The 72,089-nt window shown below is 36.6% G+C and overlaps 2 protein-coding genes, 2 long non-coding RNA genes and 1 pseudogene across 4 annotated transcripts; 3 read left to right on the forward strand and 2 right to left on the reverse strand.

Moving 5' to 3' along the window:
* Positions 1-25,707: 25,707 nt before the first annotated feature.
* LOC136417174 (uncharacterized) lies at positions 25,708-29,556 on the reverse strand. Its single transcript, XM_066402723.1, has one exon. The coding sequence runs from the start codon at positions 29,554-29,556 to the stop codon at positions 25,708-25,710; it is 3,849 nt and encodes a 1,282-aa protein (XP_066258820.1).
* Positions 29,557-31,586: 2,030 nt separating this feature from the next.
* Positions 31,587-33,356, forward strand: LOC136417176 (piggyBac transposable element-derived protein 4-like). The gene has a single exon (XM_066402724.1). It carries the CDS (start codon positions 31,587-31,589, stop codon positions 33,354-33,356), a length of 1,770 nt encoding a protein of 589 aa, XP_066258821.1.
* Positions 33,357-34,619: 1,263 nt separating this feature from the next.
* LOC136417177 (2-oxoglutarate and iron-dependent oxygenase domain-containing protein 3-like) lies at positions 34,620-41,587 on the reverse strand (annotated as a pseudogene).
* A 1,161-nt stretch (positions 41,588-42,748) lies between these two features.
* On the forward strand, positions 42,749-46,481 carry LOC136417217 (uncharacterized). Its single transcript, XR_010752781.1, has 5 exons — positions 42,749-43,381; positions 43,623-43,796; positions 43,965-44,122; positions 44,177-44,321; positions 44,381-46,481. It is a non-coding gene; the product is annotated as an uncharacterized lncRNA (long non-coding RNA).
* Positions 46,482-63,666: 17,185 nt separating this feature from the next.
* Positions 63,667-64,307, forward strand: LOC136417322 (uncharacterized). The gene is made up of 3 exons (XR_010752800.1): positions 63,667-63,756; positions 63,815-64,142; positions 64,199-64,307. It is a non-coding gene; the product is annotated as an uncharacterized lncRNA (long non-coding RNA).
* The last annotated feature ends 7,782 nt before the right edge of the window (positions 64,308-72,089 follow it).

The following is a 72,089-nucleotide window of genomic DNA, read 5'->3' on the forward strand; positions in this document are numbered from 1 at the left end:
CATTCAACAAAGGTTAAAATTTATCAAACTTGTGTTTTTTCCGCCTAATATAACATCAAAATTGCAACCCCTTGATCAAGGTATCATACAAAATATGAAGTGTCATTATCGACGCAGAATTTTGAGAAAAACAATCAAATGTTTGGAAGAGAACAAAACAATTAACATAACGTTAATGGACTGCGTTGATGAGATGAACAGTGCTTGGAATACCGATGTCAGGCCCTAGACCATTTTAAATTGTTTCAAAAAAGCGGGATTTGGCCAATACTCCGAGTGGGAAAATGAAGATGAAATTCCTTTGATTTTCATTAGTGAACGATTGAAAGAAAGAAGAGAAGAAGAAATTCAGTTGCAAATGGAATATGAAGCTTGGAAAAATCTTAAAGCTAAAGAAGGTGTTACCTTTAATGATTATGTCAACGTCGACGATAATATTGTTACTTCGGAGTTTCCCACAGATGAAGACATTATCGAGTTCTGCAGATCCGAATCTGAACCGCCTGACAAAAAAGATGACAGCGACAATAATGTAGAGAACACTTTAGAAAATAATCTGCTGCAACCACCCTCAAACACGTTGGATGCAAATTCGATAAGTGTTTTGCGTTTGTTTTTAAAAACTAACGAACATACAACAGACTCGTTGTATAACGGTTTGAATAACATTGAAGCTTTTTTTGAAAATCAAATTAAGAAATCTTCTCGTCAGTCACAAATAACTGAATTTTTTAAATTAACATAAAAACTACCACACTACCACTGGAATAAAACATACGAACATAAATTGTATTTTACTTGATAAATCGAAGTCTCGATAACTCGAATTTTGTTTGTGGCAAGACGTAATTTGAGCTATCGAAGTTCGACTGTTTTTCGGGAACGGTGACTCCTACGGACTTTTAAAAGGTATATCTTTATTTGGGTAAAAAATATGGGAAAATCCATTTTAGCAATCACCGAATTGGTAAAGTAAGTGGCTAAAAAGTTATATGAAGTTAAACATGCGAAATGTGAGTTAAGTGATGTCCTCTAACAAATACCACCAAATAAACATGAAATCCGAATTCTATTTGTCAAATTAAGTACCAAATTTTAACGAGTTCTTTAAGAAATTGTAAGAGTTATTCGAAAAAATAGAGAAATAAAATAAAAGTTTAGCATCCTGTAATTCAATTAATAGTGATTTCCGAACCATGGTTCATAACTCAAGTCTTCTTCTTTTTATGTAAGGTATCTTTCATTAGTTTGTGTACCATTACATAAGACCACCCTGTATATACATTTCCCTTACGCTCCTGTCAACGTCACCAAAGTAAGAAATTGTGTTTTATTTTAATATTTGAGTATTCTGAAACTAAAATTAAAAATGAATCAATGTTTGAGTTTTTCAAAATATTACCGTTATGTTTGTGGAAAATATAATACACAACAGAGTCTAGTTACAATACATAACACACAATGCGATACATATTTACACTTTTATCATTTGTTTTTATGATAAGACTTAAATTATATTGTATATTTGTAACATTTAAGGTGAACACGATCGATCAAAGTGTTATGTATGTGGGATTCATAAGTCAGATAGCTTTAACCCTTTTATATACTATATGCAGAAACTTATCTACAGCTTTGGCCAAAATTATTTACCACCCCTCTCAATTCTTAGAAATTTAATTTTTTTTGACTCTAAGCAATTATTTTGTATTTTATTATTAATCGATACGATCACCTGAATAACGTAAATAAAGCATCCCATCATAAACATGCGAGAACAAGTCGCGACACGATTACAGCAACAAACTTGAATTTTACTTATAGGTATTCATTTTATTCAGTCACTCGTAGTGTGCACATCAATTAACAATTATTAGCTTATAGTCGTTTATTCTAAAGAAAACTCTTATTTTTTGACAAAAATGCCAAAAACAAGAGAATTAGATTTAGCAAAACGTATAAAAATTCAATTACTTTTTGAGGAAGGTAAAAATAAAACACAAATCGCAAAAATAGTCAAGTGTCTTCATAGTACTGTCAGATATACATTAAAACGTTATAAAAAATCAAAAAGTCATAAAAATTTAAAAAGAAGTGGAAGAAAACCTACTACAAGTGTAAGAGAAGATCGGCAATTGGTACGCACTTTTTTACAAAATCGGAAAGACACATCTTCTGAGCTGGCTGTAAAATTATTCGGGAGCATTGAGAAAAAAGTTTCTGCCAGAACAGTCAGGAGACGGCTTTAATATGCCGGGCTCAAAGGTTGTAAAGCAAGGAAGAAACTGTGGCTGTTAGAAAATAATTTTAAAAAAAACGCTTGCAGTGGTGTATTCAACATAAAAATTTCATTGAAAAAGATTGGTCAAATATCGTGTAATCGGACGAATGTAACTTCGAGGTATATTTATTTTATGAATTCTAAATTTATTTCAATTACATTATAGTAATAGAGGAATAAGTAAAATTCCTATTAGTCGTCCTTTAAATATTTAATGATTTTTGTAATAATTTAAAGTTTTTGGTACTGCGGATGCAACCTTTGTTAGACGCAGAATAGGCGAAAAATACAAGCCAGAATGTATCGTACCAATCATAAAACACGGAGGAGGAAGTATAATGGTATGGGGTAGTATGTCGGCATACGGGGTGGGCGAAATCGTTGTGTGTGAGGGCCAAATGGATTCAAAAAAATATATTCAAGTACTGGAAACGGCTCTAGAACCGTCTTTCAATAATATGTTTGGTGACACCAACATGAATGACGTTCGTTTTCAGCAAGACAACGCGCCAGTTACAAATCGCGAACGACAATGAAGTGGTTTTCGGATAATGAGATTGAGGTCATAGATTGGCCTCCTCAATCACCAGACCTCAACTCCATTGATCATCTTTGGGCGATACTGAAGTGCAAAATTAGAGAACACTCTATTACATCAAAGGAATCATTAAAAAATGTTTGGATTCAGGAGTGGCATAATATTACTCCACAAGAATGCCGACGTTTAGTGTCAAATTTACCCAAAAGAATCGCCGCTGTTATTAAAGTTAAAGGTTTTTCTACTAAATATTAATGTTTAATGTTTTATTTTAATAAATATTCCTATTTTGATCAACTGGTATTTTCCTTTTATCTCGAATATATAAAATAATTTAAAATTATTGAGTTTTAACATAAGTGGCAAATACTTTTGGCCAAGGCTGTATGTCACTTTTAGCAATCCTCGAAAAGAAAAAAAATAGACTACTTAAGCTATGCTCAAACAACATTATTCCACCAGAATATCATGCTTGGTGTAAATTCATCTCAGTGGAAAAGAAAAAAATTGTAACCATACCGGAATCAATAAGTGATTTAGAAGATTCTGAATAGAGTTAAGTGATAATAAAAATGGTATTTTTTATCATAAAAATAAAATATAATATTATTATTTTTGGTTTTTTATTCATGACCAACTTAATTTTGAATTATTTTATCTTATATCATAAAATGCCCAAGTCGTATTTTTTCAAAAACTTTTATGAAAACTTATATGTGTTTTAGTAGGTTCATTAAAAAATACAGTATCTCATACATCTATATTCCAAAATTCATATACTTACCAAAATTTCTTGATTTTACAAAGAGCTTTAAAATTAAAACGCAATTTCCTGAGAACTTATTATTTTGACTTGGTCGCTTTTGGCAATAAGCCAATGATATTTGCCCAATCATATATATTTGATCATCAATATAACATATTGGTGGATAAACACAAAAAAAAAACCAACAAAAAGTAATCCAGATCAAGTGTGACAAAGAAAGTTACCCCACCCATAATACCACAACCAATTTTGATTTCAAACTGGTCGGCTATTTTTGTGGGCGATAGTATATTGGAAATACAATGGACCCAATTCAATGAGCAATCAGTTATAGCGATCAAATTTACCAGTCCCTTGAGTCCTCACATTAAGTGAGTTGTATTGCATATTAAAAATTTAAAAATGGTTTAGAATGATACATACCTTACGAGACTTCTGATCATTTTCACGATCCTGTCTCTCTCTTTAGAGCTCTTGAAAAAGAATGTTACTGGGGGTTGGTCGAAGTGTTGGTTTAATCTGATGCCCTTCTTCTCCACCTCTATCAGGCCATCTATATGGCGAGACTCAAAACCGAACACAAAAATTTTATCATCATCTGGCGATATAACGAGGACGTCTTTTAGAAATTTCAATTTGGCGTAAAACTGTCGTTCCTCTATTTGCACTCGGACTTTCCTCCGTGACATAATCAATAGATTAATTTCTTTCAACTCAATTCGATCCGTGAATGTATTTACTTTATCTGAAATAAAAAAAATAATAATAATTTCCACTTTTTACAATTTAAGTATCAAGTACCTTGCCCCATGTTGACTATAACTCAATAAAAAATTCACGTTGTTAATAGCAGAAAGCGGTATCGAGGTTATGTTTATGCATGCGTTTACTGATCGAGATGTCGGTAACAGTGTAGTATCCACCTGGAGTGAACGGGTTCAATTTGCATTATAGTTCCTGGTGGACACGCAGGAAGGATCAGTATTCAACCCGGCAAAGAAACTGATCCTAGATATTGAATACGCGCTTGTCCTACTCAACCACTTTATTTACACAGGATTGATACTACACTAATTATCACAGCTTTGTATATGCAATACTGAGGGTGATGACAGTGGTACTTTACCTCGAGAAAGGGCTTAGAACGGTAAGAGAGTTCCGAATGGAAAAAAAGGATATTCGACTGGCACAATGTTTAGTTTCGTACAGTCGTCGGTCAGTCTTCGCAGTATGGCAGTATGGCACAGCTTTCCTAGCCCCACACAAAAGTGTGATTGGCCGATAGTTCTGTGGAAATTTCTTCTCCTTGCCCTTTTTATGGAACATTTTCACCACTCCTTATTTCCACCTCGTAAGAAAGTATTGTAGCCTGAGTGTAGCACTGGCAATAGCGTAAAGAGTTGCGACGCCTTTTCTCGTCATACTTTTTAAAACTCTGTTAGAAATTATATCGCGGCCAGGGACTTTGCGGACCTTGAGATGCCACAGGATTTCCTCCCCCGCTCCCCCCTCAGTAGCGCCAGGATCCCTCAGCACTACTGAGTAAATCAAATCCTGCGGCCCCCTCAGGATCTCGTTCCTTAATTGGCGCGCGTTTCTTTCCACCATGAGTATATGCCAATCGTCTGCGTCTGGATGTTTGTTCAGTCTACATTCTCTTTCGAGTACGAGACTGAACGCCTCCGTTTTGTCTTCATCGCTATAAACCATACGGTTTGCCCTGTAGAGCGGTGGCACTACGGTCTTTTTCTTTCTTAAGCTTTTTTGAATTCGCCAGAAGTTATTTGAGCCCGGCTCCAACTCACTAAGCATCTCATCCAAGTAACAACTGCGATGTTCTAGTAGGGCCATTTTCAAACGCTGACTGCTATCATTTAACAATCTGCGATTGTCTTGTAATGGAGCCCTGCGGTATTGTTTTCACTGTCTTCTATTTTGCCGAGTCAGTTCCTTAATGTGAGCTGGCGTCAAGCCACGTTGTCCGCAAAGAGCTTGTACCTCCTGCGAGGTCGTGGCGTAACTTAATGTCTGCAGCACATTTACTTCGAACGTCTCCAATGCACTTTCCAATTAGGCCACATCAGCTTTAAATAGGCTGTTAGAAGGTCATCAGGAGGACGTTTTAGAGGGTTGTCCATCTTACATAAAGCTAATCACTTCTTTTGGTCCTCTAGTCCTTGTCACCAGTCAAGTGAGACCAACGTGTCAGCGTCATTTGTCGATGCAAGTTCACGGAATGAAAGACCTCTCGAGTAGAGCACCACATACGCCATCTATGTCAAAACTTGAATTGTATCTTAATGTTGCCTGTCAAGTTGGTAATGAAATACAGCAGAACCCCGATTATCCGTTTTACTCGCTAAACCGTGCCTGTCTAGTACATTTCGCTTATTCGTGATTTTCATAAGAAAACCATCGATTATTCGGTAAGTAGAGACTTCCTCTGTTAACGCAACAGGGGAACGCCATTTAACGGGTGGATATTTAATGTTATTGGCTGCCGTCATTCATTTGATGAATCCCCAACAATGTTTGGGTAAATTCTGGTGGCGTAGAATATAAGGCCCGAGGAAATTATTTTCAGTACTTAGTAGTCAGTCATTAAGATATAATCTTTTTCTTTTTAGTTAGATAGTTAAATTTGTGTTTTAAATAAAGTGCTCTCCGAATCTTTTGTGTCACTTAATATAAAAACTTCACCAATTTTTCAAAATTTCTGCTAACATTAATATTTAGTGTATTGTTATCGGTAAATTTTTACATAATGTGTATCTTTAGTTTATAAAATGCACGTCGTTTTTAATTACTTGAAATGGATTAAAAAAAAAGAAGGTTGTTTTGACAATAGAGCAAAAATTACATTTTTTTATAATCATTAATTACATTAATTTATGATCGTGAGAAAGGAGCACATATCAAACACTTATATTAGGTCGTGTAGTATGAAATGAGTAGATTCTTGAAATGCCACATTCAACTGCGAATAACTTCACTCTAAATCTATATTTGGACTTGACTTTTTTATGTGGAAAAGGCATATTCTTCCTCTTTCGATCAGAGTTTAAAGTGTTAAAAATTATTGAAAACTTTATTTTTATAAAAATTTTTGTGCAGCCATGCAAAATAGTGAAATTCGCGTATTAATAAAATATGAGTTCCACCGTGGAACCACAACAGCTCAGACGGCTCGCAATATTTATGATGTGTTTGGTACTGAAGTCACTTCACAGCAAACAGTATCTCGTTGGTTCATGAAATTTCGTTCTGGCAATTTTGACCTAACAAATGAACCACGTGGACGACTTGAAACTCAAGTGGATAACGATTATCTGAAAGCCGTGGTGGAAGCGAATCCACGTCAAAGTGCAAGCGAATTATCGTTAATATTTAGTGTAACCAAAAAAACAATATTGACTCATTTGGCTGAAATTGGTAAGGTGAAAAAGCTGCACAAGTGGGTACCGCATGAGTTGAGCGACATACAGAAAGAACGACGTCTCGAAGCTTGTGTTTCTTTGTTGTGCCGGTATAATAACGATCCATTTTTGAATCGGATTGTTACTTGTGATGAGAAATGGATCCTATATGACAATACCAGACGTTCATCGCAGTGGTTGGATCAAGATGAACCACCAAAACATTGTGCGAAAAAAAATCTTCATCAAAAGAAGCTTATGGTGTCCGTTTGATGGTCCAACGCAGGTGTCATTCATCACAGCTTCATGAAACCTGGTGAATCGATTACGGCTGATGTCTACTGCCGACAACTGACCGAAATGATGAGGCAACTGACGGTTAAGCAGCCAAGATTAGTCAATCGAAGCGCACCGCTATTGTTGCACTACAACGCTCGGCCACACACCGCACAAGTCACCTTAGCCAAGTTACAGGAGTTGGAATTGGAAACTCTTCGTCATCCACCGTATTCACCCGACTTAGCACCCACTGATTACCACTTCTTTCAAAATTTGGATAACTTCTTGGTAGGGAAAACATTCAACTCCGACGAGGCTGTCAAAGCTGCCTTCCAAGAGTTTATCGACTCCCGGCCTGCAGACTTTTACAGCAGGGGAATCAATGAACTTCCCGTTAAATGGCAGAAGTGTATTAATAATGGTGGTGCATATTTTGATTAACAATAAAAACATTTCATATGAAAAAAAAATGACTAAAATTTCAATTCAATTCTACTCATTTCATACTACACGACCTAATAATATTGGGAAGCAAACAGTTCGTGGCATCCTGTGACAAAAGGACAAACTTATAAAATATGCTTCTCGATGTTATTCTCGAGAAAGAACACCCTCGCGAAAGACAACAAAAACTTCTTCATTTGAGGAATTAGACACCGCCGTTTACCAATGATTTACACAAAAGCGTGTAGAGGGTCAACCAGTATCACTGCCATTAATTTTAGAAAAGGCTAAATGGTTTTACAAAGAAATGAATATTGCGAAACCATTTCAAGCATCACAGGGATGGTTAAGTAGATTCAAATTACGCCATGGGATCAGACAGTTGGACATCTAAGGAGAAAAGTTAAGTGCTGATAACTACGCCTTGTAGAATTTAAAAGATTGATAGAACGATGTGATCTTAGTCCTGATCAAGTGAATAACGCAGATAAAACCGGCCTGTTTTGGAAATCCTTACCATCTTCAACCCTGGTGATGCATAATGAAAAGTTTGCACCCGAACACAAATCGACTAAATAAAGAGTAACGCTAATGCCATGTTTTAATATTAGTGGGACCGATAAATTAAAACTTGTATGCATTGGGAAATCAAAAAAACCTCGATCATTTAAAGGTACAGAAAATCGACATTTTTCCGTTTGTTATTATTCACTGCAGAAAGCGTGAATGAACTAACAAATTTTTAAACGAAGGTTTTTTGAAGAGTTTGTCTCTTCAGTGCAATAACATTTAAAAAATAAACAATTACCCTTAAGGGCAATGCTATTACTAGAAAATACACCTTCACATCCCACGAGGAAACTTTATTACAAACTGACAGTGGTCAGATTTTTGTTAAATACCTTCTACCAAACGTAACCTCTTTAGTTCTGCAAATGGGTTGAGGGGTAACTGTTAGGACTTGCGACGTATTGTTTTATCACGGATTATTGTTTAGTTATTTATTAGTTTAAATGTTCGAAGTGAGTAAGAAACTGATGTTACGCCTATGGACAACCCCAGCCATTGGGTAATACTGTTGGAATTCCCAGCGCTTAACGCCCATCTTCGGTAGAGGGAAGTTATTTTATGATTGGGATTTCCAGCACTATTCTTTGTCGGACTAACATCGCGAATCTAAATTAAAGGTACCGCCAAACGAATACAATGGCTGGGCTCCAATAAAACCTAGCGATCGTGCCTCTAAGTGCTACGCTTTAACGCGACAAGGTAGCCTAGAAGCCGCTAATGGGGCCTTATCGGGGGTACGTCTATGGGTGTTACACCTCCGTATCAATACTTAAGGAGGGTGCGAAACGGAAGAAGCTCTCTTTTTCTCGCCACTTCATCACGGACTCGTACGCGTTAAACTCTCGTCAACATTCTTTAAACAACGCATTTCTCGATATTGTATAGTTGTTAATGTTATCAATAAACCTTTGTTAGGTTAAGAAGGTTTAGTTTCTTTTATACGCGAAAACAGTGTCTCTGAGACTGCGAACTCAGGGTGGTCCTTCATAATCGATCAATCCAGTCCACGATCTACGTAGTTCCCGGTTATCGTATCGAAAGGGGTGAATCGACCCAACCACGTACACGCGCCAAAATTGGACCAAACAATAACTCTTCATTTGATTTACTCCAAACATTTATTCTTCCGTCACTGCCAAACAAGTCATATTTACTTTCGTCTGTAAAAATAACAGTTTTCCAAAATTCTAAATCCTGCTTTAAATACTCTCTATCAAACAGTAACCTCGAGTTCTTATTTTTCGGGCTGATGTACGGCTTCTTCCTAGCAATTCTGCCGTGAAGACCTTTGACACGTAAACATTTTCGTACCGTTTCAACACACACTTTCTTATTTAAGTATTTCTCCACCAAATCAGTCAATTTTGGTGCATTTAATTTGGGGTTTTCTCTTATGTTTCTATAAATCCATCGCTCGTCGTGTTGATTAAAACTTTTTCGGCTGCTTTTACGAGGTTTGCTGATAATAGGATCCTCCTTTTTAAATCGTTCTATTATATGTTGAACTGCCGAAGAGCTCAAATTAAGAATTTCCGCAATTTTTCTTTGACTTGTGCCTTTTTGAAAATTCAAAATTACTACATCTCTTATCTCTATGGATGTATGGCGACCCATTGCACTTTTAATATGTAAACTGCTGCAGAATATAAATTGAACTAAATACAACTTGCTACAAACGAGAAACATTGGAATGTCATTAGTAAACATATTTTTTACCTATATTCGCTTAATACATCATTTTTATTGTGACGTGCTATTATGAAAAAATGTAATTTAAAAATTTGGTTTAGTATAATATATTATTATTTCACATCCCAGGGATTAGTTTTTTATATAGCTTTTATTTGCTATTAGACTTATATTATAAAAAGTAAATTATCATAGCAAAATTGGAAAATTTAGGCATGCATCATTTTGACTGTGTATTAGGATAGGATATAAGATAGATCAATGCAAGTTGTAGAATCTCGGAAAATCCCCAATGAATATGTTTACTTATTATTTTCGCTAATTGGCGCCCATCTCGTTAGTTAACTTTTGAAATACATTGTAGGAGTCCATTTGACCCCACATCAGGTTAATTAATCATTTTTATACCTAGCTCTCATAATTAAGTAAATACAGGGTATCCTAGGGAAAAGTGTCCACCCTGAATATCTTCATTGTTGTTCGTTAAAAAAAAAACGCTAAAACACGTCAACTTTGATAGGGAGGGGGACATCATTTGGTGAAAAAGTCGTTTTCGAAATGTCATCCCTTATTAGATTTATGTATCCCGCCAGTCTAGATCCAAAAAGGAATAAATAATATTAGATATCAATTAACCCAGCAAGGACGGAGTTTTTGATTAATCAAAATAATGAAATTTTTGGGGCATCAAATGGTGGCATTATGAATAAGTTACAACTAAATAAGTGAATAAATATTTTAAATTCAATATTTTCTTAATAATTGCCTGTTGCCATATGGCAACGCCAGTATTTAGTGGCAGCGTCGAAAATTGAAACCAAGATATGAGAAAACTAAACAGATTTTTTTATGCATCAATATATAATAGTGTAATAAACATATCCTGTATAAAATCATTATATATTTGTGTGAAAAACTAAATTACAGTTTTTACAAAGTCCAACATCATATTTTACGCATTTCGTACGCATTATGGAGCTACAGTTTTCACCGGCACACCGAATTTTTTTGTTCTAACCGACAGGTACTAATAAGTGACCTTGGCCATCAAATCTGACATTATCAGACTCTCTACAAAATGATCTGCTGGAAGCAGAATTTCCTGGCCTACCCCCTTGTTTAGGTGTAGTTTTATACTTTGTTAAATACACTTTCAAAATTTCTCTTCTAAATTGAAGTTGGGTGAGGTAGTTTCCAGACTTTTTACTCAGAATCCAGGCATTTTGAATGGTAGCGTCTAACAGCCATGTAAATAAGACCCAATTCCATTTTTTTGAACGAAGTCCTATGCGAAAACGATTGATATTTTCATTCATCAAATCAGTTCTGTCCATGAAATTGTTATAATTCGTGATTAGGTGAGGTTGGGGCACTTTAATTACTTTTTTGATAGCTCTTGAATATCGTTTAACCATGGACTGTGGATTCACACCGCTATTAGTTGATACTATTGTCACAACATTATTATCTAACCAGCGAACAAGAATTATTCCATTTGTTCTATCGAGGATTGATGTCGCTTCGGCTCGTTATTTTCTCTTCATCATAGCTTTCGAGACGATCGGACAATTTTTAGGAATCCGATTGTCTCGTATGGTTCCTGTCACATCGTAACTTCTCTCTTTGAAATGGCTAAGTAAATGAAAGCTGGTGAACAAATTGTCACAAAACAGGGAATAAGACAAATGTTTCTTATCGTTTGGTAATTCGTCTATCATTGTTACAAAAGGAGCAGCACATGCGCCAAATACTGAGGAGTAATTTTCGTTAAATTTTGGATCTTTCTCTTGGTACATATTGAAATTTATTAAATATCCTCTTTTTCCGTTTAAACACCAGACTTTATAACCAAATTGAATTGGTTTTCCCTTGATAAACTGCTTGCATGAGTGCCTGCCGAAATATTTCACCATCGATTCATCGAAATTTAGATTTTTCTCAGGTATATAGAATTGAGCAAACTTGCTTTGTAGCTTTTCAATTAGTGGTCACAATTTATAATATTTATCTGTTGCATCTATCTTTGTATCGTCAGCTAAGTGAAAGAATTTCCAAATTTTCAAAAATTGATCGCGTCGCATTGCATCTGAGACCATTTTGCAACACAGTCCCAATAAAACTTTTTTCCAGGTAGGAAATGGTACCCTGTTAGTATAAGGATGCCCAAAAAACAACGAATCTCATCGGTTGTTATTTGCGGGTCTGATGAATTTTTAAAGAGGGTATACTTTGTGGTTTCTGACTGAATGTAGGAAATAATATCATTGTCAAAGAACAACTCAAACATTTCAATAGGCGTTAGTGCTCGATACATATCATAATCAGTTTAAAGATAGTCAAAAACTCTTGCTTGGAAGTCTTCATTTATCCAATCAATATTCGAGTAATCGATCTTTTTTGCTAAAGTGAATTGTTGACTTTCTTGTTAGTGTTGCTGAGTTTCAAAATATTCTTTACTGGATCCATCTACTTCGTTGTCAACGCAAGGTTCTTGCAAAACTGCAAGTGAAGCAGGAGCCAGAAGTTGGTTTCTCGATAAATTATCCACTTGACCCCCACCATCTTCATCACCCGAGTTTTCATTTGTATTCTCACCTGTATCCGGAGATTCTAAATAAGTGACAGCAATATTTAAATCACCTTCAAAGGCTACTTCAAGCGCTTCTTTAAGGGTAAAACCACCACTATAACAAAAAGAAAATACTGGCGCCTTGGAGGACTGACGTTGCCATATGGTAACACTCAATTTAGAATCACAAAAACTAAGTACAAGTTTTTTTTATTATGATAATTTCCGTCTAAAGTAATACAATACTTTATCTAACTCAATAAAATAATATAGGCGAAGGAAAAAATTGTATTTTTATTATTGCATTTGTGAATACTTACACAAAACACACATCCATTTTGATGACATAAAAAGCGTAATAAATGTTTTAAAAAATATTGGGAAAATATCACTGAAAAAACTGAGAACTAGAAGAACGACCTTTACTGCGTATTCCAGAACAACTGTTTCAAACGTAAACATTACCTATTAGTGATACAGGGGAATTACCCGGTACAATTTCTGCTTTGCCAAATGGCAACGCAAGTCCTTGATGAGTTAAGAGCTAACGTTTAGACTCATTAAGAATATTGATGACTAGATAAAATAAATAAAATGTGAAATAAGACATACATGCCCCACACTGAAGAGGTTTGTGTGTTAGTCTTAAAAGAGACACTGCTCTCGCTTTTTCTATATGAAAATAAAAACGCTCTAGCTTGCATTGATATCTAGTGCTGTGTTTCATTGATACCCATTTTCTTATGAAAATCAAATATCCCTCTATCCCTGGAAACTACCCCTTTGAAATTTTCAAATTGGAAGAGGGGTTGTGTTATAACTCATTTGAAAGGTAATTTTATTCTCTACATGGTCAAGCTTCTATTTTTTATTTTTGTACGTTAGTCTTGTAGAAATTAAACAAAAACCAAATAACTTGATTTTAACCATGAATATTATAGTAATAAATGCTGAAAGTGTACAGTTAAACTCAAAACGTCTCGAAGCCCCAAAAGTATCAATAACAATAAAATTTCTAACATTCCATTTAAAATTGATAAACCCTAATTCTTTTGGAGGAACAATTTATTGATATTTTTCTCTGCACTTAGTGGTTTTAGTACTTCGTAGCAAGACAACTTTGCGGTTTGTTCAATTTATAATCTGATTAAAATGGTGTATACGTTACAAGAAAGAATCGAGATTATGTGTCTGTATTACAAAAATAATAATTGTGCAAAAGCAGCAGCTCGTGTCTTCAATTTAAATAATCTTGATAAAAGAATATGCCACCCTTATGTATCTAAGTTGCTAATGAAGTTCAATGAGAGTGGTTCCATCCAAAATAAAAAACAAAGTTGATCGCAAATAAAAAATAAAGTTGATCGCCTAATGAGAAGTGAGGAAGTCCAAATTGCGGTTCTGGGACATGTTCAAATGAACAACAGAACATCTGTACGAAAGGTTGCTAAGGAATCCGGCGTTTCAAAAAGTACTGTTCATAGAATTTTAAAATAAGTAAAATTTCCATCCTTATATCATAAAACTAGTACAGGAAGTAAATGAGGATGATTTCGACCGTCGGTTAGAATTTTGTGAATTCTTTAGTAACATGTTACATATAAACAGAAATTTGTTGTATAATACATTTTCTGATGAACGTTCATTCTATTTAAATGGTGAAGTTAACAGACATAATTGTCGTTACTGGAGCGATGTCAATCCTCATTTGTTCCGAGAGACCCATACACAATAACCTCAAAAATTGAACGTTTGGGCAGGAATTTTGGGTGATCACATAGTTGGACCATTTTTCATTCCTAGAAACTTAAATGGAGGAAACTATCTACAACTTCTACAAGATACCATATCTCCCAGGATAACTGAAATACTTGAACAAGACCCCCACCTCTTAGAACAAGAATTAGTTTTTCAACAGGATGGAGCACCTCCACACTACACCGCTGCTGTCCGACAATTTCTTGATAAAGAATTCCCCGGAAGATGGATTGGCAAAAGAGGTCCAGTGGAATGGCCCGCGAGATCCCCTGACCTTAGTCCCCTAGATTTTTTCTTATGGGGACATTTGAAGACCAAAATATATGCCATCCAATCTGATTTCGTCGAGGAGTTACGTGCCCGAATCGTTAAAGAGTGCAGATTAATAACACCAGAAATGTTACGTAATATGCGACGACGTTTTGAGGATCAGCTGTACACGTGCATGAAAGTCAATGGAGGTCACTTTCAACATTTATTACGATAAAATAAATAAAATACAAGTAAAATGGTTAAAATGAAGTTATTTGGTTTTTGTTTAATTTCTACAAGACTGATGTACAAAAATAAAAAATAGAAGCTTGACCATGTAGAGAATAAAATTATCTTTCAAATGAGTTATAACACAACCCTTTTTCCAATTTGAAAATTTCAAAGAGGTAGTTTCCAGGGGTAGAGGGATGACATTTCGAAAACGATTTTTTCACCAAATGATGTCCCTCTCCCTATCAAAGTTGACGTGTTTTAGCGTTTTTTTTAACGAATAACAAGGAAGATATTCAGGGTGGACACTTTTCCTTGGGACACCCTGTATATATCCCTTATTGTTTAGTCCTATATTAAATTAGAATACACCATTAGTCGTAAAGATAGAGAGTCTGTTTATCATCTTGGCTGAAACATAAAATGCAAAAAACGATTCACGTATCCGTTTGTCCTAACATAAGTGTGAATAGAATGATTGAGGGTTGCGAGCTTGGAAAGAAGGTGGAATGGTTTCTGTTAATTCTTTTTAAAGATAAACAGATGCACTCGGGGGTCACCCTGATGCATCTTTGGTATGGTGGGTCATTCGATTCCCGAAAAGGATGAAATAAAGTTGTTGAGAACACATGCGTGCTTTTAATTAAATAAAAACCTCCCTAACATCATAAAACCTTCATTTTTTTAATTTAAAAAAACAAGTTGCCATGTATTCTTGTATTTATGTCGGGGCTACAATTAGCGTAAATTTCAACTTGTTTACAACTAAACAAAAAACGTATTTTGCCTTGACAATCATTTTTGATCCCACAATGCAGTTCTTTCTCTAATCAGAATTGTTATGATATACAATAGAAGTCGGATTCGGTTATTGGTAGTCGGTTATGGATAGAAGTTTATATACAGTCAGGGACAAAATTGTGGGTACGGCGCAAAAACAGAATTAAATTGTTTAAAAAGTAAAAAATGCATGTTGTTTGGGATGAAGTAATTATGGTGGAGGAATTATTATAGACCGACAAAGAGGTTGTTTACTTTATGTCGCTATCCCAATTTGCCAATTTCGCACAACTGATGAAACATCCAAATAATGCACGTGTGAGTGCGGTCATAATTGTGGGTACGGTATCAGTTTATAGGCAAGCGTCGACGAACGCTGGTATGAGACGGTAGTTGTAAGGTGTAATATTTATTTATTTACTTATCCCTTCATTTATCCAGTTATTTAGCAAAGACATGGCTCCGAGAAAAGAATTTAGTTTAGATATCAGACAAAGAGTTGTTGAAGATAGAGAAACTGGTCTAAGTTATGGCGAAGTGGCGAAAAAATATAAAATATCGAAGAACGCAGTGGTCAGAATATGTAAAAAGTTTAAAGATACAAAAACACTTGAAAACAGACCAGGGCGTGGTAGAAAAAGGAAGACATTAGTAAGGGACGATATACGGATAGTACGAGAAATTAAAAAAAAACCTGATCTGTCCGCGCGCGAAGTGCGAGAAGCCATTAATTTGAATGTATCACTTAAAACAATTCGTAGGAGAATTGTCGAAACGGGAAGAGGTAGCTTTTTAGCACGTAAGAAACCATTTATAAGCCAAAGAAACAAACAAAGAAGATTGCAATTTGCACAAAAATATTTAGCAAAGCCAATGGCCTTCTGGAAGTCGGTTATTTGGACAGATGAAAGCAAATTTGAACTGTTTGGGCACAAAAAAAGGAAAAGAGTATGGAGAAAAGCAGGCGAGGCATACAAAGAAGGCATGGTTCAAAGTACGGTGAAACATGGAGGAGGCAATATTTTAGTATGGGGATGTTTCAGTTATGGTGGCGTTGGCAATCTTGTAAAAATTGACGGCACAATGACAGGAGCCTCATACGTAAACATCGTACGAGATAATTTGCAAGTTTCAGCGGAAAAAATGGGGCTTGGGGATTTCATTTTACAACAAGATAATGACCCCAAGCACACATCTAAAATTGCAAAAGCATATTTTGCAGAAGCAGAAATCCAATGTCTTGAGTGGCCTGCTCAAAGTCCGGATTTAAATCCAATAGAGAATTTGTGGTCATTGCTCGATGAAAACATAACACGAACAAACGTTACAAACAAGACATCACTGTACAACCAATTATTAGTAGCCTGGAACAACGTCGACCAAATATTTATTGAAAAACTAATAGACAGTATTCCCCGTCGGCTTCAAACTGTTGTGGATGCAAAAGGAGGATGGACCAAATATTAATTCTATTTAATTAATAAAGTTTTGTAATTTGCATATTAGAAATTAAACAATTAATTTACTGCACCCATAATTTTGTCCCTCCTATTCAGTCAATCTATAAAAAATTCTGTCCTGTAAAAGCAACTTGTGGCACTATATATAGATATTTTATGCATTATAGTATATTAGATACCACAACTATTTTTTGCGCAAATTAATATTTCCTAAGTCTTTGTAATTTTTGAGAAAAATAACATTAACCAAAAATGTTTACATGGTACCCACAATTTTGTCCCCGACTGTATAGAATGAAGACATTATTTTGCTTAGAAATACATTGGTTGCATCAAAAAGGAGCTTTTACGAACCATATAAGTGCAAGTAGTATAGACAATTAATGTCTATAATAGTTTTTCGTATTTTTGTAATTATCTGGCACGGGAAATAAATTATTGTCAATTGTTTATCCTGGATATGAAGTCTATTTAATATTGGGTTACGGAATTATTTGGTGTAATAGAATAATTTATTCGTTAGTTATAATTGTACTGAAAGCAGAGAAACTGATAGGTTGTTAGCGATGCGATCCCTGCAACCTAACATTGGAAAACCATTCTGTTATAATTTTTCAGTGAATAAAGACGTTCGGATTTGTAATGTGTATTAGAACATTTATTTCAGTTCTGCTTTAGTCGTTGGTGCATATTTTGCTGTACAAGTTCGTTTGTTTTATCAATTTTTTTCCTTCCACAATTTTATATATGTGAACTTTCATAAAGAAAGTACTATAGGGTTGCTTATCAACTCATTTAATGTAAGTGCAAAAAAAAACATGTTGTCTCATAATGTTGCAACTTATCCTTGGGCATATGCGGAATGTCACAGGCACCTGCTGGTACCCCATTTTAAATTAGAAATGGACTAAACATGTATTAATCAAAATATATCATTTGTGGTAAAAGATAAAGGTCTGTGTATCATCTCGCCTAAAAACATATGGAGGTGCGAAGAGGATGATTAAGGAATGCAAGCGTGGGAAGAATGTGGAAGGTATAGTGGCAGGCTTTTGGAAGAAAAACCGATGCACCCGGGGTGACTCCCACGCACTAGTGAAATAAAGAAGTGTTACCTAAACTTGTGTTTTAGTTTCTCTACGAGATAGGAACCTTCTGACATATATTGTATTGAATTACCTTCAGAAAACATTTACCACCATGCAAAAAACACTTCCCGATGCAGAGTTACAAGTTATTTTAGAAGATGACAAATTTTTTGACGACGACCCGGATGAAAATAATTGTCAAGTGAAGATGGAAACACAAGAGGAACATGTAATCCATGACGATCATTCTCCCGATTCAGAGATAGAGGAAACTGACGCGGAAAATAAGAAAATTGAAAGTGGAGATGCTAATGTAGGCTCTGAAACTTCTCTTTATTTCGTTGGTAAAGACAAAAAAACCAAGTGGACTAAAGTTGCTTCTAAAGCTACAAGGACTAAGAATAAAAATTAGACAGTCATTTACCAGGTCCGAAGAACGTTTCCAAAAATGTAAAGATTCCGTCTGACACTGTTAAGTCTATTGATTAAGTCAAATGTAGTATGTATCGACGTATTATCCGCCCTGATGTTACGCCTATGTATATCGTGATCGAGGGTATTGTGTTTGGCAACAACTGGGGTTGTCTAACCGTTACTCACAGATCAGGAAAGTTTATAATCGGAATTCCCAACCATTTGTGCCCGCTATCCCCAGATGTAGCTTGTTTCGAGATCAAGAATCTTGACGATAACCTTTGTCGGACCCAGAACTTAGGTCTAATTAATACACCGCTCAATTGGCATCACCAATAAAGTTCCCATCGGCTATTCACCGAGACGTTACCCAGTAATGTGATAGATAGCCAAAAAGCCGACAACTGTCCTTCTCACTAGGGGTACGCCTATAAGGGTGGACTCTCAGGGGTAGTACTTAAGAGCTTCGGATTGAAGGATTCGCTCTCTTTACATTACTCTCGCATCGGTACCTCATTGCCGTCAACGCTGTCGCGTCCTGCTTCCGATTTGTAACTATTGTAACACTCCGGGCGTAAACGTATATTTATTATCTTAATGCTTTATCTCGTATTGTATTAACGTAATTAATGCAGTAAACGTTTAGTCAAAGTACTCACGAGTTTTACTGTCCGCGAGTCCCGCAATCACGTGGAATATATTCGCGAGGGTGGTACTCGCGCCAATCGATGAACGAACTCCCTAACTTAAACACTTGGCATGTTTGTTAGCATTAATAAGGGGCTACGTTTAATGTAATTACATTTGAAATAATAATTCCAGTGGCGTTGCAAATTGTTACCTGATTGATACTTATGATGCGATTATAGTACGTAAATTATAAGAAAAAGGCGCCTTGTTAAACTGTGCATCACTGCAACATTTCATTAAAATATGTCAAGAAATACCGATGTTATTACTAAAATGATTTTTTTAACAACTTCAACTGTTTGTATAGTGAATATAAAACGCCAAAGGAAATAAATCGCATAAAGAAAGCCTAATTATTTTCGCTCAATGAATCTGTGGTTAGCGGATTGTCCTACTAATATGCAACACCCTATATATATAAGGAGTTTTTAAGCATTGCTCCTTTGCGTTTTCCACTCTTGGAAAAATGTGTCAATATATGTATTTATATTAGACACATATTAGGAAAGAGCACACTAATACTCATAATGAAGCGCAAAGTTTTATTAATGTATCTCCAAACGTTTCGAAAATATTAATAAAAAACTATCCTCCGGAACTAACTTTACACACACACCCTACATATTGAAAATGAAACGCTTTTCGATTACTTTTGTTGAAATAAAGTAGGTAGAACACGTGGTTCAATTATAGCATTATGTTCAGAGACACCTTGTATAGAGTATTCCATTAAAAAAATCATAATTATAGTTTATTATGGCAAAAACTAGAATTAGAATCCATATTTACTTTTTCGATATTTTGCACAACAAAGGAAATGTTTAATGGTAAAAACGGGCTAACGATATTTTCTACGTCACTGCTAACAGAAATATAGGGCGTTTTTCAATTTTAGGTCATTTTGAAAATTGCCCATAACTTTTTGATTTCAAAGAATATCTCAATTCTGTAAACACTTTTTTAACAACATAGTGACTTACTCAGATTTTTGTACAGTTTTCCATTTTATCAGAAATACAATTTTTTTTATGGAAATCATAGTCAAGGGAAGAACCATTGTGATAAAAGAGGAATTGCATAAGGCTACTAGGCAAACTTTTGCAGTTATTAGACCAGTTGAATTAATATTTTAAACAGCTGTAACTCTGTGCATAAAATATATTTACTACGTATTCACCTGGGAGATGTTCAGTTTGAACATCTTCGCCAATTATTTTTTTAATTAGATTTAAAATTGTTTTAAAATTATTAAATTTTTTTAATGTAAAATTATTTCAAATTATCCAAAATTATTAATCTCAACACGGCCATTTTTTTAAGTTAATAGCCAACTATGATTTTTATTAAAAAGAAAGAAAATTATGTATTTCTGAATAAAATCGACAACTATAGAAAAAATCTGAGTAAGCCATTGGATTGCACTCGAAAAAATGCCTTAAAAATGCGTTTACAGAACTGAAATATTCATTGAATTAAAAAAGTTATCGGCAGTTTTCAAAATGGGCGAAAATTGAAAAACGTCCTACATCCCGGTTGGCAGTGACAATATCGTCTGGTGGTTTTTACCACTAAATATTTCTCAGAAATCGAACCCATGACATCTAAGTCGATTTTGCTCCATCTAATCGGGAAATAGATTTTCTCTGTTAAAACACATCAATTCTGACCACACCGTCCAGTGTATAAAATTGGCATTGAGTGAGCTTACAGTACATATTTTCTGGGAGTAATATTATACTCCTCTTGGCAGTTACATGTTGACTGTTAAAGTTTTACGTTAACTGTACGGCCTCATTCAACTATTTTCAAGTCATTTTTCAATTCATTCAAACCGCTATATTAATACAGTCGCGAGATTAATTATTCGTCCACTTAAGCTATTTTCAAAAAATCGATCATAATAAAGACAGAAGCCGCTTCTAACGTAAAATAAATCTGTTCGCAATTAAATTATTAAGTTTTTGTCAAATTAGGAGAAAATCAAAATATTTATCAACATTTCTTGAGGCATGATAATACTTTTAAATTTATAATGCGAAGCGAAATTATTCGTCCACTCGGCTCGCCCAACAAAATATTTGCTATTTATTTCTTTTTTGTAAAATCCCTCCAGATAAATTGAACAAAGTATTCGTGATATCTGAGTAGTATTGATATTCACGGAAGGCGAGTTAATTTTAAAAGTGGATCGTAAACATTCTGAAGTCCCTGCTCATTTAAGAGCGTTAATTATAACATTAAATAACGAAGGAAGATCGCAATGTAAAATAGCCAAAATTGTTGGTAGAAGCAGATGAACGGTCCAATCTATTATAAAAAAATTTAAAACATCGAAAATAACTGCAACATTGTCAGGAAGAGGAAGAAAATGTGCCTTGACCGAAGGCATGAAACGAGAAATTATTAGAACAGTGATAATAAATCCAAGAGTTACGGCCACAGATTTGACATCATTACAGCGTTGAACATCATTACGGACTAGTTGTACATGTTGCAACAATGAGAAAATTATTAAGAAACAATGGTTTGAGAGCACGAGTAGATACGAAAAAACCATTCGTTAATGAAGTGAAGAGAAAGAAGCGTCGGGAATTTGCCCAAATGTATCTGGTCCAAAGAATTTTTGGAAAAACGTTATACTTACGGATGAGACTGAAATTGAGCTATTCGGAAAGCAAAAAAAGTTTTGGTGTACAGAAAACGCGGAAAATCTTACAAACCTAAAAATATAATTCCAACAGTGAAACACGGAGGTGGTTCTGTTATTATCCGGGGGTGCATGTCTTGATACGGGAAGGGTCGACTTCATTTTATTGACGGGATTATATGAATCGCTTTGTCTATTTAGACATCCTTAAGAATAATTTACGCGAAAGCGCAAATGATGTGGGAATTTTAGATAAATATGTTTTTCAACAAGACAATGACCATAAACACAAAGCTCGGATAGTTAGGGAATGGTTATTGTGTAATACACCAAAAGTGTTGGAAACGCCACCTCAGTCACCGGATATAAATCCCATAGAACATTTGTGATCAGAACTGAAAGAAAGAGCAAAGAAACATGAAATATTTAATAAGGAGGAGCTAAAAGCCAGACGTCTGGAAGAATGGGCAAGAATCCCAGTGGAAGTTGTCAGAAAATTAGTTGAGTCAATGCTTAACAGGTTGGGAGAAGTTATAAAATCAAAAGGATATCCTACACGATACTGAATTGAGACATTTCGCATAAATATGACAGTAGACGAATAATTTTTCTCTTCTGGTTTTTGGTTTTTAAGAATTTGTTATTTATTTTTGAAAGATATTGTTTATATTTTATTTGCATATTTGAGATAAAAATGATACATTTTCGTTTATGAAATAAGGTTCTAAAATAAATTTAAGTAATTTGGATTTTATTCCAGTTTTTTAAATATTCTGCTAGTGGACAAATAATTAATCTCGCGACTGTTGCAGCTGACTATATAGAAACATGAGAAGGTTGAGGAGTGTCGTATTTTTTTTTAAACAGTTAAATCGACTTACCGAAAAAAATTATGTTGCACATTGAATGTTTGAAACTTGAAGGCAGCAAATGTAGAAATGAAATATTCGCCGTATTCCTATTTTTATATAGGACCCTGAACTTTTTTGCCCAATTCCATTCGGCATAAAAAAATGTAAGAATCAAATAAACGCTCTGCGTTGCCTCTTTGAGAGCCGTTTTCTCAAATTAATACTTTCAAGGGAAGGACACGAGTTTGGGAATATAGAGTACCCTATTAATATGTTACCTGAGTAAAAAGATGGAATACAATACTCAATCATTCAAGAGAAAAAAGGCATTAAAGGAGCGCTATGCGTCTTAAATACTTGCGTGTTTGTAGTGTTCAACAACGATCGGCGTGGCGCAGTGGGTAAAGTAATTGCCTGCTATGTCGTCGTCCTGGGTTCGATTCTCCCTCCATGCATATGTTTTTTTTATTTTATTTTTTTCATTTTAATGTTGTTTAATTATCAATAAAATATTCGAATAATTAATAATTACTTAAAATATATATATTGATTCGAAATTGGTACGTTAAACATTATTTTATTTAGTTATAAAAATATCTGTCTATAAATACCTTTTGAGGTTCGGGTAAAATCACATCATTTAGGAAAACCGTAAAATATTTACGAAACTATAAGACTTATAGTGCTTACAGAATTTCAAATTTATTTTATATTGTTCGTTTATAACTATTTTAGAACAATCTTTATTATGAGATTTATCATAAAAACAATTTAAATATAAACGTTTCCTGCATGATGCACATAATATGATAAACGATATACTTTGACACTCACAATTTTTTTTAGTTTTAAATGTGAACTTTGTATTTTTTCCTCGTACAATAACTAAAAAATAATTGTATATATTAGTGGGGTACTCTATATTCCCAAAATTTCATTCAAATCTGTAACCCCAAACTCGCGTCCTCCCCTTGTTAGAGGTTTTACACACCTCACTATTCTCGGATTAAGTAAGTTCTTAAGTAATATGCGTGGCAAGGACACCAGCACGTATAGACCATAGAGAGTGTTGTTTTTGTATGATAATTTTCATACAGTAATGTAGGTCAAGGCTCCCTTCAGAATCATTTCATCTGGATTAACCAAAGAATAATAATCACTATTAGGTACTTTGTCCGATACCGAAATGCCAACCCTGAGGTTAATGAGGCAACACAGGCAAGGATATAACTGTAGTGTGCCGAATGTGTGGAATAACTATACGCGAGGCAAAAATATAACACTTTATTAATTTATCGATGATGCAAGAGCGAAAGTGAGGAGCAAAGACCCTTTTGGTGTAAGTGTGAATGTCTGAGGAGACGTGTCGAACGTTTCTACGTTTCTACTAGTTCTGATTTTTCTGCGTAGACCTCCCCTATATACGTATATAGGTATGATACATATGTGAACTTTGTTAAAGTACATTGATGAGGGTAGTTTGAACTTTAAACAGTACTGAGATCTTTGGTTTCAGTTAATTACAGTTTTGATGATTTAGCTATGCCAGACAAAGAAATCGTGTTTCTAAATAAATATACATTCTAATCGGGTTGTAACATTGCCCTCGGAAAGTAATGCAAGTAATGCAAGAGGAAAACACATAGGCGTAATCTGGGGTACATTACATAACGATTTTTTTTACTTTATCTGCATATCTCGAGCCATGTTGGATACTCACTCAACTCGCCAGCTTTTATCCATGATGATGATTCTCTCACCACTTGTAAGTTATTCACATTGACCTTGCCATTTGCAGAGTCAACGTGTTAAAATGCTAATTCCAATAACTTCTCAAGTTTTACTTTTTAACTTATCTGATCAGTCAAAAAGCACTATCTAAGTTAATAATCAACCCTCTGCAAAACTGCTGTTGCGCAGCTATTATTTTGCACACCACTGTATGTGTACATCTCTGTTTAATCTTTCTAAAATTAATGGAAACTATGGAGTTTGGTCAGGTTATAAAATCCATTTAAAAAAATAAGATAAAGTTGATAAAAACATTTCACTTCTAAATAATGTGCAAAACAAAGAAAGACTTTGCTAAATTATTGCGCAAAAAATCACCGTATAAAGTCTACAGGTCATAGAACATTTTATCCAAAAAATAATACAGATTTAAATAAACACGATGAGATTCCATTTAATTTTGATGTGGTTGAAAAATCAATAAATTTTCAGAGAAGTTATCTACATACAGGGTGTTCGAGATAAGGAGATTTTTAACGTAGAAAACTATTTATAGTAGGCCTTGGTCGGATGAGTTAGAAAACAATTTTTACAACATAAATATAATTTTTTATTCTCTATCTTTTGAGCCTTGGTTCTTTGAAATCGAGTTATAAATGTAAAAGTTTGTTGAGGTTCCTTCGATAAACGAAAACCACGAAAACAACAATTTGGTTTACGAAAGTGGACTGTATTAAATTTCACTTATATAAATAATGGTAAAGTATTGGTCTAAGTATGAAGTGGGAGTTTGCTTAGTTGGGAAGATTACGAGTTACGTTTACGATCACATGTCTAGAGCGAGCACTGGTCAAAGAGAGCAAAATTACTGCAATCATCCCTTAAGTACTAAACCCGAGGAACTCCACCCAGGGGCGCACCAATACCAGACACCATTGCGGGCAATGGTCGCGCCTAAGGTCATAAAATCGCCGCCATCTGGCAAATACCTATACAAGTCGCTTTCATTGAAGTATTGCGATCTGCCGAATTGCGGATCGCGGCAAAGGTCCAATTTAGAATGCTTCCTTTGACTAGTAGCGTATTTCCCAGCCATAAAGAGCCCTTCGATATGGCCTGATGGGTACGATGGTCTGGCGCCCAGATGGAATCCTTCAAATACGTATCGATGCCCATGGGCGTAACTTAAGGGATAAAAATACAAAACAAATTAACTAAGCAAACTACGCCAAGAAACAATAACCTAAAAGTCCTTAACATGCCCCCCGCCTTGAAGCGCTTGGAGCGTCTTCAACGACAGTCTCTACCGGCAAGGGACATATCTTACTAAACGAGCGCTTCACCAGACCACTGGAAGTTCTTATGGTAGCTACACGGTTCACTCCGTCCCGGCCAGGATGCACTGCTACAATTCGTCCCATGCGCCATTTTGAGGGAGGAAAGTTGTCTTCCTTGACGAGTACAAGCACTCCTTCTTGGACGTCTTGCTGCTGCGTTTTCCATTTCACCCTCTGCTGAAGTTCGCTGATGTATTCCTTGCTCCATCGCTTCCAAAAGTGCTGCTTGATTAATTGGATTCTTTGGAATACAGACAGCCGATTTGCAGGAACATGTTGCAGGTCTGGGTCGGGCAGCTCCGTGGTGCTTCTTCCAATCAGGAAGTGAGCGGGTGATAAGGGAGTTAGGTCATTGGGATCTTGAGACATGGGAGAAAGAGGACGGGAATTGAGAATCGCTTCGATTTGTGCTAATAAAGTGATCAATTGTTCGAACGTTAAGTTGGCATTTCCCGCCACTCTCTTCAGGTGGTGTTTTACCGATTTGACACCAGCCTCCCAAAGACCTCCGAAGTGAGGTGATTGGGCGGGTATGAAGTGCCACTGCACACCTTCTCGAGCACATGAATCGACCAAATTGCGAGATTCTTTAATTAAGAAACTGCCGAGCTCTGACAGTTCCCGATTGGCACCAACGAAATTTGTGCCATTATCCGAGTAAACATGACTAGGCCGTCCACGCCGAGCCACAAACCGACGAAAAGCGAGCAAAAACGACTCACTACTGAGATCAGACACTAATTCCAAATGCAGAGCCTTCGTTGCAAAGCATATAAAAACGCTTACGTAGCACTTGGACAACCTCGAGCCGCGACCCTTTCTATCCCTGATATGGAGAGGACCCATGTAGTCCGCTCCTACCACTGAAAATACGCGTCCAACAGTTAAGCGCTCTTGTGGAAGGTCACCCATGATAGGCGCTAAACATTGAGGATCGAATCGCGAACAAGCAGTGATGTCCGACGAATACTGCCATGTCAACTCTAAAATCTTAGCCCTATCATCACCATTGAAGTCTAGCACCTGGAAGTCCTCGCTTCCTTGACTTACGGAGCCCAAAATTGCAGGTTCGTTGGAAATCCATTTTCTCAACTTGAATCCACCGCCCGACAATGCGGCCGAAACCCTGCTACAAACGCTGACTCCTTCCTCAATCGAATTTACTGAGTGAAGGAAGTCATCGACATAAAACGACGATTTTATTATAGATGCTACATCGAGTTCGCACTCCTCGGCTATTTGATGAAGACACCTCACGGCCAGGAAACTGGCGCTAGTTTGACCGTACGTTACGGTGTTTAATTCGAAAGCCTCGACAGGGGCTGAGGGCGATTCCCTCCAAAGAATTCTTTGCAACGCTCGTTGCTTAGGCTCAACTAATACTTGCCTATACATCTTGGCGATATCCGCCGATACTACAAAACGAAATTCACGAAAACGAATCAAAATGTCGAACAAATCGGGCTGGATGACAGGACCAACCATTTGCAACTCATTAAGGGATTTGCCTGTTGAAGAAGGCATGCTACAATCGAATACAACCCCTAATTTAGTAGTGCAGCTTTCCGATTTGATCACAGGATGATGAGGCATGTAGTAGACGACACTATCATCCTCATCAAGCACTCGAGACATGTGCCCCAGGCTCAAATATTCACGAATGAATTTGCAATATTCATCCTTCATCCCTTGATCCTTACTGAGCTTACGCTCTAACGACAAAAACCTTTGGAGAGCCTTCTCCTTCGAATTACCTAGCTCAGTGACAGGATGCTTGAAGGGGATAGCAACAACGAAACGACCGTCGGACGAACGCCTATGCGTTCTTTGGAAATGCTCCTCACATGAAAGCTCCTCAGCCGACCAGGCCTTGGTCTCAGCAAAGTTCTCTTCAACTTCCCAAAACCTTTTCAAGTCAAATTCGATTTCACGGCCACCATGCCTCGAATTGACGCTCAAGTTACAGACTGTGCTGCTGATGCCAGCCTGCATCATCGCTCCGGAGACGACCCAGCCGAACCTAGTTTTTTGCAGGATGGGGCTATTCGGACCAAGACTAATTTGACCAACACACAACAATCTATAAAACAATTCGCTACCTATTAAAAGGTTTATGGGACCAGGCCTATTGAATTCTGGATCCGCCAATGTAATGTTGGAAGGAATGTTTAATCGACTGATATCCACAACGGCACCAGGAATGAATCCGGTAATCCTGGGCAAGACTAAACATTTCAAAGAAGCTTGGTAACCCCTGCGTCGGGCACACACCTCGACGTTGCAACTGTGTGTTATTTCCGACGCCTTTAAACCCAATCCTCCGACTAGCATTTCAAATTTGTCCATCTTTATCTTTAGCCTTTTACACAACGAAGAGCTAATGAAATTCGACTGACTTCCCGAATCCAAAAGCGCGCGTACTTTCAAGCACGCTCCCCCGGCACTGCGAACCTCTACCAAAGCTGTAGACAGAAAGACATGGTTTTCCGAACTTAGTGCAGACAACGAAACCCTATGTTCCAAATTCTCCTCCGAATGGGAGATCGCCTCTTGCCCCCTGCTAGATTCAAAGTGCAACAATGTGTGGTGCTTAGTCGTACACTTGGCACAATGCTTTGCGCGACAATCCTTTCCGAAATGCCCTAGCTTTAAACAATTCAAACACAATTTGAGTTGTTTGGCTTTGTTAAATCTTTCGCTGGGAGGCATAGCCAGAAACCTTTGACAATTAACTAGTAGGTGATTTGCTTTACACACTACGCACTTCAAATCGCTTCCTACGAAAGTTTTAACACTTGCCTTATTGTGTTTGAATCCCGCATTTTTCTCTGGCTTAGTGTTGCCCCTCTGACGCTCGATTGCGGCTAGCATGTCTGCCCTATTTTTTAGGAACTCTCGCAAGGATTCCCACGAGGGAACCTCTTTCTTGTTGCCCTTCGCCTCTTCCCAATGCCTTTCCGTTACTCGATCCAGCTTGCTACCTACGAGACAGGCTATCAAATCACTCCAGTGTTCAGTTTTTTGACCCAACGCCGATAACGTCCTTAGATTTTTCCCTACGTTATCAATTAGGTCCCTCAGTTTATGAGCCGATTCCTTATCTACCGATTCTATCTCGAGTAACGCCTTCATGTGCATATGTACAAGTACTCGCGTGTTATTGTATCGCTCGCTTAAGGTTGTCCATGCGACATCATAATTATTATCAGTAAATTCCAGAGTTTCCAGAACCTGGGATGCCACACCTTGCAACGACGCCCGCAAGTAATGGAATTTTTGAATTTGATTTAACGAGTGGTTATTGTGTATCAAGCTTACATAGGTATCCCGAAAACCTAGCCAATCTTTACAATCACCAGAAAAGGTGGGTAACGAAATAACTGGCAACTTGACGCCTGCTAAGGGACTAAGAGGCATCGATTCATTTGCATTGCTGACTTTTGCCGATCTGTCGGCCTTACTAAATTTATCTAATAAATCTTTGCCATCAGCCTTTAGCCCATAAAATCGGTCTTCAAATTCAGCTCGCTCATTCACCTCTTCATCAAGATCAGTAGCGTGTAGCTCCAACTCACTTTGGGCGGCCTCAAACTTATCGAAAATAGTGTCTAATTTATTAAATCTTTCTACTAATTGATTGATTTCAGTGCTACTTAATCCATCATCCAAATCCAAGTTTTCGATAAATTTACCAAACATAGTAAGTTGGGCCTTGCATATTCTCCTAGCCACGTTTAACCTTTTAAGTTCCTCAGCAGAGGCCATAATCTCAACAAATTAAATATATTCAACTATAAATTACTATGAGCACCAATACAAATGACTACGGGTTGCAATTTGTGGTCGATTCAAGATTTTACAAAATATGCAGCTACGATATTTGTGATACACAAGATATTATTTGATCGATACGAGTAGCACAAACGAAACAATAAGGATAAAGGACTTACCCACTTCCCAAACAAAGCTCCTTAGCTTCCACGATGATCCAAACACACCAAGCTTTTCTTCTTACTTAGCCACGACGACGAATGATTTTCTTGTTCTGGCACGTGTAGCGACTTCTACCAACGCCTACAGAACGATCTTTTGGTTTTGCGCGTGAACGACTTTTATCACGACACAAACGACGAACAATTTTCTTGTTCTGGCACGTGTAGCGATTTCTACCAACGCCTACAGAACAACTTCTAGCACGATATAAACGACGAACGATTTTCCACGAGCCCGTATCCGGCTCGAAGGACCAAAATGTTGAGGTTCCTTCGATAAACGAAAACCACGAAAACAACAATTTGGTTTACGAAAGTGGACTGTATTAAATTTCACTTATATAAATAATGGTAAAGTATTGGTCTAAGTATGAAGTGGGAGTTTGCTTAGTTGGGAAGATTACGAGTTACGTTTACGATCACATGTCTAGAGCGAGCACTGGTCAAAGAGAGCAAAATTACTGCAATCATCCCTTAAGTACTAAACCCGAGGAACTCCACCCAGGGGCGCACCAATACCAGACACCATTGCGGGCAATGGTCGCGCCTAAGGTCATAAAATCGCCGCCATCTGGCAAATACCTATACAAGTCGCTTTCATTGAAGTATTGCGATCTGCCGAATTGCGGATCGCGGCAAAGGTCCAATTTAGAATGCTTCCTTTGACTAGTAGCGTATTTCCCAGCCATAAAGAGCCCTTCGATATGGCCTGATGGGTACGATGGTCTGGCGCCCAGATGGAATCCTTCAAATACGTATCGATGCCCATGGGCGTAACTTAAGGGATAAAAATACAAAACAAATTAACTAAGCAAACTACGCCAAGAAACAATAACCTAAAAGTCCTTAACAAGTTACAGGGGTGTTTCCATCTTAAATGGGTCACACTGTATATATTATTTGTGACCATAGGGGTATTACAAACGGTACAATAAATTACTGCCAAAGGTGTTCCTCAGTTTGTTTCGCAAGTTCCCATTACAGATGTACTCGTATAACACTTTATGGTTTAATTGCGTTTTAGTCTTTTTTTCGGCCTTAATCAAGAAAATTTCTATTATGGACCTGTACGTAGTTTTTTAATTTTTAAGAATAAATTAATAAATTGAAAAAATTAAATTAATTAAGAATAAACAATTAGCTGTATCAATTAACGGTATACGTTATTTAAATATTTAATAATAATCTAATGACTGAATTGATGAACTAATTGAATAGAGTACACACACGAAGAGCACATAAATTTAAATTAACAGAAGTTCTAAAAATTGAAAAAACAACAACAAACGAATACGAATAAAACAACTAAATTTAGAGCATATGTCCGAAAAAACTGCCATTATTTTCTAAGCATAAATAGCACCTTGAAACTGTCGATTCTAACGCCGTAGTCAACATTTGTGAAGTAATACCGGTAAATGCGTGCAGAACTAACCCCTTCAGTTTCTGTACTATAGCAAAATTTTGCTAATAAACTTAATTCTTAACGAGCCCCCCATACGAAGAAATCAAGCGGGATGATATCATATGATATCAGGTGAACTATTAAATTTTATTTAACCCTGAACTACTATCGTGGGGTCAAATTCGACCCTATCACTTGCTCTTCTGGGGATTCCCGATACGCCGTTCGGCTTACGACGCTGCCGTTCTATGTATTTCCCCTCTTAAGTACCTACTTCAGGATTCCGTTTAGTAGCATAAAATCCGTCGAACTGATTGCATGTAATTTAGGTTTGGGGTCATATTTATCCCCTTGATAGTACTTACGTCTATGTATAATAATATAGTTATTATATCAGAATGGCAGATAATTTTCTAAGTATTGGCGGTGCTACAGTAACCTCGGACAATATTTATGACTTTGTAGATGATCTAAGTGACACACCTGAGAATGTTGATACTAATAGTGACTATAATAATAATGATTCAGACAATGTAAGTGAACACTCCGAACATGATACGGCCTCAGAAATTCATCTGAGCGATCAAAGTGATTTATCAAGCGACGAAATTGATTCATCATCAAATGGTGATACTTCTTATTACTACGGACGCAACAGTTATAAGTGGGCTAAAAATCCTCCAGCACCATCAAGAGTTCGCGCACAGGATATTATTACACAATTTCCCGGTCTTCGTGGACCTGCTCTACAATCGAAACCGTCCAATCCACTTGAAGCCTGGTCTTTTCTTATCTCCTCGGATATGCTAGCCTCCATTGTTGAACATACAAATGAAAAAATTACCGACCTAAGTGTAAATTATGGAGATAATTGCACATTTGTTGATCATGTAACCGAAATTGAACTCAAGGCATTTTTGGGCCTTTTGTACCTTTCTGGGGTATTCAAATCTAATCACGAAGACGTAGATTCATTATTTTCGACAGGTTGCTTAGGTACGCCGATTTTCCGGACAACAATATCAAAAGAACGCTTCTTATTTCTTCTCACAGCAATTAGATTTGACAATCATGAAATAAAGGAGCAAAAGAAGGCCAGTGGTGATCGACTTGCAGCAGTATCCTCTTTGTTTAACGCTTTTATAGCGAACAGTATAGGAAACTACACCTGTTCCGAATATGTCACAACTGATGAGATGTTAGTTGGATTTCGGGGCAGATGCCCGTTTAGAATGTATATGAAAGCCAAACCAGTGAAGTACGGCATCAAAATAATGTGTTTATGTGATTCTAAGACATATTATTTAGTAAATGCTTTCGTGTATACAGGTAAAATGAACGAGCCAAATCCTCGGAAACTGTCCATATCTACCAGATCAGTACTTGCTTTAGTGGAACCAATTGCTAATAGTAACCGGAATGTCACAGGGGATAACTGGTTCACCTCATTAGAACTCGTTGGTGAACTCAAGAAACTTCGACTTACGTATGTGGGCACTATGAGGAAAAACAAAAGAGAGATTCTTCCACAGTTTCAACCAAATAAAAATTACGAAGTTGATAAGAGTCTATTTGGTTTTACTCGAGAGAATACAATCGTGTCATATGTCCCTAAGAAAAATAAAAGTGTGATTATGTTGTCAACCATGCATCACGACAACTCTGTTGATCAGGAGAGTAAAAAACCGGAAATAATAGCTTTTTACAATGCGACGAAAGGAGATGTTGACGCTCTTGATCAGAAATGTGCCCTTTATAGCTCAAGCCGAAGATGTCGTCGTTGGCCGTTGGTAATTTGGTACGCTATAATGGGTATTGCTATAATAAATAGTCATATTATTTTTCACGCTGCCAATCCTGGAGTAAAAAAAAACCGCTCGGACTTTATGAAAGAGTTAGGGATGAGTCTCATCAATGAGCAATTAAAATTACGATTTGCCATACCCAGTTTGTCCAGAGAGCTTCGTTTAATAATCTCGAAAGCTTTAGGAACAGAAATAACTTTGCAAGATCCGCCTAGACAAGAAGGACGTGTTGTGAGACGTAGATGCTACTTGTATCCTAGGAGTAAAGATACTAAACATTCTACAGTTTGCGCAGAATGTCATAAAGCAATCTGCAAAACTCATTCTCTTCAACAAGTCATCTGTACTTCATGCAAAGAATAAGTAAGTACTGTGTAATACAGCAACTTCTATATTTCTGAAATTATTGTATTACAGTTTTATATGGGTTAAAATCATGAATGTTCTTTTTTTTTGCATGAAGTTTGAATATCCTTTTCTTCGTTGCAGATGAAGCCTGTATCATTGACAAACAATTCCCAAAGCGGTAACTCTGTATTTTATTTTTTTTTGTTATATTTGCGTAGAAACAAACAGTATTGTTATTTTTTTACATAAATCCGAATATATGTTTATTTTGAATTGAAATATTTTATTTTTTTTGTAAATAAAAGTATTATATATATCCTCTGAATACCATACATTAATCGAACATATAAAATCAAATCACAAAATTTGTTTTTGTACAAAAAATATAGGGGGTCACTGGTGACCCCACGATAGTAGTTATGTTAGTGTAAAGGGACGATAGTAGTTAAGGGTTAAGGATAAATAAAATATGGAGTAATTTAGCACACTTTGAATTTTATTTAATACGAAAAACATGGGTCGATAGTGCTGATATGTACCCAAAGTCGTCGCAAGGTCAGTTTTCTTTAGTACGAAAAAATAAGATTCGATCGTGTAGGTATATACCCAGAGTAGGCTCAAGGTCGAGGAAAGAAAAACTCTAGAAATTCTTTCGGAATTTGTTTGCGAGTTAAATATCACATCACTTTAATCAAAAGGAAGAAAAATAAATAGTCGAAAATGCGTAAATTAATTGCAACTCAAGGCAATGGGGCGTCTGTATACTCCGCCACGGGGCATCCCAGTAAGCAGCCGAAGTGATCCGCGATCCCTAAAGGACAAGGTGGAATTTCTCAAGAAAAATAATTGAATGCAACAAGAAGTCAAATTCCTCCGGTGGCCAAGTGTCCACATTCTGAGTTAAAAAATCTGGACCCTTCCACCAAAGATCGAAAGTACTAAGTTCGGATGGGAGCATCCCTTTGCTACCACAATTGGCGAGATTATCGGTACCAGAGATGTACAGTGGATCACAAAAATATTCGGACACCTACTAAAATTCATTTATTATTGGGTTTAATAGACTACGTACTGAACGGGCAAGAAAAATTTAATTGCCAATAAATAGATTAAATCTTACATACTAATATTTAATAAAGTCATAAACAACAAATATATACAACTATAGAAATAATAATAAACTTGTTTAAATAACATTTTTATCAAATCACAAAAATATTCGGACGCCAGTTTAAACGTAACAAAAAAAGATAATAATTGCAATCCTTCTAAAAATTGATATTTTGTATGACCTCCTTTTTGGTTCCGAACACTTTGCAATCAGTGTGGCATGGAAGAAATTAATTTTTTTATAAGTCGTGTATCAATTTTAAGCCATTCTTCAGTTAATACTCTTTTTAATGTTTCTTTGTTTGTAATCTGATGTTGTCGAATTTGAACGTCTAATTGATGCCACACGTTCTCAATAGGGTTGAGATCCGGGGATTGCGGTGGTGTTTTTATCACATCTAGGCAATTATACAACAACCATTCTTTCACTATTCGAGCATTGCGCTTAGGATCATTCTCTTGATAAAATTTAAACCGATCCAGTAATCCCATTTTGTCAGAACTTTTTTTTAAGATTTTGCTCTAACAAGTTGAGATAATATATCTTATCCATTATTCCCTTAATAAAAACCAATTCGCCCACGCCTTGCGAGGATATACACCCCCAAACCATTACAGAACCTCCTCCGTGTTTAATCGTGGGACATAAATTGTTGTTATTTAGCTTAGTATTTGCTTTTCTCCAGACCATTTGCCTACCGTTCGATCCAAAAATATTGAATTTAGATTCATCGCAAAAAATAACGTCATTCCAGAAGTTCTCATCCTTAGAAATGTGTTCAGTGGCAAATTCAAATCAAACTTTTTGATTTTTCTCACTTAACCAGGGCTTTTTCCTGGCTTCGGACGACCGTGGAAACCGTGATCACGAATACATCTTCGAATGGTCACCGTTGACACTTTCCTTCCATGAAATTTTTCCATTTCCATTTGCAACTTAGGGGCACTCATTTTAGGATTTTCTCTCACTCTTCGCATAATAAGTCGGTAATCTTGTTCGTTGAGAATTCGTGGACGGCCTGATTGCTTCAATGGCATTATTCTATCTTCATTTTTATACTTCGATTTTATGTCTCCTACCGAGCTTTTACTTAGATTTACCATAGCACCTATTTTTTCGGTATGAATAACCTTTTTCGTAATTGAAAATCACTAACTGTCTAATTTCGAAACTAATGTTCTTCTTATTTGCGATACGACCCATTTTTCAGATGATAATAAATTGCAATTCGATAACGTACTCTATGGATGTGTATGAAAGTGATTCGTGACATAAAAATAAGTTGCAAAATAATTTTAAAAAAACTGCTGTCTTGCGAACAGGTAAACAGCGTCCGAATATTTTTGTGAGATTAAAAATATTCGAGAATTTTCTAATTCCGTAATTTTCTTTCGATTTCGATGGTTTATTTGGAAGTCAAGGTCATTTTATGGTAAGAAAAATATCTTAGAAATTCGTCATTGAATATTTTTTGTCTAATTCTTTCAAATATCCATTTAAAACGGTAAGTATAATTAATTAGATTTGCTGTCCGAATATTTTTGTGATCCACTGTATGTTGCCTCGTTCATTGGTCCACGAGGAGCACGGTTGCCAAAAAATTAATAAAACACCTTATTATGTGATAAAAACCATATTTTTTTCTGTTAGATGAATTGAAATACGGAGTTTCATAAGTAAACATAAAAGGAGAAGTAATTTGAGCGTAAACGTACGAAGCATAAAGCCGATCAATGGGAAAACCCGTATCCAATCCTTGACAGTTTGGTGAATGAAATTTAAACGATGAGTTGAAAATAAAAAGATGTCAGGCTCAAAGGACCGAGCCAAAAAGGGATATATCTCAGGAGTAGCAATTATCGTGGCTTAGAATATGGCTTCTTTAAGGGCTCTCTCTCATAGATTTATTTCCCCATTTTATAAGCCTTTTCGAATTAAACTAGGATCACTGATCCTTTTATTCTGATCACAGGTAAACGATATGGTGATGGCGAACTTCTGCCCTTCCGTAACTTTTTTCCAAGGAAAACAAATTTTATAAGAAAATACACGTAGTTAAGTACCTTTTCAGCAAAATGAGGATTTTCCGCCCCGGAAGTGAACATTGACATTCGTCCTTTCTGCAGCTCCACAGTTACATTTGCCTGAGGACTGTCCAAGTAAATATTCCCCCCGGGACATCCTTACTGTAGTCGTTGAGGTAAAGCAGCGATATGTAGCGAAAAGATTCATATGTATGCTGAGAAAAATCGACATTTCGCATGCTTTTATTATATAGTCTTCCTAATTAACCAGTACCTTATCTACATGCACGTGCCAACACTCATCATGAATGCTCATACCAGCTTTTGCTGCGAGCCTTGAGAAAAACATCGTACGTATCAGGAAAAGTTTAGTCGCATCCAATCCAAACGATTCTGCAACGGCTTTTTGGATTTTTTCCCTAAAATGTCCAAGTATGAAACATGGGGGGTAGCTTCAATTAGAAGGTCTTTACCGATTCTGAGAGATCTGTAAATTTTCGAATCAGTGGGGGCGATAAAGTTCGTTTTCATGCTTTTGTAGAAATTAACGAAGTTTCCCCATTTTGAGATAATGCCCCAGAATGTAGGTCCATAATTGTCGCTCCTCCATTGGAACCACCCAAAGACATACCTGTTAATTTGTAAATGTGACATTATGATTTGCAAATGTTTTCAAGATGGTGTCAAATTCTGAATGTCAAGATGGCGTCCAAGTAAACTGTCGCCATTTTAAGACAACTTAAAGCAAAATTGTATTGAAGATAATCCATGTGGAGCTGCTGATGTTTTAATATTATACCTTTTTTTGCCAACCACACTAAAACATCTGTCTAATATTCTGTGATTATTCAGTCACTGACAAAGCGATCACATTTCCTTGGAATGCAGCCAGTGTACCGTTTTACTTCATCCATGTAGGATTTGTCACACTCAACGTGATGCCCTCGCCCATCATGTGTGTAATCAAATGTTACTAAAACATTTTTTAGTTCATTCTGTGATAATAATAAATAACGAAAATATATCTAAAATTGTCTCTTTCCCACCTTTTGAGAAATACCATACACAAATTAAGACCCCAATGATTATGACGATTCTACTAAATATTCTTTGCCCACTAAACTTTGCTAAGAGGCCATATTTACTATAGGAATATGTTAAGAAAAAGATGATAGGAGGTAATGCTTAGGTGATAAGGAGTAATTGAAACTTACTAGGGGACACGTTTTCCCTTCAACTTGTCCTTGTGCAGTTTCTTCGGGATGAACCTTCGACGTCTCCTTAGCTTTTTCCTACCTTTTGCAGACCTTCAATTCAGTGCTCATTGTCCTTTACGTATGTTAGGAAAAAGCGGAAAAATAACTTCCTTTATTTTTAAATATTTAATCTGTATAAAACTATGTTTACGGAGTAAGAGGGTACCTGCGGCCTACACGACGCCACCAGAGCAAGTGCCCTTCTTCCCTTCTTCAAAATTCCCTTTTTTTTTACCTAAAACCCCAAAAGTGCCCGACATCGTCTGTTCTCTGTCTCCCTGACAGCTCACAAATTTTAGCATTCCAAAATGAAGGTGTAGCCTCAGCTCATAAATTAGATAAGTTCGACATGGCTACAATTACAAACAGAACACTATCATTAATATCTAATCCCAAGAAAAGGAGCCCTTGTCCTTGTCACCGGATACGATGTCGAAACATGAAGGGAATGCTCACACGTATAATACTTATACTATAGAGCCTTTGGGCTCTCAAGAAGGACCAAGAAAATCAATATGTTTGACTGGGGGGAAATCATCAAACTCGGTTAAATGGAGACTTCAAGATTATTGTGTTGATGAATAGAGGTGTTATTGTAATTTAATTGAGAAACAATTTTAATTTAAACTTATATACATATACACACACGTATGTGTATGTATGTATATGTATATGTAAGATTTCGGTATCGTTATGGAAAGAAAAAAATAAAACAAAAGCAAGTTTTGAGGTACTTCTTTACTTGTCAAGGATCCGAGTCAGAATGCTCCCCGATACACATGTCTTATCCACCCCCGCGCTCTTTTCAAGAGCATTGATAAGCCACATTCCAGGCCTTTTCCCACGATTCCCTGACCCATCATCAATTTTTCTCTCGCCTATGTTAAGGAATTCATAAACAACCCTCTATCGTTTTCTCACGCTTATCTTAGAAGTAATTTACGGCTAACCCCCATGTCATTCTCACATGGTATTACTTGATAGTCTTAACATAAGCGAGGAATGCTCACACGGCCAATTCTGACACTAAATTCGCTCTCGAATTTACCTCTAACAATTATTGACAAATAAAGCATACTTAATGAATTAATCTAAGTCTTAACAAAAATATACTCAATGAACTAAATCTAAGTTTTAACAAAAACATGCTCAATGAATTAAATCTAAGTTTTAAACAAAAACTTACTCAATAAATTAAGTCTAAGTTTTTAACAACAAAAGAATTCTCAAGGTGTGAAGCGTTACAGCTTCCAACATCAACATTTTTTTTTTTTTATGCGAAGCGCTACGGCTTCCAACATCAACAATTTTTTTTTTTTTTTTTTTTTTTAATTTATTTTTTGAAATGGTCAATGCTCACACGAGCCTAATAACGATAACAATAAGTAAATAACTAGTCATCTTCCATCTGAAACTCTCCAGGCCATATTCGTAACATATCAGTTGCGACTATCCTTTTGCGATTTGTTATTAAATTTAGCAGTTCCACTCGATCATTCGGAACGAGTTTTGTGATTTCAAAAGGACCGTCGTACCTTCTGTCCAGCTTTGCCAAGTGAGAGTTTCCCGATGGATGGAAAACGATATCTCCTACATTAAAGCTTTTGTTAATTCTATGCGTTTTATCATATTTAGATTTCATGTACTCTCCATGCCTAAGAGTACGTTCGTATGCTAGTAGGCGATCTTTTTCTAGAGTATCAGTTATGGTGCGAGGAATAGCAGACGTTAGAGACTCAATGTTTTGGCTGGCTAGGTGTCGACCCGTTAGAAGATAAATAGGTGCGAATCCTGTAGTTTTTTGAACAGTTGTGTTTAGTGTACCCTGTAACTTTTCCGCGCTACTCGTCCATTCTGACTTACCTTTGATTGTTGTTCTCAACAAATCTAGTACCGTAGAGACATACCTCTCGACTTGGCCATTACCTCTAGGGGCACTTTTGGCTACACAGTGCTGCTCAATATTTAGGTCTGATAGGTATTTTGTAACTAATTTGTCGGTAAAATTTGTCCCGCGGTCGGAAATGAGTCTTTTTGTGTTTCCTAAGATGTTCAAATAAATTCTTAATTTATCGCGGGTTTCTGTTCCCGTTAGGGTTTTTATGGGGATTAAGAAAACAAATTTAGTAAAGGAATCTATTAAAATTAAAAGATGTTTAAATCCTTCCTTAGTTTCGGGAAAAGGACCGACACAATCGGCGTGTAAGGTGTGAAACGGGATTGGTACCTTTTTGATGGGATGTAGGGTTCCTTGTTTTGGGCCAGTATGTTTTTTACTCGCTATGCACGTTAAGCAATGATTACAGTATTTCCTGACGAATCGGGCCATTCTGGGGAACCAGAAGTAATGATTTATCATTGCAAATGTTTTATCTATTCCGATATGGTTCTGTTCGTCATGAAATAACTTTAACAGACCAAATCGGCTGCCTTTCGGGACATAAGCACGATAGATAGGGGGGTTTTGTCCCGGGTTGATTTTTCGGAACAAAATATCTTTTTGACAAAAATATTCATGCGTTAATTTCCCTTCTTCTAATTTGGATTTAATTTCTCGCGTAATTGGGTCTTTTTTTTTGACTGATTTTTAGCCAGTTATCGGTTGTAATGATATTTATTTGCAACGCGTGGGGTTTCTCTATCGGATTTCGACTTAAGTAGTCTACGTGCTGAATATATTTGCCTTTCCGATATTCGATTGTAAAGTTAAATTATTGTAAGTACAGCCACCAGCGCGCGACTCTCGGGACCAAGTCCTTTTTGTTTTGGGTTAATTTTAAGGCATTACAATCGGTCACTAGCTTGAAGTTTATGCCTAGCAAATATACCCTAAAGTGTTTAACGGCTGTATACACTGCTAGAGTTTCCAATTCGTATGAATGATATGGGCTTTCTGTATCTGTGGTACGCTTGGAAAAATACGAAACTACTCTTGTCGTCCTATCTAAATGCTTTTGAAACAGTATCGCCCCGAATTGAAAACTTTGTACAAAACTCATTATTTAATTTGACAGTGAAGAAATGAATCTTTGCTATTTTATTATCAGATTCCCTTGTTCGCTTGTTTTTTTTTTTGAAGCATTTCGATTCGTCATGACCCTGTTTGCGGCAAAAACTACAAGTTACGCGGGCAGGCCTTGTTTCCAGTCCAGGTTCCTTTCCCGAATTGGGGCAGTTTCGTACTAAGTGTCCTGGACTGTCACAAAGATAGCATAATTTAGGGCCATCATCTTTCCCGAATGGATATTGGCGTTTTGTTCGAATAGGGGTGGCTTGTCTATTATTATCTATCATTTTGAAATTATTTAAGAGAGATAACAACGCAGCCACAGTGGTGACTCCACTATTAAACATCGCGGTTCGTACCGTTGCGTCTCTAACGTCACCCATTACGAGTTCTACCAACTGAGACTCAGATAAATTAAAGTTCAAGGCCTTAAGTAAGGAAATTTTCTTTCTAGCATACTCACAGTACTCTTTAGCGTCGTTGCTGGTGTATCTGCTGGCCTGGCGAAACCGCTCACTCAAGTTGTTTTTCGGCGGGTATAGGTCCGACAGTTCCGCCTTGAAGTTTTCCCAAGTTTTCTCGGAAGGCTGCCAAGCGTTGAACCATTCTTTGGCGTCGCCCATCAATCCACTAGCCGCCCGTGATAGAGTCTCGAAATCGGTCCAATGGAAGGTTTCTCGGAGCTTTTCGATTTCGGTTACCCATCTCGCTGCCCCCAAGTCGTCACTTGTTGGATTGAAGAGTGGTATTTGGATCGAGGTGACTACATTCCTTGAAGAGTTCGGTTGCGCTGCGTTTTCCCTCATTTGCTGGAGAGTTTCAGCTAGGACTTGGACCAAATCCTCCATGTTCCAGTTTTGTCACACTCGCGATTTTTTAAGAAGAAAGAAGGAAAAAAAACTTCCGTGTAACTGCTCGGCGCTATTGAAGCACGACCAAAGCACTTATTCGCACACAATTAAAGCACTGATTAGGACACGACTATGGCACTTATTAGGGTTGTATCCCACTTCTGATGTAAGATTTCGGTATCGTTATGGAAAGAAAAAAATAAAACAAAAGCAAGTTTTGAGGTACTTCTTTACTTGTCAAGGATCCGAGTCAAAATGCCCCCCGATACACATGTCTTATCCACCCCCGCGCTCTTTTCAAGAGCATTGATAAGCCACATTCCAGGCCTTTTCCCACGATTCCCTGACCCATCATCAATTTTTCTCTCGCCTATGTTAAGGAATTCATAAACAACCCTCTATCGTTTTCTCACGCTTATCTTAGAAGTAATTTACGGCTAACCCCCATGTCATTCTCACATGGTATTACTTGATAGTCTTAACATAAGTGAGGAATGCTCACATATATGATATGCACGGTGTACATGACGATAGACAGAACACGAAGCCAAGAGTAGAATCAGCATTATTTCATTATAAAAAGCTATGAATGCCTTAGTATAGTTAGTTAATAAGTTGACTTTGATGTAGATGCTTAAACTTTGTAATCGTTCTCAAAATAATTTTTTTTTTTTAAACTAAAAATCCCAAGTCCGAGACTAAACTGTTCCAAACACAAGTAGTGTTCTATGTTGACACCATGTTGAGGAAAAATTATTCGATACAATATATATAAAGTAAAAGTTAGATTATGCTCAGTAACCTTACCAACAATAGAAGTCGATCGACTAAAATATGTGAGTAACTACTTTGTTTTGTATTGTGGTTTACTGTGTATTTTAAGGATGTTTGTAATAAAAGAGGGACATACTTTATTTGGTCCAAAATTAAAACGTTATTTGAAGGATTTTAATTGCTCCCATAATAACTTCGCTTGCCTCAGATGGGGCTATTTGAACAATGGTTGCACTTAAAAATTGAATTGCTCCTGTCAACTTTGTTACTGTTTATCACGCAACCTCAAATACACCTACTAATTTCCATAACCTCGAAGTTTATTGATAATATTGTTTTCAGTTAAAGTTTAAATTAAAATTGTTTCTCAATTAAATTACAATAACACCTCTATTCATCAACACAATAATCTTGAAGTCTCCATTTAACCGAGTTTGATGATTTCCCCCCAGTCAAACATATTGATTTTCTTGGTCCTTCTTGAGAGCCCAAAGGCTCTATAGTATAAGTATTATACGTGTGAGCATTCCCTTCATGTTTCGACATCGTATCCGGTGACAAGGACAAGGGCTCCTTTTCTTGGGATTAGATATTAATGATAGTGTTCTGTTTGTAATTGTAGCCATGTCGAACTTATCTAATTTATGAGCTGAGGCTACACCTTCATTTTGGAATGCTAAAATTTGTGAGCTGTCAGGGAGACAGAGAACAGACGATGTCGGGCACTTTTGGGGTTTTAGGTAAAAAAAAAGGGAATTTTGAAGAAGGGAAGAAGGGCACTTGCTCTGGTGGCGTCGTGTAGGCCGCAGGTACCCTCTTACTCCGTAAACATAGTTTTATACAGATTAAATATTTAAAAATAAAGGAAGTTATTTTTCCGCTTTTTCCTAACATACGTAAAGGACAATGAGCACTGAATTGAAGGTCTGCAAAAGGTAGGAAAAAGCTAAGGAGACGTCGAAGGTTCATCCCGAAGAAACTGCACAAGGACAAGTTGAAGGGAAAACGTGTCCCCTAGTAAGTTTCAATTACTCCTTATCACCTAAGCATTACCTCCTATCATCTTTTTCTTAACATATTCCTATAGTAAATATGGCCTCTTAGCAAAGTTTAGTGGGCAAAGAATATTTAGTAGAATCGTCATAATCATTGGGGTCTTAATTTGTGTATGGTATTTCTCAAAAGGTGGGAAAGAGACAATTTTAGATATATTTTCGTTATTTATTATTATCACAGAATGAACTAAAAAATGTTTTAGTAACATTTGATTACACACATGATGGGCGAGGGCATCACGTTGAGTGTGACAAATCCTACGTGGATGAAGTAAAACGGTACACTGGCTGCATTCCAAGGAAATGTGATCGCTTTGTCAGTGACTGAATAATCACAGAATATTAGACAGATATTTTAGTGTGGTTGGCAAAAAAAGGTATAATATTAAAACATCAGCAGCTCCACATGGATTATCTTCAATACAATTTTGCTTTAAGTTGTCTTAAAATGGCGACAGTTTACTTGGACGCCATCTTGACATTCAGAATTTGACACCATCTTGAAAACATTTGCAAATCATAATGTCACATTTACAAATTAACAGGTATGTCTTTGGGTGGTTCCAATGGAGGAGCGACAATTATGGACCTACATTCTGGGGCATTATCTCAAAATGGGGAAACTTCGTTAATTTCTACAAAAGCATGAAAACGAACTTTATCGCCCCCACTGATTCGAAAATTTACAGATCTCTCAGAATCGGTAAAGACCTTCTAATTGAAGCTACCCCCCATGTTTCATACTTGGACATTTTAGGGAAAAAATCCAAAAAGCCGTTGCAGAATCGTTTGGATTGGATGCGACTAAACTTTTCCTGACACGTACGATGTTTTTCTCAAGGCTCGCAGCAAAAGCTGGTATGAGCATTCATGATGAGTGTTGGCACGTGCATGTAGATAAGGTACTGGTTAATTAGGAAGACTATATAATAAAAGCATGCGAAATGTCGATTTTTCTCAGCATACATATGAATCTTTTCGCTACATATCGCTGCTTTACCTCAACGACTACAGTAAGGATGTCCCGGGGGGAATATTTACTTGGACAGTCCTCAGGCAAATGTAACTGTGGAGCTGCAGAAAGGACGAATGTCAATGTTCACTTCCGGGGCGGAAAATCCTCATTTTGCTGAAAAGGTACTTAACTACGTGTATTTTCTTATAAAATTTGTTTTCCTTGGAAAAAAGTTACGGAAGGGCAGAAGTTCGCCATCACCATATCGTTTACCTGTGATCAGAATAAAAGGATCAGTGATCCTAGTTTAATTCGAAAAGGCTTATAAAATGGGGAAATAAATCTATGAGAGAGAGCCCTTAAAGAAGCCATATTCTAAGCCACGATAATTGCTACTCCTGAGATATATCCCTTTTTGGCTCGGTCCTTTGAGCCTGACATCTTTTTATTTTCAACTCATCGTTTAAATTTCATTCACCAAACTGTCAAGGATTGGATACGGGTTTTCCCATTGATCGGCTTTATGCTTCGTACGTTTACGCTCAAATTACTTCTCCTTTTATGTTTACTTATGAAACTCCGTATTTCAATTCATCTAACAGAAAAAAATATGGTTTTTATCACATAATAAGGTGTTTTATTAATTTTTTGGCAACCGTGCTCCTCGTGGACCAATGAACGAGGCAACATACAGTGGATCACAAAAATATTCGGACAGCAAATCTAATTAATTATACTTACCGTTTTAAATGGATATTTGAAAGAATTAGACAAAAAATATTCAATGACGAATTTCTAAGATATTTTTCTTACCATAAAATGACCTTGACTTCCAAATAAACCATCGAAATCGAAAGAAAATTACGGAATTAGAAAATTCTCGAATATTTTTAATCTCACAAAAATATTCGGACGCTGTTTACCTGTTCGCAAGACAGCAGTTTTTTTAAAATTATTTTGCAACTTATTTTTATGTCACGAATCACTTTCATACACATCCATAGAGTACGTTATCGAATTGCAATTTATTATCATCTGAAAAATGGGTCGTATCGCAAATAAGAAGAACATTAGTTTCGAAATTAGACAGTTAGTGATTTTCAATTACGAAAAAGGTTATTCATACCGAAAAAATAGGTGCTATGGTAAATCTAAGTAAAAGCTCGGTAGGAGACATAAAATCGAAGTATAAAAATGAAGATAGAATAATGCCATTGAAGCAATCAGGCCGTCCACGAATTCTCAACGAACAAGATTACCGACTTATTATGCGAAGAGTGAGAGAAAATCCTAAAATGAGTGCCCCTAAGTTGCAAATGGAAATGGAAAAATTTCATGGAAGGAAAGTGTCAACGGTGACCATTCGAAGATGTATTCGTGATCACGGTTTCCACGGTCGTCCGAAGCCAGGAAAAAGCCCTGGTTAAGTGAGAAAAATCAAAAAGTTTGATTTGAATTTGCCACTGAACACATTTCTAAGGATGAGAACTTCTGGAATGACGTTATTTTTTGCGATGAATCTAAATTCAATATTTTTGGATCGAACGGTAGGCAAATGGTCTGGAGAAAAGCAAATACTAAGCTAAATAACAACAATTTATGTCCCACGATTAAACACGGAGGAGGTTCTGTAATGGTTTGGGGGTGTATATCCTCGCAAGGCGTGGGCGAATTGGTTTTTATTAAGGGAATAATGGATAAGATATATTATCTCAACTTGTTAGAGCAAAATCTTAAAAAAAAGTTCTGACAAAATGGGATTACTGGATCGGTTTAAATTTTATCAAGAGAATGATCCTAAGCGCAATGCTCGAATAGTGAAAGAATGGTTGTTGTATAATTGCCTAGATGTGATAAAAACACCACCGCAATCCCCGGATCTCAACCCTATTGAGAACGTGTGGCATCAATTAGACGTTCAAATTCGACAACATCAGATTACAAACAAAGAAACATTAAAAAGAGTATTAACTGAAGAATGGCTTAAAATTGATACACGACTTATAAAAAAATTAATTTCTTCCATGCCACACTGATTGCAAAGTGTTCGGAACCAAAAAGGAGGTCATACAAAATATCAATTTTTAGAAGGATTGCAATTATTATCTTTTTTTGTTACGTTTAAACTGGCGTTCGAATATTTTTGTGATTTGATAAAAATGTTATTTCAACAAGTTTATTATTATTTCTATAGTTGTATATATTTGTGTTGAGGTATTTTTGAGTCTCCGTAGAGAACAAGAAATATACACTTCTACAGAGTAGTGAGAATTTTATTAAGTAGGTCCTTATGGTACGAGTGGCAAAAATGAACTAACTTACAAAAACTAAAAAACCAGGCCAATGCAATTGACCTGCCAACTAAGGTTCTTAGAATTAGACAATACACATGTGCAAGCAATAAGAAAGAACTTTCACCAAGAACTACCCCAGTCTGACATCTATAATAAAGGATTGCCAGATGAGTTCGCATATGGCCCTTCTTGGAAAGAACCAATAAAATCTCTAAATTCTTGCAACATGAACAAAAACAAGCAAAAACAAAACATTCAAAGTACAAGCAGTGTCGCATCATAATTTCAACAATTAAAAAAAAAATAATAAGAATTACAATTGATGGCAAAACTTTGTACTCGATGTACTAGCAACTAGACTAACTGATGATTATGACAATAATAATAATCCTATGCTAAACACCTGACTTTATATAATAAAAAGATGCTGACGGTGCTGAATTCTGGAGCGTGTTATGGTTTTTGTTTATACACGTGGTACATATGTTATGGGTTCATATAGGAAATGACCATATAATTGTACCGTAAATAAATCAATACGATACTGATACATTTGGAGTGCAGACGGCGGCGGCCGCACTTCTAATAAAATACGCCAATCCCTAAAATGAACTTGGAATTATATCTTTCATTCTTTCTTTGAAACGAAAGGATTTTCTCTGACAAAACTGAAAATTCATTTTATTTAAAAATAATAAAATAAAAACGAATTCCAAATGATAAAAATGTTATGATAATTAATTGAAAAAATTAAGTTAGTTGTTCGAAATTCCCACCCTACTGAGTTAGGCAATAGCCCAACCGGTTATAAAATGACCTTCTAAAATTTCGTAGCATATTGCAGCTAATATTTTGGAATGAGTTTTCGATTTTTCCTCCAAGTTCATTCAAATTATTAGCCTTATCAAAGCCATAAATACTAGATTTTACGTGCACCCATAGAAAAAAATCGTTTGGAGAAAAATCTGGAGATCTGGTTGCCCACAAAATAGTCCTCTTTTGCCCTGTAATAAATCATTGGGGGAACGTCTGAGACAAAAATTCCATGACCAAATGACTATTATGAGCAGGGCATCCATCCTGTTGGAATCAGATCTCACAGAATCGATTACCAGCGATTCTTTGAATTTCGGACTGTTGGATTTCTGATACAAGTGTTCCCGTCCAAAATTCAATAGTCTTTATGTTCTCTAATTTATTGTCTGTAAGAGTCAAGTTTGTTCAATTTATGACTCCTTTTCTTAAAACAAAAGAAAGAAGAAAGTAGGGTTTTTTGGGTCTTTTTGTTTCTTGAAGTTAATATTTCACCCATGTAAAGACCAGATGATCAGGACAATAAATCAAGAGAATGGTTGCAGTGTTTGACCTTTTTAATACAGATGAGTGGTAAAAGTGTGAGCTTTTAGTAGTTAGTTCGTTACAGATCTTTTGACCGTTAACACGTGCCTTCTGACTGTAATAAAGGAATTAGAGTTCTAACAGAAGTGATCTGTCTTAGATTCTTTTATTTCTATACCCCATAATCCAATACGGACACTATTTGTTGTTGAAGCAGGTCCAAGTACTTCGCGCCAATTAAGGTTCCATCAATGAAAAATGGACCGATCATATTCTCACCCAATATGCCTTCCCACATGTTCAATTTTTGAGGATACTGAATGCGAACATCAAAAAACTTGTGCAAGTTCTCCCGAGACCAATATCGCACACGAGCAGAATTAGGTCGATTTAATAATGGATAAGTCGATTCATCCGTGAAGAAAATGTTCCTGAGAAAATTGTCATCACGATTCGACGAGAAAAATGAAACAATACAAGTTTTGAGGCATTTCTTTACTTCTTAAGAACCAAGACCAGAATGCATCCCGATACACACGTCCTATCCACCCCCGAGCGCATCTCTTTTTTTAAGAGCATTGACAAGCCACATTCTAGGCTTTTTCCCACAATTACTTAACCCTTCATCAATTTTTCTCTCGTCTATGTTCAAAGTATTCGTAAACAACCCTCTATCGTTTTCTCACGCTTGTCTTAGAAGGAATTTACGACTAACCCCCATGTCATTTTCACATGGTGTTACTTAATAGCCTTAACATAAACAAGGAATGCTCACATACACAAATCATGTTCAAATTAACCAACATAACGTGCACTATTGGTCCTCTGACAATCCGAGGTGGATTAGACAAATAGAGCTCCAGCGTCTGTGATTTGTAAATGTTTGGTGCGGAATCATACGAACACATTTGATTGGACCATTTTATATTGATGGCGTCTTAATCCTTTAATTAACAATACATAAAAAACACTAACAGAAATTATAAACTTTTCATGGTGTACTAATAACGCACCCTTACGTATTTTTATGCTAAAAAAATTTTGTTCTAAGTAATCGTGGAGTCCCATATGGGTTATATCTTTTAGGATACATTTTGTTTGGACTATTTTAGTTTTTGAGACTTTGATTTTAGAAGTTTTACAATGCTTCTTTAAAGGCACTTTTCCAGTTAAAGGGTTAAATGGAAACTGTTGGAGTCTTAAGGGAAAAGCCTTCTGACACCAGGTATTCTTTTGTACGTGGGTACCGCCACGTCAAATCAGGACGATGGTCGAGACAAAACACTACCGTAACGTCAACAAATCTATATTTAAGAATCTGTGATAACTATTACTGAACTAAGTGCGTTAGAATCTCAAGTATCAATTTGGAGGAAGGTCGGATCTTTGTTTATTCGTAGAGTTCCACTCTCAATCTGCCCAAAAAAAGGACGCAGGGAAAACGAGCAGAATTTGGTTTCGGCCCATTTTGTTCTAGTTGACCAATCAGAACACAAATTTGGTAGGTTCCCACGAACTTAGGATTTTTAGATTGAATGAGAAAAAACAGACCTTAAAAGGTTTTTGCAATTAACGTCTTAACACATGTGATTCTGCGAAGGGCCAAATCACTGATAAGGACTGGTGAGTGGCGACAGAGTCACGGTGTGTTAAGTGTACTCGAGAATATTTTTACCTAATGGTTCTCACGGTCAAACCAGAACATCCCTCAAGTTGAGCGATTTATGTATTGGTTATCGCTTCGTTTGAGATGAGGCATAACAGATGATTTGGACGGGTATCCAACAAAACAAATATCAAACCTTTTTGACCTAAATTTGCCTCTTTTACTTGAAGAATTAAAATTTGAGTTACGGCGAACCATGTGGTTTCGAAACGATGATTGTCCAGCTCATTTTTCAAGAAATGCTCGGCAAATCTTAGATCGCGATTATCCAGAACGTCGGATCAGACGCCTTGGAACCGTCAATTGGCCAGCTAGACCACCAGATTTCACTTCCCCAGATTTTTTTTTATGAGGATATTTGAAAAATAAAGTTTATAATCAAGTTCCAACAACGGCAGAAAATATGAAAGAAAGAATTAGTCGAGCTTGTCGGGAAATTACTTGTGAAACTTTTCGTGCTACTCATGATTCATTTAAAAGGCGTATTCAAAAGTGTATTGAACTTGATGGAAATCATTTTGAACATTTACTTCACATAACGAAATTCCGTTTTATTTTATGTGCCATGATTAACTGATTTTTACTATTTTTATAGAAAAACTGTTTCCTACAAATGAGTTTCAGTTTTTTTTACACTAAATCCATTTTCCGGAAAAAATTATATGGGTGCCATATAAAGAACATTTTCCGTTCTGCAGAAGCGCCCTCTTATATCAATCAAATTTTACTTGAAACATTTTTCCCTAAAATTGTTAGTTCACTAGAAAATCGCAAGTGTATGATAAATGGAACATCCTGTACAGGGTGTCCCATTTTTGTTGTAATCGTGGGATATCTCGGTTATTAACAAAGATAAAGAGATACGGTTTTCGCGAACCTGTGTCACTTTTTAGTGAAACTAATGATGACGTTAACAGAATTGATCCAGCTATCTTAGTTTTTGCATCACAGGGCGTTTCTGAAAATATTGTATTTTGGGACCCCCCCTATAGTTTGAATATGTGTTAAGTTATTGAAAATGTATAAACGGTGTCAGATAGAGATTTTTACGAAGAATCCAGTGGCATACTCAGATTTTATTTATAATTCTTAGTTTTCGAGATATGGACCAAACTTATGTTTTTTTAATGGGATACCCTGTTATTTTTACTTATTTTGATTCCCCTAATTTTCCTCATTCCAAAGATACTAAACTCGATATGGTTATTTTAAATAATAATGTCAATAATTGATATTTTCTGAAAGAGGATAGTTTCTAGAGGCGGCCATATATAAAACAAAATAATTAATGACAATTATAATTGTCAATAAATATATTAATAGTTAATATCTAATTAACAATATGAATTATAAAAGGGCTCAACGTATAATTTTATTTTTGGAACATGAATATATCACTAACAATAACAAGTTTACCATTTTTCTTTAACTGCATATTAATGTAAATTAAAGCAAATGTTCAAACTGATTTCCGTTCACATCTAAATATTTTTGACATAGTTTGGATATTTTGTTTAAGGCGTTTAAAACTATTACCGGGTGTCTTTCTAGGTATCGGAAAGCTTCCTCTGTAGCGATGCGTAAACTAATCATATTTTATTTTATTCAATTATTGACATTATTATTTGAAATAACCATATCGAGTTTAGTATCTTTGGAATGAGGAAAATTAGGGGAATCAAAATAAGTAAAAATATACAGGGTGTCCCATTAAAAAAACATAAGTTTGGTCCATATCTCGAAAACTAATAATTATAAGTAAAATCTGAGTATGCCACTGGATTCTTCGTAAAAATCTTTATCCGACACCGTTTATACATTTTCAATAACTTAACACATATTCAAACTATAAGGGGGGTCCCAAAATACAATATTTTCAAAAACGCCCTGTAATACAAAAATTAAGATGGCTGGATCAATTCTGTTAACGTCATCATTAGTTTCACTAAAAAGTGACATAGGTTCGCGAAAACCGCATCTCTTTATCTTTGTTAATAACCGAGATATCCCACGATTACAACGAAAATGGGACACCCTATACATCGAAAAATGTTTTTATTTTACGTTCGAGTTGAATTATTTACAATTATTTATAAAGTAACTGTCCGTTCGAATATTTAATTATTAAGGTAGTATACGTTATACAGGGTTATTCAAAAATCGATCACGAAACTTACGGAAGTGATTCTACATGATAAAATAATGGTAGAGCTTCATATAAATTTTTTTCGAAATGTTATTGATTTTCGAGTTATGGTTCGTCAAATTAAAATTTTTTAAAATTATTCGCTTATGAAAAATCCGATATGACTAATATTTGAAGCATAGGCTAAGCCGATTATGCTCCATTATTTTAGTAATAATTCAATTCGATTGTGTACTGCTAGAGGGCACTTTACTTACATTGAAAATTGTTTTTCTGCCATAATTTTTGAAGTTTGATAGTTACACTCGTTTTTAGCAAGTTTTCCAAAAGACTGATGCAAGTCCTTTAAAAAAGATACTCTTTATTTAACTCGTTAAATCTAACCGTTTAGACGTAAATTGTCTTTAAAAATTATGTCGCAAGTTAATATTTTATACTTCTAAATTCCACTATTTCAAATTAAACAAAAAGATTGAACTAATTTAACAAAGCATGATTTTTTTTTTTTATTTTTTTTTTTTTTACGAGGCAAAAATCTTCAAAAGACACCCAGCCTGTTGTTCTAGTGGCTGGGTAGTGTGGGATTCACCTGGGCAAATGCCTAGATGCCTACCCACTAAAAACCTCGGTTCCATTTGTGCCCTCGATCGACCCGGAACTGTCCCTGGGGATATGACGTCGGTATCGGCTGAGGCTCCGGTGTTTTTTGTTTTTTTGTTTTTTTGTTTTTTTTTTTTTTGGGAAAACCTACTATACTGTTGACAGGGATCTAATAAAAAGATTTTCACGTAGTGAATGAAAAAGGAAAACAAACCTACGTGACTAATTTAATATTAGATATTTTATTTAAACTTTGGCTTTGATATTGAAAATCCTACAATATGCCGAATATAATTATGCTCCCGATCGATTTTAGGATTATGCTTCCGTGGTGGTACGTTCCATCCTTTCTTTTACCTTGACCATGTCAGTAATGATTTTGCTGCATTTGTCCCAGCTTTTTTTACTTACGAGCATCGTCTCGATCAATGCTTTCGGAGTTAGCGCGTTCACGCATGTACGCAATTCGTTTCGTTGAGTCTCAAAAAGGGTGCACCGGAAAATACAATGTTCCGCGGTATCTTCGATCCCGCAGCTCGTGCAATCCGGTTCCGTTTTCCCGATGCGGTGCGTGAAGGCCCTAAAATTTCCGTGACTGCTAAACGCCTGAGTTAAGTAATAATTCAGGCGTCTATGTTTGCACTAAACCCAGACTTCGAGATCAGGGATTAATTTCTTAGTCCATTGTCCCTTGTCTTCGAGTCTCGTCCAGCGATCTTTCCATTTCTGGATGGTCGCGGTTCGGGCCGCTTTTCTATCGGCCCTGGTGACTCGCGGAAGAACGCTGAGATGGGTTCTCCCTTCGATTAATAAATCTATGGGAGGAATTCCCGCCAGAACTTGCACCGCTTCGTAGGAGACGGTGCGATACGCGCACACAACTTTTACTAGTGCTTTTCTTTGCACCCTCAACATCATGTGCGCGTATTTTTTGATTTTCCTAATCCCTCCTCAAACGGGGGCGGCGTAGAGGAGCGTCGATTGCACCACTCCGTAAAGTAGGTGTCTTTTTTGCGTGGACGGACCGTCTATCGTCGGCATAATCCTTTGCAATTGTCCTAATTTTTTAAAACTTTTGTCGCATATTGCTTTCACGTGCCGGGCAAAATACAAGTTTTCTCCGAATTCGACTCCCAAATATCTTAAGGATTTTTTAGGCGTCACGCGAATGTCGTCAATTAAGAAAAACAATTTGTTTCTATCCCTCTTTCCGCTAAGCGTAACCGCTTCGGTTTTTTCCGGGGCTATCGCCAACGAGTGGTCGGGCAGCCATTGCACGCATCGATTTATGGCCGCCTCCGACTCGTCGACGAGTTCGAGCCTATCGGAGCCACAGACGACGAGAGCGATGTCGTCCGCATAGCCGATTGCCGTGACGCGCTCTGATTGGCCCACCGCTACGGCCAATATAGGGTCGTACATTACGTTCCATAGCAGAGGGCCCAGTATCGATCCCTGTGGTATGTCCATCGCCATATTGAATTCGGTGTCTTTATCTATTTTGACTATTCTATTCGTAAAATAATCTTTAATTATGTTTATTAAATAATTCGAGATGTTTCTTCTCGACAACTCGTTTACTATGCATGTCCACGATGCAGTGTTGAACGCGTTTTTCACGTCTAGAGTAATTAACGCGCACCAACTTTCCTCGCGACCGCGCCGATTTTTCGCGGCGTCGACGACATCGAGAACTCGCGTCATGGCGTGCATTGCGGATCTATTTTTTCTGAAACCAAATTGTACATCGGAAAACGGATATTTTGCTTCCAGTTCCTCTTCGAGACGATTCTTGATGAGGTGTTCGTACAATTTGGCCGCGGAATCTACCAAACAAATGGGCCTGTACGATCCCAGCTGTTCGCTATCCTTGTTCGGTTTAAGGAGCAGGATTAGCTTGGCTACCTTCCAGGAATTCGGAAATTCTTGGTTTTCCAACATTTGATTTAACAGTTCAAGCCACACATCCGAGTATGCTTCAAAACTGAACTTGACCGCTTCCGCCCTCATCCCGTCGGGTCCGGGGGCAGCTGCGTTTTTTAATTTATTCGCGGCCGCTTGTACTTCCTCTTTCGAGAACTGAGTATAAACGACTGGCATGATTTTTCCTGGAACGTAGCCGGCGCCTCGCGGAAAGAGGTGTTCCGCGATTTCCAATTTTCTGGGCGTCGTCAACTCGAAAGGATTTCCGGGCTTGAGATACCTCATGACGATTTTGCAACCGTCCCCCCAGACGTCCTCGTCGAGTTTACGACATAATTCGACCCAGTTGGCTTTTTTACGACTATTTATCTCTTTTTGAAGTTTCTTTTTCTCGTCCTTGTATTTTTGCCACGACGTTTCCGCATCGACATCCGTGACGTTACGATTCCCGCGGGCGCGAAGCGCAAGTCTCCTAGCCTTTACACAATTCTTCCTAATACTATTGATTTCTTCGGTCCACCAGTACGGATTTTGACTGCCGGTTGCACCGTTGCGATTTGCATCGCACGCGGCCCGGTAAGCTATTCGCATGATTTTCAATAACTCTTTCCCGCTATTCACCTCGGGGTAGCGGGTCAAAAGTTCATCGAAGGTATCGACGAATTTTTGCTTTTCCGGCTTTATGCAGCCGTTTTGCAGTCGTGTTTTCTGTCCCGGCTTGCTGCCAATTTCAAATAAAATATGTCTGTGCGGCGAACACGGCTCACTATCCAAGATCTGCCAATTAGTGACACGATTGGCCAGGTTTTCGCTTGCAAACGTGACGTCGATGCACGTTTGCTGCTCTCTTCTGACGAATGTGGGCTCGCCCGTGTTTAGAGCCACTAAATCGAGTCCCACACACATCTGGGATAGCGCCGCGCCTCTGGCGTCTTCGGTCGTCGATCCCCAATCGGGTAATTTTGAATTGAGGTCGCCCATTAAAATTAATTCGCCGTGTCGGCCGGCAGCCGCTTGTTGCAAATCGTTCAAGTATTGATCGAATTGGTCCTTCGTGCAGTTAGGTGAAATGTATCCGGCTATAATTGTGTATTCTTCTCCGAATAGTACAATTATGCCGTTTCCGCGCTTAATTTTTGAAAACTTGACCGTATTGGTCCGAGCATAAATAGCGACATTTTGTAAATTATAGCTTAGCCATTTTGGATTTCTTTGCAATAATTTTTTATTAGGATCGCTAGCCACTATTAGATCGGCATTTCGCTTAGCTGCTTCAAGAAAGGCCATGTCGTGCGCTTTTATGGAGCGATTGGCATTGATTTGTAGGAAAGTCGTTCTCAATTGTATTTTCATAATGTTGTGGATGTTTGTTTTCGCGAAAAGAGAAAAGCTTTAAAGAGAGAGCAAGAGCTGTACCTGTTGTTGTGAGAGGTAGGTGTTTTAAAGAAAAACTAAATAAGACGAACGGTTAGGGGTTTCCTTCTTTTTTTTTTTTTTTTTAATATTTATTACGGCGTCTATTCGCGTTCCGATGTGATTGTTGCATCACTATCACCGTCGTTTTCGTCCGTTTTGTTATCTTGACGGCGGTCCGCGATTTGTTTTTCGTCTCTGCGAGCCGCTCGCGTTGCTTCAAGTCGCGCGGCTTTCAACGCGTCGCGGAATTTCCCACAATTCGCGGTCCCAGGGCAGTGACCCTTTTCCTTGCAAAGAACACAGACGCATTCCTCATCTTTTTTGGTGCAGTTTTTTCCGCGGTGGTCCGATTTTCCACAGCGGAAACAGCACTTTCTGCGGTCGGGGCCTTTGCATTGAGCCGACGCGTGATCGTATGCCCAGCAATTTCGACACTTCAATCTTAAGATGCCGCTCCAGTCGGCATCTTACCAATCCGACGCGGAGTCCCGATTCAAGGAGTTTTTTCGCGAGTTTTTCGTACAGTCTTACCGTGACTGCTTGTGATGATTTCGCGTAGGGCCTCATCTCTCCGATCGCAACGTCCGTCTCCTTAAGATCAGGCAATTTATTTTTGAGGGCCTCTAACACCTCTTTTTTTGATGCGGATGCATCCATGCCTCTAATGAATACGGATACTTTCTCTTGCCGTTCCTTGAGCAGGCGGACGTTGTCTTTTCCGAGGGATTTTCTGATGTCCCTACCCAGAGCCTCCAAAGCCGACTCGTCTTTTTCGAGGGTTATAATTAAGTTCCCTTCCTTATCTGTTTTTATTGTCTTGATAGACTCTTTTTTTTCATTCTCCCCCAGGGACGAGTTGATTTTCTTTATTGTTTCCGCCGCGTTTTCTTTCTGTTTATTCACGACGATCGCATACGTCGCGAAATTGCTTTTTTTAGTTGGCACGGTTTGTCGCCGGTCGTCGGACGTCTTAGACTGCGTCGTGAACAGCCTAATTTTTTGTTCCGATTCGCGGAAGATGAATTGAATCATCTTTCGGAGTTTTTCTACGGGCATTCCGTTAATGTGGTGGAAAGCCACATTTTTATCTTGCCCTAGTTCTAATTTTAATTGGACGAGTTTCGCGAAAGTTCCGTTTTCGTTTTCCGTCACGAGGATCTTCGCAACTTTTTGGCCTAAAGATTTACTTTGAGTTTTAGTTTTTATCTTGGTCACGCGTTCCAAGATGTCAAGGTCTCCGATCTCCGTTAGTTCCGGGAATCGCTTTTTGAACTGGGATTGGATACTCGCGTCCATTTCCAAATCGTCTTTTTCGACGAAAACAACTCATTTCTCGCGTTGCAGGCGCGTAAGTGCCGTCTGTTTGACTTGCCGCCGATGCGACCGATATCGACTTCACGGGCGAGATGGAGAATTTCCCGATTTGATCCGCGAAAAGCATCTTGTTGTCATGCATTTTATCGGCACAGATTTTAATTTTGTGCGCGGACTCCTTAATCTTACACTTAGTACTTTTATGAGCTTTCACGAGAGCCATCATTTTATGCCCTTCGACGTACACGGTGTTAATGAGGAGGAGAAGCTTCTCGACTATTTCATTTTTTGATGGTTTTTCCGCTTTTTTTGCGGCCGCATTTTTTCCTAATTTCCGGCGCCCTTCTCCTTCTGAATCGGAGGAGTCGCCGGAGCTACAACTTAGGGGGGGCCTGTGCTTTTTGGCCCTTCTTGAGGAGCAAGTCCCCACTGATTCCTCCCCGCAGCAGGAGGTTCCTACCTCCACAATGGGACCCATTGTGGGGGTAATTAAAATAATAACTTTCGCACCAAACAGCACAGTTCCCACCCAGAAAATAAAACGGATGGTACCCAGATGTTTTTTATGAGAGTGTAAAAGCTTTCGACCTGAGAAGGACGATTTATGGCACTCAGGCCTAAAATAAATTTGTAAGCAAATTGGGATTTACGACTTACTCAGACTTTTTTGTTTTCACAATTAATCCTTGTAACTCACCAAATCACACTTGCACTATCAAAGCACTTGGTTCAAAGCAAAGTACTCGTCACGCGCTTTCCATAGACACAAAAAAGAGTTATCTCGCACTATTTATGCCGCAGTAACGAGCCGATTTGAGCCGGAGCCAATCATACACGTCTTGCTTGGACGCTTGTTCGCACCGGACTTTGAACAAACAAAGCATGATTAACCAAACTATAAAGATTCTCAAAATATCCCCAATTTTCTCTAATACATTTCCTAACACTCATTCCTCTATTATCCGTAAACTAAAATCCTCGACGTAAATGACTGGAGTAGCATACACCAATTGCTTCAAAAGGCCCCAGAAGAAGAAATTCATAGGATTAAGGTCTGGGGACCTCGCTGCCTGTGTCAATGGTCCATTTCGTTCAATCCATCGTTCTGGATACGCTGCATTCAAATACTCATGTACACGAACACTAAAGTGGGGCAGGGCTCCATCTTGGAGCAGCCATATGTTAGTCCTTATATTCAATGGCACATCTTCCAGATACAACAGGAGACGATTTTGGAGAAAATCCAGGTATAGGTCACCAGTTAATGAGCCATCAAAAAAATGGGGACCAATAAGATAATTTCCTACTATCCCTGCCCACACATTTAATGAAAATTTACGTTGTTTTATTTCTACCACACTGTGTGGGTTCTCAAAAGCATATGTGTAGGTGTTATGCAGATTTGTTATGTCATCATGCGTGAAACCAGCTTCATGTAGAGTAGAACCCCGATAATCTTGTCTAATGACGGGGACAGGCTTTCCGGATAATCGAAAAACACGAGTGATGTAATTTCACTTACGAACTTTCTTTTAGAAGTTTCTTTATTCAAAATTACTTTATACGAACGTAACTAGTGACAACTTAACTAGCAAGAAGACGAATATTAAGTGTATCTGATTAAAAGGCTTAAAACTATTTATACTAAAGGGAAATCGTACGACTGATAACATACAGTTAAATAGAACTTAAATAGACCTTTGGTCGAACTTAATAGTGATTAAATGGGCCTTGTTGTAAAGATGATAACCATATCGGGACTAATATATAATCGAAAAATGAGAAAGAATATATAATCAAATCATATTTAATTCTAAAAAAGTAACAAAACAATATTTCAGTAAAAAAAAATTGCGACAACAAATATAATAACAAATTATAAAATTAACATTTACATATTATTGTTAAAAAATCAGTTATATTTGTTTGTTTAACGTTTTCGCTAATTTTTAACAAAGAAATTAATTTTTCTTAAATTCAAAATATCGATGTCGAAGTCTGATTCTGTAAATATGTTAGTAATTGATTAACGTTTTTTAAGGCGTCCTCTGCAGATAGTTTCTCTTCAGTAACTTCGGAAGGTTTTAAATCATCGTCTGAAGTAGTCTCTTTAATATTTATAAATTGCGATGGTGAAGCAATGTCCATATCATTTAGGATTTGATAACATGGTTCCATTTTATTGGAATTTATCCATTCTATCATATTGTCCAATTTTTGACGTTTTCAAATTTGACCACTTCTTTAATCTTATTTAAAAGTTGCTCAGTGTTAGGACTTGCGACGTATTGTTTTATCACGGATTATGGTTGGGTTATTTATTAGTTTAAATGTTCAAAGTGAGTAAGAAACTGATGTTACGCCCATGGACAACCCCAGCCATTGAGTAATACTGTTGGAATTCCCAGCGCTTAACACCCATCTTCGATTGAGGGAAGTTATTTTATGATTGGGATTTCCAGCACTATTCTTTGTCGGACTAACATCGCGAATCTAAATTAAAGGCACCGCCAAACGAATACAATGGCTGGGCTCCAATAAAAACCCAGCGATCGTGCCTCTAAGTGCTACGCTTTAACGCGACAAGGTAGCCTAGAAGCCGCTAATGAGGCCTTATCGGGGGTACGTCTATGGGTGTTACACCTCCGTACCAATACTTAAGGAGGGTGCGAAACGGAAGAAGCTCTCTTTTCTCGCTACTTCATCACGGACTCGTACGCGTTAAACTCTCGTCAACATTCTTTAAATAACGTATTTCTCGATATTGTATAAATAACGCATTTCTCGATATTGTATAAATAACGCATTTCTCGATATTGTATAGTTGTTAATGTTATCAATAAACCTTTGTTAAGTTAAGAAGGTTTAGTTTCTTTTATACGCGAAAACAGTGTCTCTGAGACTGCGAACTCAGGGTGGTCCTTCATAATCGATCAATCCAGTCCACGATCTACGTAGTTCCCGGTTATCGTATCGAAAGGGGTGAATCGACCCAACCACGTACACGCGCCAAATTTGGATCAAACACTCAGGGGCAACCAAATTTTGCTCACCTTCACAATCTAGGTCATTTTTTAATTCTGGCTAGAGTTTAAGCCAAGATCTGGTTAATGTAACGCTTTGGATACCTTCCCAACTTTCAGCAACTGCATAAATTGTTTCTTTAATGCTCCACATTTTCAAAAACTCCTTCATGCTACAATTTGCTTCTAAAAGTGTCCGCAGCATGGTTTTTCGAAAACGTCATTTCATTGCTTCTGTTACTGTTTGGTCCAAATTTGGCGCGTGTACGTGGTTGGGTCGATTCACCCCTTTCGATACGATAACCGGGAACTACGTAGATCGTGGACTGGATTGATCGATTATGAAGGACCACCCTGAGTTCGCAGTCTCAGAGACACTGTTTTCGCGTATAAAAGAAACTAAACCTTTTTAACTTAACAAAGGTTTATTGATAACATTAACAACTATACAATATCGAGAAATGCGTTATTTATAACAATATCGAGAAATGCGTTATTTAAAGAATGTTGACGAGAGTTTAACGCGTACGAGTCCGTGATGAAGTGGCAAGAAAAGAGAGCTTCTTCCGTTTCGCACCCTCCTTAAGTATTGATACGGAGGTGTAACACCCATAGACGTACCCCCGATAAGGCCCCATTAGCGGCTTCTAGGCTACCTTGTCGCGTTAAAGCGTAGCACTTAGAGGCACGATCGCTGGGTTTTATTGGAGCCCAGCCATTGTATTCCTTTGGCGGTACCTTTAACTTAGATTCGCAATGTTAGTCCGACAAAGAATAGTGCTGGAAATCCCAATCATAAAATAACTTCCCTTAATCGAAGATGGGTGTTAAGCGCTGGGAATTTCAACAGTATTACCCAATGGCTGGGATTGTCCATGGGCGTAACATCAGTTTCTTACGCACTTTGATCATTTAAACTAATAAATAATCCAACCATAATCCGTGATAAAACAATACGTCGCAAGTCCTAACAGTTATTATCTCAACATTTAAAAAATACCGTAAAGCACGGAGGAGGAAACGTGATGGTTTGGGGATGTGTAGCTGCCTCTGGAGTCGGGAATTTACATTTCATTGAAGGAAATATGGACAGATTTATGTATTTAGATATTTTGAAAACAAATTTTGAAACTAGTACCAAAAAATTGGACTTAAGTGGTAATATTAAATTCTATCAAGACAATGATCCTAAGCATTCCGCAAAAATTGTGAAGGAATGGTTGCTTTATCATTGTCCATCAGTTATAAAAACTCCTGCTCAATCACCAGACTTGAACATAATTGAAAATGTCTGGAATAAACTCGACGTAGAAGTTAGAAAACATCATATTTCCAACAAACACGACCTAAAGAGAGCTCTATCAGAAGAATGGGCCAAACTAGATCCAGATTTTATAAAGAAATTAGTTGAATCAATTCCTAATCGTTTAAAAGAAGTAATTAAAGCTAAAGGTGGAGCTACTCGATATTAGTTTGTAATAGAAATTATGTTTTTGAATATTTTTCTTTATGCATCATTTTGATTGTGATCATCATTTTTTTATTAAATTACGTTTACAGGGGAACCGCACAAGCTAGAATAATTCTTTATATGACTAGTTAATCTTGTATTAATTAAAAATAAGATAATGTAATAAAACAGAAATAAATGTTTCTATTAAAAAAATTAAAACAAAATAATCAGTAAAAATTAGCTGCATCATTTTGACTGTGAGCCACTCTATATAATTACGTGTATATTGATTTAAAGCAATTTGAGTTTGATTTCTTTCTACCGGGTGTCTTAAAAAATTTCTGATCAAGTAGGCCATGGAATTATTTTAGTGCGCATCGGTATGTCTGATGTGTTCTGCGTAATCTCGAACATAAACAAACCAGCCTAACTTCGTTTCAAAATACAACTTTGTTGACCTTTATTATTAGTTGGATTTTATTAAAAACAGTATTTTCCAAGCCTCCACAGACTTATGTGTTAGTTAGTTAAAATTTTCTAAGCTGCAGTTCCTGAAACACTTTCACATTGTATGGATACAATCCCAGATTTTTTTAACAATTAAGTGACAACTGCTACACAATACATCCAATTGTTGAGAAAGTTTCCTTAAAGATGTGCTGAGATTGTCATCCACTACTCGCCTCACATTTTCAACAAGTTCTGAGGTTATTTTAGTAGGTCTACTTTTTTCTGAATTCTTTTAAACACTCTCAGTTTTACAAAACAATTTCATAACATAATCCAAAGAGCTACGAAATTGCAATTCCAGCACTGCAATGTAGGAAAACTTTTCAAGAAACTCTTGAAGGCAAGGTTGAATTTTATAAGCCCATTCTCCGTTTAGGAACTGGCCATTCCAAAAATAAGATTCAACCCTAAAAGCTTTTTGTTCCAGTGTAAATACCATTTTTAACACTCAGAAAACTGTAACGAACCAATACACAAGTTCGTGATGCTTTGGAAAAGACTATTTTTAATAAAATTCAACTAATAATAAAGGTAAACAGAGTTGAATTTTGAAACGAGGTTAGGTTGGTACATTTGTGGGGTTTATAGGGTTTTCCGTATAACGACACGGCGTCAACAACGATACAGCGTGTATGTGGTGTACACGGTTTGGGCGATCGTTACTGTCCCAGTATGAACACGCTGCGGGATCAGTATTCCAACCCGTCAAAAAATCTGATCCTTGAGAATGATGTGCGCCTCTTGCGACAGAACCATTTTATTTATGTTAAGAACTATGTTGTACACTATCACAGCTTTGTATGTTTAATGTTAAGGATGTTAGAGATGTACATTACCTCGAGAGAACTTAAGACCAATGAGTAATTTTAGGGGGTTGTTTTCTTTTTAAAGGCTAACAACTCCTTTTTGTCCGACCACTGCTGTCACCCGTCAAGTGAGATCTACATGACAGTATCATTTGTCGGTGCAGGTTTGCGGAGCGAAAGGTATCTCAAGAAAAACACCACACATTTATTTTTGAGATTAGGCATAACGTATTAAATACATACGGATTGACGCTCAAATAATTCCACTGCCTACTTGATAAGACATGTTACGCGACATGTTTTTCAACATGATCACGCAATCCAGCTGAAACATTTACTGCACAACAATAACTTCTCAGACAACTTCCTTCCAAAGTCAACAATGGAATTTTTCGTCATGCACCTGTCCTGTCGTCGATGTATGGAATCACTAGGCGTTTTCCATTGGATATCACAAATGGGATTTCCACACAGAATTCGTAAAAGAGGAACGTTAAATGTTTTATTACTAAACTTAGAATAAACTTATATCTACTGTGTACAAAGTATGATTGTTATCAGTTGGAGTACATGTAGAGTATCCCAAAAGAGAAAAGAGGGGGTTGTTGATGTGATCAACGGTTTTATAGAGTTTTTGGTCGAACATTCCAGAAACCATTACGGAAAATGCTTTCCGCCGTTGTTTAAATTCTCTACAGAACCGAGATGTTGCTCTGGTTCGCAGTGCGTTATCACTGTCATTAATAGACGGGTGACACTGCACCGTGCTGCTGGCTACGCCACACACCCTACAAGTATTAAATCTGACATTGTAATGAACCGTTGAACACTCTTAACCTAACACATATTGTAATGTTCATCTATTTCGCTCAAAGAAAAAATCACAATGGATTGTACGTATGCGTTTAATCTGTTTTTATACTTTTAAAGTGTAAAATATTTTATTTTCAGTCGAGAACGTGCTACATACTTGGAAAGCGTATCAAACATTCAAGTTGAAAATGGCAAACAGCTATCCGTGTATGTTTTCATATTCCTACGGCAGAAATGTTATACGAGTAAATGGAAATCTTTCATTCGTTGGGACCCAAGGAGAACGACGAATAGAAGTCCTTCATAATAATGTTACAGTGAGCATACCATTACACGAGATATTAAGAAACACCCCGGAAGGGTTACACATTCGCTTTACTTTGACCGAAGGGAGATATCTAATTGTCGAATTCCCAAATCATAGAACACAGGAAATTGTACATGAGCAGTGGTTAATTTTCGAAAGGTAATAAACGAGAGTTTTGCAGTTTATTGTGTACTAATTATTTAAGTTTGTTTCAGGGAAGAGCATGGTGTAACACCACCATCCAGCAATAGTGATTAACCCATTAGTGCAGAAAGTTTAATTGGTAGATCTTAGTTATTTAATAATAAAAAATCAAAAATGGCCAATTTCTGATTTTTATTTCTATTAGTTAAAAACAAATAACATGTGCGTTTAAACGGACTGTATGCATGGGAAGTTAATTAGTATGAAATGTTTTGAAACAATATTTTGGGTGTAGCCCAACATCACACTTTATACAAATGAAATGTGCTTTCTTTCCACACAATCTGCATCTTCTTTCAGTCTTGTTATAATCAATAAGATGATTTTTACCGTCGAATCTTACGTTTTCGCTTGGTGTAGATATAGATTTTCCACGAGAAGATGAGGTACCATGCGTTGTGAACAAATCCACAACAATTCTCCTTCTAAAGTGTAATAGACCATTGGTAGCAAAAGTATCTGTTGGCTTCAGCGTGCGTAACAAAATCCAGGCGTTTGAAACTGCAACATCAAGAAAGTATACAAAAATTGGCCACCACCACATTCTCTGCCTAATTCGAGTCCGATACGTTGCGACTGATTGGTTCATTTTATCAACACCACCCATTCTGTTATAATTCGAGAACAATCTTGATTGTGTAACCGATATTCTGCATCTTTTTTCACGTGAATATCTTGTGCAGGTCCCTACATCAATTCCGTCATAATTAGTTATACAAGTGACACTTTTGTTGTCTTTCCAGCGAACTAGGCAAACTTTTTTCAGCATCAGTTCTGAAGCCGTAAAAACCTCTCTTCTTTTTGTTCATCACTTTCGTATCTGGCAAAGAACATTTTCCTGTTCGAGAATCTCGAATAGTAGACCTGGCGCAATAACCGTCCTCAACAAGATGATTCATGAGAGAGCTTGATGAAAAGTAATTATCGAAAAATATCTTATACCCACTGTTTGATGGAATGTTTCCCTGCTTCAGTAGGCTAACTACAATATCTCCGCCAACACCAAATGTATTTTCTTGGCCTGTATTTTTGTCAGTGTACATTTCAAAATTGATTAAGTACCCAAAGTCGGTACATAGTGTCCAATTCTTAAATCAAAATCTTATTGGTTTTGATTTTATAAACTGTTTGGCAAAGTGTTTTCCGTAGTAAGGAATCATATTTTCATCGATTGATAAATTTTCCTCGAGTCCTCCGTGATACTGAAATGCGTGGTACAAGTGTGTTTTCAACGGTCTAAGTTTATACAAGCGGTCTTGTTGATCCAATTGGGAATTGTCATTCAAGTGAAAATTTCGCAAAATTTGTTCAAACCTGTTTAGTCTTATGCTTTCTTGAAGCAATTTTGGCACGTCCAGCAAACTAGACTACAATATCCTTTTATTAGGGTATTTTGCATAACCTGACATCAAAAGACCCCCGAAAAAAACATTCATTTCATCTAATGACACATTGAGCGACTAATTCTTCTGAACAGCATATAAATTACTTTGTACAACAAATTCTTGTAACAATTGCTCGGGAAAAAACAGGTGGAAATAGTCCAATGGCGTTTGACATTCATTAGCTTCGCTCAACGGTTCTTTGGGAATACATTCAACCCTCATGTCAAATTTTGACTTACCGGCATTCCAACTGAATTATATTTTCTTCTTTTGATTCACTTATGTCATTTTTTTGCAAAGTACTTGGTATATTATCTGCCTTACTTCGACGTAAATATTTTGATAAAGGTTCGTCTGGAATCCGAGTCTTCCATCGAGTTTCCCACACAGCCTTTCTCAACGACGGCCTTCTCTTGGACTGATTGTCCAAATCGGGATTTTACCTCACAAGTAGTTTTAAGCATTCTGGGACCTAGGCAATTCAGATCAGCAATATGTTTGTCGTCACTAAAATCTTCATCTATGTCTGTATCATTCCTATCATCTGGAAGTTCCGCATATATATCAAGAGGAAAAACATTAACATCCTTTTCTAAAGTTTCAAAAAGTTGTTCTAAAGACAATCTAAAAAAGTATATATGTATAAGGTTACCACCAAATTTTTATTTACCAAATTACTTTGAAAAATGAATGCATTTATGATTTACCAAAAAAAAAAGTGCGTTGTACTATGGCGCATCCCGTCCGTTATAACGGACGTTTAGCAAAAATAAAAAATGTTTACACTAAATTACAATGATGAACATTTGTAACTGTAGCGGCAACATATCATTACTTTATCACATTGACTTTTACTAATTTAAACTTTTAAAAGTCCAACACTTTAATATAAACAACGAAAACCTTACCAATTGTGTTGTTTCACATACAGAGATGGATCCATTTTTAAGAAAATTGTCTTTAAACAACTCACAGGACAAATAAAACTCCAAAAAATAATTTTCTAATGTGAAACACAACTTGTGGCTTTCACGTGTAACAACGAAACATTGAAAGTTAAGTCTGAGACGAGTCCCGGTGGAAAAATATACGCGTTCGTTATACAATAGGGTGTCGATATAGTGAATTAATTAATGAATGGCTCTATTACTCCACTGAGGTCATTCACTATTTAGAGTGCATATAAAAATACTGTGATAATTACTATTGGATTATGAGGGTGAAAAGAAAACATACTAATTACTAATGATTTTCTATTTTTCACTATGCGGTCCCATAGATTTAAAAGAGTGTTTTATTATATCAAGACATTTAAAAGAGTGTCTTATTATATCAAGATGTAGAAAAGGAATTAATTTATTAAGCATCGTTTCAGACACACACATGAACCTGTGTGTTTATATACAGCCTTGGCCAAAAGTATTTGCCACTTATGTTAAAACTCAATCGTTTTAAATTATTTTATATTCGAGATAAAAGGAAAATACCAGTTGATCAAAATAGGAATATTTATTAAAATAAAACATTAAACATTAATATTTAGTAGAAAAACTTTAACTTTAATAACAGCGGCGATTCTTTTAGGTAAATTTGACACTAAACGTCGGCATTCTTGTGGAGTAATATTATGCCACTCCTAAATCAAAACATTTTTTAGTGATTCCTTTGATGTAATAGAGTGTTCTCTAATTTTGTGCTTCAGTATCGCCCAAAGATGTTCAATGGGGTTGAGGTCCGGTGACTGAGGAGGCCAATCTATAACCTCAATCTCATTATCCGAGAACCACTTCATTGTCATTCGCGATTTGTGACATGGCGCGTTGTCTTGCTGAAAACGAACGTCATCCATGTTGGTGTCACCAACCATTTTATTGAAAGACGGTTCTAGTGCCGTTTCCAGTACTTGAATATATTTTTTTTAATCCATTCGGCCCTCACACACAACGATTTCGCCTACCCCGTATGCCGACATACTACTCCATACCATTATACTTCCTCCTCCGTGTTTTATGGTTGGTGCGATACATTCTGGTTTGTATTCTTTGCCTATCCTGCGTCTAACAAAGGTTGTACGCGCGGTACCAAAAACCTTAAATTATTACTAAAATAAATGAATATTTAAAAAACGACTAATAGGAATTTTACTTGTTCTTCTATTACTATAGTGTAATTGAAATAAATTTAGAATTCATAAAATAAATGTACCTCGAAGTTACACTCGTCCGACCACACGATATTTGACTAATCCTCTTCAATGAAATTTTCATATTGAATACACCACTGCAAGCGTCTTTTTTAAATATTTTTTGACAGCCACGGTTTCTTCCTTGCTTTACAACCTTTGAGCCCGGCATATTGAAGCCGTCTCCTGACTGTTCTGGCAGAAACTTTTTTCTCTGTGCCCCCGAATAATTTTACAGCCAGCTCAGAAGATGTGTCTTTCCGATTTTGTAAAGAAGTGCGTACCAATTGCCGATCTTCTCTTGCACTTGTAGTATGTTTTCTTCCACTTCTTTTTAAATTTTCATGACTTTTTGATTTTTTATAACGTTTTAATGTATATCTCACAGTACTATGAGGACACTTGACTTTTTTTGCGATTTATGTTTTATTTTTACCTTCCTCAAAAAGTAATTGAATTTTTATAGGTTTTGCTAAATCTAATTCTCTCGTTTTTGGCATTTTTATCAAAAAATAAGAGTTTTCTTTAGAATAAACGACTATAAGCTAATAATTGTTAATCGATGTGCACACTACGAGTGACCGAATAAAATGAATACCTATAAGTAAAATTCTAGTTTGTTACTGTAATCGTGTCCCAACTTGTTCTCGCATGTTTATGATGTGGTGCTTTATTTACGTTATTCAGGTGATCGCACCAATTAATAATAAAATACAAAATAATTGCTTAGAGTCAAAAAAAATTAAATTTCTAAGAATTGAGAGGGGTGGCAAATAATTTTGGCCAAGGCTTTAGGTATATACCTATCCATTTTAATAACAAAACCAATGAAATATCCTAATGAAAAAAGATAGTATATGTAGAAATATATACAAACATTCATATGTACAGAGTAGAAAATAAAAGACATACATGCATAAAATAAAGTTAGTTCGTAGAATGAAAAAAATGTATTAATTTACTTTGCTTTGTTGACTTACTATACATTTTTTGCACCAACTTAGCTCTCAGGCCTTGAAGAACAAGTACACTAGAATATTCCAGTTTATTTGAGTTTTCCTCGACCCATTGAATAACAGTATTTAAAGATTTCAAGGCTTCACTAGTGGAAATCAACTTGTCTGTAATAATAGTATTTGTAGTAACATCACTGTCTTCATCCTCACTTTCAATTTCTTTATTTTGTTCATTTTCTGATTGGTGGTCCTCATTCCAAACTTCGACTTCATTCTGATTCCATACCTATAAATTGTCATTTTAAGAACATACATCTGCATAGACTTTTTATTTTTTAACTTACAATGGGATTCATGAGCTTTAAGGTGTTCATAATTTCAGATTCTGCATATTTCGGATCTTCGTCTTTTAATCGTAGTTTTAAAATAGTCAAAGGAATATTTTCTTCTCCCTAATCAGAATCATCTGTTTTTGGTAAAATATTATGCCAACATTTTCTAATTACTACGGGTTTTAATTTTCCCCAGGCCAAATCCAAATTTCAAGTGGCATCTCTAATAGTTATGGATTCTAAAGCTATTTAGACGTGATTTTTTGCAAAAACGCCAAACAACAAAGTTTTACGAATAAATAGCTTTGTGAGACATATTGCATTTTGATCCGTAGGTTGGACCAATGGTATAACATTGGGCGATATGTAGTACATACAGATGTTGGACAAGGTGACACAACTCCTGAAATGAAAATATGTGGGTAAATCTATAAAAAATACTAAATTGGAAGGATGTAAATTATTGTAGAAATATTAGAACAGTTCAAATTGCGATTGAAATTCAATAAATTGTTGCTTTTAAAATTATTACTTATCAAAATCTTACCTTGTACGCAGTACACTATGCACTCCAATACTATACTCACAGTAACTTTTCTTATAAAGCATTCCTAGTAAACCCCCTTTATTTCTTGGCAGAAATGTAAACAATCTCGCCATCTCTTAGTAAAATATTCAATTATGACTGTATTTGTGCTTATTACAGATTTCTAAATCGAATCTATCCAATAACTATACCGTTTACCCTATTCCCAGCCAAATCATGCTAAACTCAATTTGGAACTTTCTTGGAAGATTGCATGTGGATTCTCCTTTGCCCACACATGCTGATTGAGCAAATTGACAATACCGTTGCGAGTGAAACATGACTCATCGGTCCACAGAATATTGTTTAAAAAATGATTGTTTTGTCCTAGGGATCTTAACATTCAACGGCAAAAAAACCAATCGTTTCTCCTCATCTCCTGGATGTAAACCTTGTACAGTCTGCAAATGATAGGCATGACTCTTGTTCTTCTTTAGTATTAGTGGGGTTTCTATCAAATGCACGAAGAATTCTGTTTTCCAATCTTACTGGTTGGCCGTTATTTCTAGGAATTAGATCATTACGGCTTTTTAATTCATAATTACAAATTTCTGTGGATATTAACAAATACAGAGGGATGAGGTTGACGTCTTTGAACAAATCTTGGCCTGTATTCCCTTGCAGCTTCAGCAAAATTTTCATTAACAACTCCATAGCAGAAATGGATATCAGCTTGTTCCTAATTTGAATATTTAAACGGCATTCTATGGCAACGGTTACTTATCAGAACTTCTAAGTAAGTTAAATACGACAATACGTTGAAACGAATATTGTCAAAAATTTCTTTAGTAACCAGAAAAACATTTATCCAGCGAATTACAAACGCATGTGCAGAAATACGAGCGTGCCACCTGGTTGGTGCTCTTGTAATAAAACTAATAAATTAATTTTGTCATATGGCTGTATTTGTTAACTAAAATACTAATTTCTTCTGTAACAGAGGGAGATACGAAGAAGAATCAAGATACCTTTTTTGAAGAGGTTGAACTGCTTGTTTAGAAAAAATACGCATTTTATTTTAAATAATCCTGCCTAATTTTTATATCTTAATTCATGGTGGTACAACCTCACAATGCCACCATTGGTTGCACGTAAAACGTATTACCACCTAAAAAGTAGCTCATTGATTGATATCATGTTACCAATTTTAATTAAAATAATTCCAAAGATGAAGACGTGATAACAAAAAAAAAGGTTTTCTTTTACATTTTTAATACCCTGTATCTCGAAAAACAAACACTTTCGAACCTATGTTTATATGAAGTTTTTCTCCTAAATGGAGTTTTTCTATCGAATATTGAAGTCCTGTTAGAAATAACTGGGACACCCTCTATATTAAAAGATCTTCAAGGCAGGTACTGAATGTCTTCTGGATTCTCAAGTTTCATTTTTGAAACGAAATATATTAACGTGGAACATAAATACAGTGCAACCTCGCTAATCCAAATGAATTCGAGGAGAGGGTGCTCGGATTATCGGGGTTTATCAAAGAATTAAAAAATCTGAATGTTTGCTACAAAAAAAACATAAATTTATTATTGAAACGTTTAACAAAAAACATATAACTAACATGATTAAATGTTGGGTCCGTTACTGTGCGCGAGCCTCGCGCTCTCTCGCTCACTGTACTCGCACCACTCTAGCGCTCTCTCTCTACCACCGTCTAGATAGCACGTGGATCTTCCCGCATTGTCCGGCGACATCGAGAAGGGTCAGACCCTTCTAGATAACACGGTTAAGGAATATAAAAGGTCGTTGGGAAATAGCACGGATTCATTCAGAGACAGAGTCGGATTAAGTGTTAGATATAGTATCGTGAGAACGTTACAGTGCAGTAAAGTGTTCTTTAGTTATTAGTCGTTACTTGTATTATATCTTGGGTGTAAATAAATTAGCTCCCCAAATCCAACATTAAACAACAAACAACTTAAACAAAAATTAATCAAAAATATATGACAGTAAAAAACTATTGAAAATATTCTTTGATGGTGTGTTGTTTCATTTTATTAAGCCGTAGAAGGACTGCCTGTTCTTGCACTTTCAAAAGAACCAGTTGGTCGCTAGAAGATCCTTGATTTTCAACAGCCCATTGCAACACCTTATTGAGACAATTTATAGCTTCCCGGTGAGAAACAGAAGATGGTGGTAGACCTTCTTCAGAATCAGTTTGGACATCGTCATTTTTGCTTTCTCCGGCAACAGCAGTTAAATCTTCATCGGAGAAAAATATCTCGTTATTTTCCTCTTTGTTCATAGCCCATTCCTTTACTTCGTCTTGTAATCATTTTTCACCTATTGATAGGATTTCATTAGGATTGTCATTTGCTCAATTTTATTTGTTATCAGCTTAAGTTTTAACTGTAATAAAGGAATGGTGTCCTCTTCACCTCATTTCTCTGAAAGTGAATTGTTTATCTCCAACGATAAATTTCGCCATGATTTCTTAATAACATCACGATTT

Source organism: Euwallacea similis, chromosome 27, assembly GCF_039881205.1.
Source record: "Euwallacea similis isolate ESF13 chromosome 27, ESF131.1, whole genome shotgun sequence".
Classification (NCBI taxonomy): domain Eukaryota; kingdom Metazoa; phylum Arthropoda; class Insecta; order Coleoptera; family Curculionidae; genus Euwallacea; species Euwallacea similis.

Coding starts and splice junctions, on each gene's coding strand:
- LOC136417174 (XM_066402723.1), bottom strand. CDS start 29,556: ATGGCCTCTGCTGAGGAACTTAAAAGGTTAAACGTGGCTAGGAGAATA.
- LOC136417176 (XM_066402724.1), top strand. CDS start 31,587: ATGGCAGATAATTTTCTAAGTATTGGCGGTGCTACAGTAACCTCGGAC.